This window comes from Centruroides sculpturatus, unplaced genomic scaffold (genome assembly GCF_000671375.1).
Source record: "Centruroides sculpturatus isolate CEXI.00-Female unplaced genomic scaffold, Cexi_2.0 scaffold1721, whole genome shotgun sequence".
NCBI lineage: Eukaryota > Metazoa > Arthropoda > Arachnida > Scorpiones > Buthidae > Centruroides > Centruroides sculpturatus.
This window is the reverse complement of record NW_019385976.1, coordinates 67,073-125,975: the sequence shown is the minus strand read 5'-3', so window position 1 is coordinate 125,975 and position 58,903 is coordinate 67,073. Positions and strand designations below refer to the sequence as shown.

General features: G+C 31.8%; 1 protein-coding gene and 1 non-coding gene across 2 annotated transcripts; both read left to right on the top strand.

The window, feature by feature from the left end:
- The first annotated feature begins 32,649 nt into the window (after positions 1-32,649).
- Trnaw-cca lies at positions 32,650-32,721 on the top strand. The gene has a single exon. It is a non-coding gene; the product is annotated as a tRNA-Trp (tRNA).
- A 15,918-nt stretch (positions 32,722-48,639) lies between these two features.
- On the top strand, positions 48,640-49,442 carry LOC111612899 (craniofacial development protein 2-like). Its single transcript, XM_023354187.1, has 2 exons — positions 48,640-48,789; positions 48,942-49,442. Exons 1-2 carry the CDS (start codon positions 48,640-48,642, stop codon positions 49,440-49,442), a joined length of 651 nt encoding a protein of 216 aa, XP_023209955.1.
- The last annotated feature ends 9,461 nt before the right edge of the window (positions 49,443-58,903 follow it).

Below are 58,903 nucleotides of genomic sequence, written 5' to 3'. Positions count from 1 at the left end.
GCCAAATATGTGATTTTAAGAAATAAAAAGTGATTTGAATTGAAGTTATTAGTATTTTATTGCTACCTATCTTTAAAATTTCATATAAGTAATGAAATTCATTAAGATAAAAAATCCGTTAAAGATCCGTTAAAAAGTAACGGATACGGATGTTTTTCCCTCGGATATCTGCGGATACGGATACGGTTATCCGGCACATCACTAATTGTCTTATACGTACTGTCTGTCTCCAATCTGAGATAATCGAAAATACAACTAGTATACTTGCAACTTTTTAACATCTCTCTTTTCACGTCGAATGAAATACAAGTGACAAAACTATTCTTTCTTCATTCTAAACTTCGTAAGCTTAACGCAGCTAAATATTTATTCCTTGTATTATTCTCGAGTATATTGACTTTTTAAATTAAACCAGTAAAGACATCAACATCATTACGCCTGTGTCTGTTTCCGTGTTCTGTTTCTGTATGTTGAGTACTTAAATATGTTACGCGGAAAATCTAATTTTTAGGATTTATTTAAATTTACTAATGCATAGATTTAGATCATATACAATGTGAAATAAATTCGATTCAATCATTTATTAGAAAGATTTTCAACATTTATAACAAGAAAAAGAAGTGCAGAATAGGACAATTAGAGCAAGAATTCTGCGATTATTAAAAAATAAATAAAATATAAAAATAAATTTATTAAGTCACCTCAATGTCTTCAATGATAAACATTTTGGTCGAAAATGCTGTTTCTTTACATAAAATGCAAAATGNACAAATTATACGTGTTTTGGAAATATTCGAGTGAAATTAGTCTAGATTTAGTTAATTTTATGGAAGTAAACATCTCAAATAGCCGTACCCCCTAAACTGTACAAGTGCCGAAGAGTGCCGACGAAAACGTTCAACAGGGAACATCTTTGCAAACGGTAAAAAAAGAATTTAGACAAACATTTTTTAACGAATACATAGAAAAACTCAAAATGTGGGATTATACAAACCCCAAATCAATAAAAATTGACTATTTAATAGCAGAAATGATAGCTTTATCTGATTTATCTTTTTAACACATAGAAGGATTGGGGTTCCGATGATTGTTAAATCATGCTGTTCCAAATTATGTTTTAAAAGGCAGGAAATATTTTACGGAACTCGTTTGCAGCGAACTTTACAATAAAGTGTCATCGAAAATAAAGATCATGTTGAAGGAATTTGAGAAAGTTTCGTTTACATCAGATATCTGGTCAGATTCTTCGTCGGGAGTTTCATTATTATCCTTAACATGTCATGGTATTATAAAAAATTTTGTAAGAAAAAATATCGTTTTGAAAGCGGAGTTTCTTGACGAACGCTACACGGGAGATTACATTTCGGCAATATTTCAACGTATGCTCCAAGAGTGGGTAATCCCAAAACAGAATGTGCACTGCATAGTAAGAGATGGGGGATCCAACATGAAGTGTGCCTGCACTTTATCTGACATAAATAATATCGACTGTACAGTACATCAACTGCATCTGGTAGTCAAAGAAGCAATTAAAAATGTTGATGCAATATCCATGTTACTTACAAAATGCAGAAAAATTGCAGGANATTTGCATTGCAACTGAAAATTATCAAAATAGGAAATAAAAAATTTGTTAATCTAACAAGTATTTATAATTACGTGTTGATTTTAACAGTTTCGATGTTTTGGAATAAGGTATATCTATCTAAAATAGAATCTATAAGTCTAGATAACAATTTAGATAACAAATAATACAATATTAATTTCACAATAATCTCTTTATCCTGAATCATTAAGGCTTGCTCGGGTGACGACAGATGTTGACAGGGTGAAGAGAGTTCTCTGTGTCAAGTTTCTTTAAGGCTCGCTCGAGTAAAGAGGCCGATGAGAGATGGAGAGTCCTTTGAGTCTCCTGCATGTATAAGGCCCGGTCGGGTGAAGACAGAAGACGCCGAGGTAAGTCGAAAACGGCTTTCTGTGTCCCGTTTTATTAAACTTCTACATTTAAATTAATTACTAATCTAATAATGCAACTAACTCTTATTATTCTTTATATACAATAATTACATATGCAAAATTAAAAGAAGAACAATTATAAAAGAAGACCTGGCACCTTAGTGGCTTTCTTTCTTTTATTATTATTAGTTGTTGTAATATTGTATCCATTAGTTTAGATAGTAACGATAGGGAGAGTTACGAATAGTTGAATTTGAAGTATTCAGAGAAAATTATAAATATTTCTATTGTGAGTTAGGACGAATGAAATTCGACAAGTGATGTCAGTCGCTTATAAAGTTGCATTTCTTCCAACTTTTGGTGGAACTCTGTAGCAGCCACCTCCACGTGGTGAGTTCTGGGTTGTCGTTCGTCTGCAAATGACGAATGGCAAGCGAAGAGCCGCTTGTTTCTTTCAATTGATAATAAGAAATGAATGAAAACGTGCCAATAAAAACAGAAATTACAAAAGTAATTAAAGTTAGGAGAATTAAGTATCTAGCTTTGGTATAAATCGCTGTAAATTTTGTCTAAGTGGTTAATTCCTTTGTTTTAATCGTGATCGTGAATTTCAATTTATTCTAGTGCTGACTCATTAATAACTATTTTGTTATGTGCTGTACGTAGTGAATAGAGTTTATGACCGTAATATACCAAAAAAAAGTTAGAGAAAAAGAGCAAGTAACGAGAAGAAAAGCGTTTGTAACAAAACGATTAATAACGATATTGCATTCTGTCCTAATAACTATTCCAACGTGAATTTAATTGTACTGTACATGAATTAGAAAATTTCGCGATGTTTTACGAAGAAAATTGTAATGCGCGATATACGAAGCATAAACAAGAGAGAGAGAACGATGTGAAAAAATTCATATGTCGAAAAGGAAAAGAGAGTCTGTGAAAATTCACACTTGCTCGTTAGGAATAAATCCGATTTTAGAATAGCCGCGTTGATGCGAGAACCCCGAGCTAGTGTAAATTCGACGATTCCAATGTTATACTTTTTAAAATAAGGTCAAGGATAAGTATTCCATTTCACAAATACAATCAAGGAACTTTATAAACTTTTCTCACAGCACTTCCTCCATGAGTGACACGGCTTCCGAAGGACTACTCATCCAGGGAAATGAAAAAAAAATTGTGGATTGGAGTTATCGTCAACTTTATCAAAAATGGGCATTAGAGAGGCAGGGGGAGGACCCAGAATAAAAGGCAAGAGAACAGATTATGACACAGAGTTCGCCTGTCTAATTTATGTGTGTTAAACACTTCCACTAATTCTATGCTCTTGTAAAAGTTTATAAAGTTATGTGAGAACCGAAGAGGATAACTATTCACTTCACCTCCTAGCCATCCGTTCATTCTGTGGACGGATGGCTAGGAGGGATATAAATCGAGCGTTTGTAATCTGATAGCTATCGATCGTTCCGATAAACAGACAGGTTTAAAATAAACACAATCACAGTTTAAACCCTAGAGTCTTCAGAACGGCAAGCTGTTGTCTTCATTGTCTCGGCCATCTGGCAATTTGTTAAGTATGGTTGAAAATATTTCTTACTATAAATTTTAACACTATAGCATCATTTCAAGCATTGAAAAAATATAAAGACGCTGTTGTTTCTTGATGTATGTTATAAGTGAACATCATAACTTTCACCACCAGAGCCGTAACTAGGCAGGTGCAACAGGTGCACCCGCACAGGGCCCACTTAAAAGGGGGGGACCCAAACTGATGTTCACAAAAAATTATATTTTAAACTTTTAAATTTTTCCGCCTTTCTACAGCGCGGTTTGGCGATTACATTTCCCCTTACTTAGACCCTAGATGTCTGCTCACCAGTGTTCCCAACTGTGGCGACATTTAGAGGGCCGTAGTGAGGTAGTGGAGACCTCAGACAAATCAGCTAAAAGTAATGACTTTTGATATTTTTTAAATTTATTTTTTGAAATCTGTATAGTGGTACGCGTATGTGATGTATACCTGAACAGTGGATTAAGCGTTAAGCGAACTATGCGGGCGCTTAGGGCCCGAAGGGGTTCCCTCAGTCTTTAAAATGCTATTGAAAAAAGTGATTGCGAAAACGCAGAAGATAGAAATAGTCCAAAAAAATATAGGTACATGGAAGTAATAAATGATATAGCTTTATGGCCAACAATATTAACAGATGCTATTATTCATCATATTCTTAAAACAAACCAAAAAGTATAGAAAACGGATTTCTTAATAAGAGAAAAAAAGAGTTAAGATAATGGAAATAGATAAAACACCAGATAAAGGAAGTAACTTGACACCCGAAAAATTATTTCAAATACAAATTTACAGTGTTCTCGACACTCTATTGTGTAAAATAGATTGGCGTTATGAGAATATGAAAACAATCTGCGACTATTTTTGCTTTCTCTGTGGCTCGTCTTTACAATACACGATTGTATGCTGATTTAAAAAAAAAATTCGGCTGCAGATCTCGCTATTAAATATAGCAAAGATTTAAAAAAGTACGAATTTACAAGTGAAATTGAAAGTTTTAATTTTGAAGTAACGACTCTTATACAAAATATAATAACTGCATCTCCTCTTAATATTCTACAGGCTCTTCGTGATTTTCGTTTAATTGAATCTTACCCAAATATCAATGTAGCTCTACGAATATTTCTAATTCTTCCCGTTTCTATTGCTTTGTGCGAGAGAAGTTTTAGCAAGTTATACTTAATAAAAAATTATTTAAGATCAACTATCGGACAAGAACGATTATCCAATATTTCTATTATTTCAATAGAATACAATATCGTTAAAAATATTAATTATGAAGGTGTAATTATTCTTCATTACTGAAGAACCTTTTCTACAAAGTTATTAGAGCCTGAAACACTTTGTAAAAATCCTATAACATTATTTACGTTTGAATCATTTTCCGTAGAATCTACNTCAGTCGGGCACCTTCCGTACTTTTCACTTCTCTTCCCTTCTCTCCCCCCTGCCGACTTAACGGTATCCCCCGCATGCCTCGTAACTTGTAACGTCTCACTACCCCGAGTGCTGCATACAGCTTCTCCTGCGACTGAGTCGCTGGCGATGCTGTATGCAGCACTCGGGGAGTGAGCGTTATAAGTATGTCATAAAAAGCCACGACGCGAATTTCGCGTTGTGGTCGTTTTTTTCGCTTAATAAGAGATTACGGTCTTTGAGCCTAACATATATAGTATATATATAAACAGCATTTTCAAAATTAGCATATTCTAGTAGTGATTACAATATTATGGAAGTTTTAATTACTCTTTATATACAATAATTACATATAAAAAATTAAAGAAAGAACAATTATTAATCAAACAATGTTCCAGTTTATAAATAATAAAATTAAAACTTTAGGCAATTATTTCGAAATAAAATAAATATCGCGTGAAACAAGGAAACGGAACGTCATTAGAACTGGTCGGGTCGTAGTTACACGCGGATCTTGTCTTTGTTTAGTAGTATTGGTTAAAAATAGAATGTAGTCTGTGCGTATCATTTGTTTATCATACTGTCGACGTTGTTGAACTTGTTACAAGTTAAATAAAATGGAATGTAGTGAGGGTGGTTTAAAATATACCAATACAATAGTTGTGTTTTCTATTCAGAATTATAAATGCTTTGTTCGAAATTCTTAATTAAAAGTGAAATTGAAATAAATTTATGAATAGCCTCTTGCTAAAAAATGATTTATTCTATAAAACATTATTATTATAACGATTATTGTACGAGATGGAATCATGAATAATAAATAAAATAAAACATAAAGAGATTTAAAATTTGATATTTTCCCGCCGAGCAAAGCGCTATTAGTAATATTTGAACGTTCTATAATATGCATAAGTATATAGCTGAAAAACATTACTGTTTGCAATAATTATAAATTCATTATAAAATCATTAAAATAATTATAAAATCATCAAACTCATATGACAAACACGACATAGTTTTTGTTTATACGTTTTGCGGATTTACTGCATATTCAAATTTAATATTCAATTCTTTAGTAATTCAAACACAAATAATTATCGTATTTATCTTCAGGCACTTGGCAATACTTATCATCAAGTTTTATTCAGTTGATACGTGTTGTTATTACACACGTTTCGGGCATTTATTGCCCCTCTTCAGCCAACTTTTTAATTACAGGTTATCAAGATATTAAAACCACAGGTATCATCGCTTATGTTTACTGGTTGTTACAAAAATTTCTTGGCGCTTAACACACTTTAATCTAAGAAAACATACGGTTTATGTTATCTAAAATATTTTAAAACCTTATTTTTTATGTGGATTTTACATGACAAATTTACAATGAAGTACGTACCTAATTATTTGTTTTCCGCTGTTATAAAATCTAAACACTTTAAAATTTTTCTTATACATTTACAACAATATTAAAATTGACATATTTGTCTTTCAAACTCATGCAATTTCCTCTTTTTGCAAACGATTGGGATGACCTTTCATCCCCCTCTTGTTTCCCCCAGTTAAGCGTACCACTGGTTACTATGGTCATATGACTAGCAGGCCACCTTGTGGCAGTATTACTTTTTATATGAAATATTTTTTTATTTTTTTATCTTAAAATGTCTTTTTTTTTTGTAACAACCAGTAGACATAAGCGATGAAACCTGTGGTTTTAATATCTTGATAACCTGTAATTAAAAAGTTGGCTGAAGAGGGGCAATAAATGCCCGAAACGTGTGTAATAACAACACGTATCAACTGAATAAAACTTGATGATAAGTATTGCCAAGTGCCTGAAGATTAATACGATAATTATTTGTGTTTGAATTACTACTAATAACTACAAGCACGGTTTCAAAAGTACCAGAAATTCAATTCTTTACATGATAATTTAAGTCAGTTGACAAAAACCAACTAACTTAAATTATCATGTATAGAAGTAATATTAAAGTTCTGAAATGTTATTTAAACATTGTCCATGTCATGTCATTCATTAAATATGTTACAATTGGTTTTCTAATTCTAAGCCATACATAATAGTGTCTCTAAGACCGAAATAGTGAATTGTAATTCATGTTTATTCTCGAGTCTTTTCTACTCCTTATGTAAAGGCGTTTATCAAGTAATGTTAATTTGATTTATACTATACTTTATATCTGAACATTCCAGATCTTACTGTACAGTATTTTATTAGTATAAATTTTATACTATAATAAAGTCAATGCTTTAAAAATTTATTAAAGTTATTACATAAGCGGTATAAAAAAGATTAAAACTTTTAAATATTTTTACATTACATTACTTCAAACTCACGTATTTAAATCATACCTGAAATTATTTCTTAATTAATAAGTGAGCAATTAATTTTTATTTAAAATTACTGATATTAGACAATTAGAATTTACTATGCTCGTAAGTGTGTTCTTTTACGGAAGAAGTTAGCATTTCTGTGTGTAAACAAAGAATTCGCACAATCACACATTGTCAATACAATGAGTTCTGCTAATTTTCTGATTAACGTAGTTCATTACAAAAGAAAACTAATTATGAAATTTAATTTAATATTACTTTTATTTGTAAATTACGAATGTTAATAAGTTACATTAAATAAGCGCTTATGATGTTCGAGAGTCACAGTAAATAAGTTAGCCAATGATTTATTATTTATTTTTTTTTTCGTATACATCCATATACAAACACCTGTGATTTTGATGAGCTGTTTAGCTTGTGAACGTTTACTAATTCTAATGAAAATTAGGAGTCTTCGATTGCAGAAATGATTCTCGGCACCGCAATAAGATTGATTGAGACCTCCAAAAATTGACCTAATTATCGAAAGTGAATTTCAAAAACATCTAAGATATTTATGTGTTTTAAATCCGTTAACTAAAATTACTTGAATTATATAAATCGTAATTGAAAAAGTAGTATTGCAAAAAAGTGCTGAGACATTCGGTTTGGCTCACCTGCAGATAGTATTGTTCTACATCGGTGGTTTTAATCCTATCATACAAAGACACTTAAATGCCCAATTCTATCAAAACAAGTTTAATACAATAAATTTATACCCACCACACGAATACCATTAATGTATGGCAGGGAATCAAATCGTCGTCCACTACACGAAAATACTCTTTTTCGATTGGAATAATTGATAAATAGGACGGTAAAAAGTTATAAGTAACGTATTTCACTACAGGAAACACTATTCTAAATGCTCGAGTTGCTGCATCGATGCAATCTGTACACGCATAACGAAAAATATACGCGAAACATCTCTTCTGTACCATTTTTAGTTCACAATATTTCAGCCTTTCTAATTTCTCTTTGACAGTCGTATAACCAGTTTCATGGTGTTCATAAATATGAATATAAACAGGAAAAGCATTCACTTTCTCACCATGAAATAGTGTGAGTCTGTATACATCACAGTGGTATGAAAAATCTACGAAATGTTCAGTTTCGTCTTCCAACGAACATACTGAAATATTTTTGTAAAAGATGATGCATTTTGTTTGTTCGTCCGGTATGTTCCTTCTGTAGCCTACATTCTTTATTTCCTTTATCAAATCTGACTTGTCACGAAGTATAGATTCGTTTCCACGAAGATAAAACGAATAATTAAAAATATTAAAACCTGGAATGTTTGGAAACATTAATATTTGTATTTCGGTTGTTTCGGTTGATGAGTACTCATGATGTGCCGGAAAAGGGTTTGCAACAGAGTTTCCTGGAATTAAAAACGTGATTGTTATTAACAATTAATAAATAATTTCAAACTTACATAGTACAACTACTTACGATTCAATGAATGCATAAAGTACATATACTTATGACTTGGAGTAGAAGCAAATTCGCTTTCTCTGAATCTAATAAGACCATATTTAAACTGAATCGTAAGTTCAGGTTCATCTCCTGAAACGAACCAATTGTATTGAAAATTATCTTCGAACCCAACGTAAGGACGTAGATTTTCGGATTCGTAGATTGCGCTGATTATTGCAATAAGAGGAATTTTCTGTTTAAATAAATCAAAATATTTACAGCAAACGTAAATTTACTTACATAATGTGATTAATGAAAACTTATTTTACAGCAATTCAATTATTCTAAAAGTGCTGTATAAATGTATTGACGTTAATGTTTATGAAAACTCTTCAGATCCGTTTAAATTATGAACTTTTCTACAAATAAATATATAATAATTCTGTTTAATTGATAGGATTTTTTAAATTTAAAATTAAGATTTCAACAAATACGAAATTAAAAAAATAGTCAATTATTGCCGTTTCATTAAACATTTTTAAAATAAAAAACCAGGGCTATAGAGTCGGAGTCGTGCCGTTTTGGTGTTTTAGCCGGAGTCGGAGTCGGTAGATTTTTACGCGACTCCACAGCCCTGTCAAAAACATAATTACAACTTTAAATAACACACGAGAATGTCGTAAAACTTATATTGGTGCCAAAAAATTATATTTTTACGCCATTTGCGTAAAATATATAAAAACTTACATCCTTAAAAGGACAGTCTAAATCGTCTTTTAAAAGCTACACATCGTTATCCTATTGATGAAATCGAANATTGATAGGGTTTTTTTAAATTTAAAATTAAGATTTCAACAAATACGAAATCTAAAAAAAATAGTCAATTATTGCCGTTTCATTAAAGATTTTTAAAATCAGGAGCATAATAACAACTTTAAATAACAAATAAGGCTGTCGTAAAAATTATATTGGAGCCAAAAAACTATACGCTATTTTTACGCCATTTGCGTAAAAAATAATTAAATTAAAGTTTAATAGAGACAAATGCAAAAACACCTCACGTATAGAAACGAACTCCGAGGTAAGACACACCACTGAATGCATTTATGACTGAAAAATCTACAAATGTTTAGATTCAGAAAGTGAAAACTCCCAATTTTACGCACAAATCATACAAACTCTACCAAAATTAAAAAGTAAAATTCGTCATTTCATTAATATTTTCTAAACTGAATTCCGTAACTTAGAAACTATTTATTTTAATCGAATTTGGAATTTTGAGCGTTTGTAGCAATTATATAATCATAGCATTTAATCAACAAAATAATGTTATAATAATTACCCTCGTGATTATTGTTACTTGGTGATACATCATGTTTTCGATGATATCTCTCCATTTGGTACACACTTGTCTGCATGCATCTAATTCTGCTCCTTTCAAGTATTGAAATATATGAATTATTATTTCTGGCAATTCTGTGATTAAAGTGCAGTCACGTGGCGATATTGCACCTGTTTCCGTTGCTTTCTCAAGTGTGGTTTCTGCCATTTTGGAAATTCTCTGTAAAGAAAAGAATAATTTATTAACTTACAAGGACAGAGTCAGACGTTCAAGTTTCCGATTCGATCAAAACATGATGAACGTGTAGCTCTAAACATAAACAGCTCCTTGTTCAAATAATAAAATCCTTTTCTGAAACGTTTCCGATAAACGTGCCTGTGAAAACAAACAATACCTAAAACAGATAATTCATATTAAAATTTTTTCTAAAAAAAAATAAGTTATCAGGAAATACGTCAGAGATGAGTAGTCAAGTGACCGAATAGCACCGACAAATGTCACGTGACACGCTTCGTACGCGTCCGCCGGCTGATGTGACGCTCCGCGACGAAAACAAGCTTAAGCAATGGCGTTTTCGAACGGGGTACACTCGATATGTATTCCGAAAATATTTTATTCATAGCATCTTTTATATCGATCATTTCCAATAAATTATACGTGTTTTGGAAAGATTCGAGTGAAAGTAGTCTAGATTTGATTAATTTTATGGAAGAAAACCTCTTAAATAGTTTACCCACTAAACGGCACAAATGCCGTTTTTCGTATATACTCCTTTCGAGATCTTGAATAATTCCCTCGACTGTCTTTATACACTAGCTGTTCTTATCAGAGTGACTAATATATTTATTAGTTATTATATATTATCGATCTATACCGTTTCGAAGACCAGAAAACGAAAAATGTTACTCACCGAATCAAAGCACGTCCGATCAGACGAGTCTTCTGTACTGCAATAAGAGAAAATGGGTTAGTAAGAAAGAAACAAGAATTGTAGACAAAGGAATTAGTTTCTATTGTTAACTGCCAACGCAGAAATTGCCTAATTAAGTGGAAACACTTCTGTAAACAATTATAAAATAACATATTAAAATGATAAGTTTGTGTTTATTATACGATTGGGGAGGGGGGATTCTAAGTGTTTATGATCGTTAATGTAAATATATACATATATATTTTAAATTAATTAAAATATTAAAAGTTTACTTTTAACTGATTGTTATGGCTAATACCTTGTTTATAATTGATATATTTGGAATTTCCAATTTGAAAATAAATAATATCTTAAATTTTTCACCCAAAACAAAAATTTTAAATTTAATCCATAAAACTTAATTAAAATTTCCTTAAATTTACAATTTTCCAGTATATTATATCCTATAATCTGATATATCTATTTAATATAGGCCCCTTCAATATTTTCTATAATATCAGATTTGACACCATAATTACTTTAATAGATTTTATTAGATTTAAATATTCTCCTAGATTTTAATACTATTTAATTCTATTCGGCTACCTTATTTCAATGCCCTTCTAATAATCTACAGTCTAATATAAAATTGACTAGTTGTGCAACACCAGCAGAATGAAGACATAGCAGATTGGAAATGCTACTATAGATTATATTATATATATTTGTTGATTAACATAGGAGTATACGATGGAAATCAAGAATGCAGCATAAGAGAAAAAATAGTGTATTTTGTTTAGGGGGAAATTAGCAAATTTTGATTTAAATCTCAGAAGTTATAGGGCTTAAGGGGAATGAACAAACGAAGGGTAATGCGAAAGGGAAGAACGGGAGGCTTAAGAAAAAAATCTTGACTGGACACAAAGGGATAAAGTTAAATTTTTTCTTCATATGTATTTTAATAGTTGAGGGACTAGTTAGCATTAATATATATTATTGAAACAATAAATTATATACAAGGTTATATATATTCGAACAAATGACAGTGTTTTTCAATTAGAAAAAAATGTACTAATGTGTTTTTTCCTCACACGATCAAGCATGTGCACAGAACAGCCACCACATTCAGAATTCGAAGTTGACTCTGCAGCTGCTCGATGCAAACATCTGTTGAGATTGAAAATTCTCCTTTAGCCAAAAAAAGAGGTGGGTCTCTACTTTCCCCTAATCTGATATACCTACTTAATATAAGCCCCTTCAATATTTTCTAGAAATTCCTATAAATTATTTTTCGTTTATAATATCTGACTTGACACCATAATAACTTTAATAGATTTTTATTAAATTTCAATATTTCCCTAGATTTTAATACCATTTAATTCTATTTGGCTACCTGGTTTCAATTTGCTTATCCCTAATGCTAATTAAGATTGAACTGTATTAAGCAGCGGCGGCCTTATCCATTGCGAGGCTCTGAGCGGCAGATCTTTGCCAGGCCCTTGTCCTTTGTGCAAAGTATGTGAATTGAAATAGTAGGCACTTATTAATATTAATATATACTGTACTATAAATTAAATTTATTTTATTGTTATAACTAATAGCCAAGGATAAAATAAAAAGTTTTAAATATCAACTTTTTTCTACTTGGTTGCTGCGCGAGGCCCCTCCAAGAGCCAGGCCCCAGGCCATTGCCCTGCTCGCCACCCCCTAAGGCCGCCACTGGTATTAAGTATATCAGATTATAGAATATAATATACTGGAAAATTGTAAATTTAAAGAAATTTTAATTAAGCTTTATGGATTAAATTTAAATTTTTTGTTTTGGGTGGTAAAATTTTAGATATTATTTATTTTCAAATTGGAAATTCCAAATATATCGATTATAAACAAGGTATTAGCCATAACATTAAATTAAAAGAAAACTTTCAATATTTCTATTAATTTTAAATAAATATAGGCCTATATATTTAATTAAAGATCACAGCAACTTAGCACATATTTATTTCTTTATTTTCTCCCAATCGTATAATACACATACATATATCATTTTACCATTTCATTTTATAATTGTTTACAGATGAGTTTCCACTTAATTAGACAATCTCTACCTTGGCAGTTGACAATAGGAACTAATTCCTTTGTGTACAATTCTTGTTTCGTTCTTACTAACCGATTTTCCCTCATTGCAGTACAGAATACTCATCCGGTTGGACGTGATTTGATGTGGTGAGTAATATTTTTCGTTTTCTTGTCTCTGGGAAGGTATACAACGATAATATACAGTAAATAATAAATATATTAATTACTCTGATTGGAATGGGTAGTGTAGTAAAGACAGGGTAAAAGTCCACCCTTTATACATGGGGCATTTTTTTCTAATTTTGCTCCATTAAGACACCTCTATAATACACGTGTCCTAAAAACATATAAATCTTTAGGGGCGACGCGTATAATAAGAGCTATAAGCGAAAAATTTTTGGATTACTTACCCACTCTGCACAATAAAAGCCGCCATTGTTTAACCTTGTTCACGCCGCGGAGTAGCACGTTGGACGGCGGACGCTTACAATTCGTGTCACGTGACCCGATTTCGACGTCATTCGATCACGTACCCCGCGTTTATTTATGCAGCGAGTGTGGCGAAATGACGTCACGAGAAGTGTTGGCCAATTAGAAACCACTTTCAGTGTGATCGCCGGAAAGCGCTTCTCGAGTTCTGCATACAGGACATTCCGATTTTAAACGCCAGTGTTGAAGTCAACAATTTGACGTCATCAACGACGTTCCAACTCGAGTACGAAGTGCTTAGTTCCCATTATTCCATTTTCAGCAAGAAGGATTCCATTCAAATGTCGCACCAATTACACACAATTCATTGGAAAGTAGCAGTCAACATGAAAAAAGAATTTATTTTTTATTTTAAAGAAAATGCATTTCGGGCCTTATGTCCCTCTCTAGTCCTTATTACATATAATGATAAAACTATATAATAAATTACAGAACACATTTCATAGTTATTTATATGTAACATACGCCTACAACTGATAAAAAAAATACAAAAAAACCATTTAAAATATAACTGATGGTGACTACTGGAGTAAAACCAGTAGAATTCTAATAAATTAAAAATAAATATTGCAAAACGACTAAATACTGATAAAATAAACAGCCAAAGAATGTATCTATAAAATGAAAATGTGGCAGCAAGAATAATATTCTATGGTTTTATAAATTATCTGTTTAGCTATTGTTTGTTTTCAGAGGCACGTTTATCGGAAACGTTTGAGAAGTGGATCTTATTATTTGGACACCGTGCTGCTTGTTTTTAGAGCTAAACGTTAACTAAGTTTCGTTTGAATCGGAAACCTGAACGTCTTGCTCTGTCCTCGTAAGTTAATAAATTATTTTTTCTTTACAGAAATTTCCAAAATGGCAGAAACCACACTTGAAAAAACAACGGAAACAGGTGCAATATCGCCACATGGCTGCACTTTAATTGGAGAATTGCCAGAAATAATGATTAATATATTTCAATACTTGAAAGGAGCAGAATTAGATGCATGCAGACAAGTGTGTACCAAATGGAGAGATATCATCGAAAACATGATGTATCACCAAGTAACAATAATCACGAGGGTAATTATTATAACATTATTTTGTTGATTAAATGCTATGATTATATAATTGCTACAAACGCTCAAAATTCCATAATCGATTAACATAACTAATTTCAAAGTTACGGAATTCAGTTTAGAAAATATTAATTACTGAAATGGCGAATTATTCTTTCTGATTTTCGTAGAGTTTTTATGATTTGTGTGTAAAATTGTGAGTTTTTCTTTGTGAATCTAAACATTTGTAGATTTCTCAGTCATCGATGGATTCAGTGCTGTGTCTTTTCTCACAATTTGTTTTTATACCTGAGTTATTTTTGTATGTGTCTAGATTAAACTTCAATTTTTCAATAGAGTAAAAGTTTTTAACTTTTATTAGGCGATTTAGACTGACTTTTTAAAAATGTAGGGTTTTATGTATTTTACGCATATGACATAAAAAATTATAATGGGTTTAAAAGTGCAAAACCAGAATTAATTTAAACAATCTGTCAGAAAAATATCTTATCTTGAATTCTTTAACGTACGTAATAAGAAATGTGAAATGTAGTGTCGTTGTCCACTTTTGCATTGTTATTTCAGATGTGTAATAACTGTTAGAACATTTTGTGTTTGTGTGACGTGTGTAACAACGGACAATGTGTGATACTGTCGAATGCTTCTTGTAATCTATACTTAAGATTTCTATTGTTTGTATTGTACAATTGTCATGAATATAGTCTATAATTCGTTTCTGTTTTCTATATAATTTCTAAGACAGACTTCAAGTTGTAATAATGTTTCTCATTTTGAAAATGTTTAATGAAACGTCGATAATCGACTATTAGTTTCAATTTCGTATTTGTTGAAATCTTAATTTTAAATTTAAAAAATCTCATTGATTAAACAGATTTATTGTATATTTATTTGTATAAAAGTTAGTTAAAAATTTAAAAGAAATTGAAGAGTTTTTATAGATATTAACTTGAATACATTTATACAATACTTTTAGAATAATTGAATTACAGTAGAATAAGTTTTCATTAATCACATTATGTAAATAAATTTACATTTGCTGTAAATATTCTGATTTATTTAATAGAAAATTCCTTTTAATGTAATATTCTCTGCAATGTACAAATCGAAAATTCTACATCCCTACGTTGGGTTCGATGATCACTTTCAATACAATTGGTTCGTTTTAAGAGATGAACCTGAACCTACGAATCCGTCTACATATAATCTTTATGAATTCGGAGAAATTACACTTAATTCTATTCCAAGTGATAAATACGGCTTCATGCATTCATTGCATCGTAAGTAGCTGTACCAAGTAAGTTCGAAATTATTTATTAATTGTTAATAACAATCACGTTTTTAATTCCAGTAAAATATGGCACACACTCTTTTCCGGCAGATTACAAGTACTCATCAACTGAAACAACCGAAGTAGAAATATCAATGTTTCCAAACATTCCTGGTTTCAATATTTTTAATTATCCGTTCACACTCTTTGCAAACAAATCTCTACTTCGTAACAAGTCAGATTTGATAAAGGAAATAGAGAATGTATGCCACAAAATGAATATTCCGAAAGAAGAAACGAAATGCGTCCTCCTTTACAAAGATATTTATGTATATTCGTACGAATACGAAACTAAACATTTCATAGATTACTTAGCCCACAGTGATATGTACTTGCTCACAATATTTTATGAAGAAAGAGTGAATGCTTTTCCTGTTTATATTTATGAATTTAAAAGTGTTTATACGATTATCAAAGAGAAATTGGAAAGACTGAAATATTCTGAACTGAAAATGGTACAGAAGAGATGTCTGGTGTATATTTTTCGTGCAGCGTGTACAGAGTGCGTCGATACAGCAACTCGAGCATTTGGCGAAATGTTTCCTTTAGTGAATTACGTTACTTATAACTTTATACCGTCCTATTTATCAATCATCCCAAGCGAAATAGAGTTTTTTCATATAGAAAACAAAGATTTGATTTCTTGCAGTACTTTAATGGTTTTCGTGTGGTGGGAATAAGTTTATTGTATTAATTAACCTTATTCCCACATTGGGCATTTAATTGTCTTTGGATGATGGTGTTGTTCTACACCAGACGTTTCAATCCTGTCTGCACGTAGGCCACACCGAATGTCTCAGTACTTTTCAATGGGCTTTTATAATTGATTTTTTTTAATTAAAAATGGGTAAATTACTACGTATGAGTTTTACTGACATCACAAAATTTTATAAATTAATGAGTATGAAATAACGGTTTTTTATTGTAATATAACTGTTTTAATCACGATTAGTATAATTTAATTTATTCTAGTTGAAGAATGTAAAATATATCAATATTTTAGATTTTTTATGACATTCACTTTGGATAATTAGCCCAATTTTTGGCAGTATTACACAATTTTTCTGCGGTGCCTGGAATCTTCATTAAAATCAGTGTATCTTGGCATCACCTGTCACAAGGTAAACAGACCATCAAAAGGACAGGTGTTTATATATTGATGTTTTATCTTAGAAAAAAAATGAAACATTGGTTAACTTATTTACGGTGACTCGCAAACATTAAAGCGCTTATCTATTGTAACTAATTAGCACACGTAATTTTCAAATAAAAATAATATTTAATGGAATTTAATTATTAGTTGTTATACTTAATGAACTACGTTAGTAAAAAAATTGGCAGAATTTAATATATTAACAACGTTTGACTGTGAGAGTTATTTATTTACACAAAGAAATGACATCTCTCTGTGAAGGAAGAAACAGGCGTAATATCTTTTAATTGTGTATTGTTAGTAATTTTAAGTAAAAAAATAAATGCTCACTTATTAATTAAGAAATCATTTCAGGTATGATTTAAATACGTGGGTTTGAAGTAATGTAATGTAAAAATATTTAAAAGTTTTAATCTTTTTTATACCGCTTATGTAATAACTTTAATAAATTATCAATACATTGACTTTATTAGAGTATAAAATTCATATACAGTACAACATCGATTATCCGAATCAATTGGGGAACGAGGTTGTTCTGATAACTTATTTTTCGGATAACCGACTACGCACGAAAAATATATTAATTTATACCGTTTTGAAATTTTTCCCCGTTGCGTGTCGCTTCGCGTTGAATTTTCGTCGAATTTCGCCACAGCACTGGCAATTTAAATTTTCGCCAGTGCTGTGGCGCTGCAATCTATGTCTTGGGCTGCTCAAATATTTTACATTTTTGATACTAAATTAACTTCTAACGTATAATTTTTTATTATTTTAATATTTTTCAATAAATTTATTTTGTTTGTACAAAATAAAAAAAATAATTTTTAACGATACAATAGTTTTCGTTAGCCTTAACATCGACGAAAATTCAACGACAAACAAACTAGATAATGGTTCAATTGTGAGTGTTGCCGTGAGGGTGTTTATAAGGATGTGTTGTAACAAGACTGATGAAACCGTCTAAACTTCAAATAATGAAGTCGTGCTACTACTACTACTTCTTTTTCGTCCTTAACACAGTGAAGTATAGGTTTGTGTCAGGGACTAAAGACTTCAATGTCTTTTTATCTTTTCACACTCCCCTGCAAACACCGCCGTTACATCGTCAGTTTTTTTCTTAGATCTTTATTGATCTTGTACGTTTACCTCTTTCTGGGTCTAAAATTCGTGCTGATTGATAGATTAATACTTGCATGGTGCCGAGGACAAGTTATTCCACTTCAAACTGTGTCATATGGAGCATGTAATTTGTACATATCTATCAATTCAATATTAGTTTAAAATACATGATAGTGGCTTATATAACATAAATGTTTCGTCCGGTAAGCGAGATGAAACATTATGAGAAAAAAAAGAAATTCTTCCGAAAAGAAACACTGCTTATATGATTGAATATAAGGAATGAAGATATTAAACTAGAAAAATCTTTTAAAAATGCTGGAGTAATTGCTTTTATGTGATAATAAATTTTAAAACTTTGGCAACAGATTGTATAAAGTACGTGAGAAGTATATTCTCGTAATTATTGCGTTTATGGAGGTTATTCGGCTGCAATTTAAAAAAAATGTTGACCTATAAATGTTCACTATTTTTCATTAGTTATCTGTTCTTCTTTAATGTCCAGAAAAAAGTTAGATGAAAGTCCAGACCAGATATGAAAAGCTCAGGACAGCAGGATCAGATTAACTATATACGAACTTCTGGTTTAGAATGAAAGTAACGTTACTTTGATTCAAAATTTTTTTATCGAACACAGTTAGATACATAACCGGCACGACTCTATTGCCAATAGGAAATGTACGACGTACAGGGGCAAAACACTACTACACTCCACACAGGCGTGCTAAGTGCTAAAAACATGAAGAATTCTTCATGTTTTTAGTAATAACGTAATGGCGCATCTATTTCGCGCTATATCATTTACGCAGTAATTCGGTGAATTTATATTTATAATCAAGACAAATTGATAATAATAATAATAATAACTCTCCCATGGTCACCACCTGGTCGTGGTGGGAGAGCCCAGTAGTTTTACAGATCCATAGGGCAATGCAGGCTGGAGCACAAGCTCCTGGTAGGGACACCCATGCCAGTAAGATCTATGGGGAGAAATGAAGCTAAGAGTGACCACACACCCACATTCTGTGGAGATAATCATTATGGTAGTAACCAGATCTAAGTGTGATACCGGCTCGGANAGAAATACATACATAACACTACAGAAGGCCACTATATTGAATACATGCCACATTGTTAAAAAATTCCTGAATACAGACACTGACACTGACACACTTATTTAATTAGTTTTGGTTGCTATGCTTTGACTCTGGTCCGGCATAGTACACAGCCACCGGTTTAAACCGAGTATTACTTACTAAACCCAACATAATAATAATAATCATATCAATGGCTTTAGTTACTTGAGTGCTACCGGCCGTGTTTCTCTCCATTGTCGATTCAATTTTTTTTTCAATTAATGCGTTTTCCAACGGCTTAACAGCTTTGCATAACGTATTTCTCAGGCATTTTGGGGCTGTGACACATCTTTCTCATATTCAGGGCTGTGACACATTTTTCATTTTTATATTCGGATTACGCAATTTTTCAGACAACAGACAATACCGTTATTGTGTATTGTAAGTTAGGAATAGCTGCATTCTAGAAATCCTTTTTTAGTGGCGAGTATGGTGAAAAAGTGCAATTCTTTACCACATTCAAGTTATAAATATATGCATATTTTTTATATCGTTATTTCGAGTTGTAGGCTGAGAATTTTTGTATTCGTGTACGATGTTTTTTAGAAAAGATGATGTTTATGGTATCAGAGTCTAAAATCGTTATCGTGAAGCCTCTGTAGCCTTTCACGGTCATTCCATCATCATAACGTTTAATTTTATAGTTCCATTCTTGTTCTTGCAAGTGCTGTTTTTAGAATACCCATCATGTCTTGGCGCGTGGAAAGTTTAAATCAGTGTTTTTCCAACGTCGGGCATACACCCCACAGGGGAGCAATTGGATTGTTAAGGGGGGGCAATTCGAAAATGAACTCGTCTGGAGTTTAAGTTAACCGTATAGCAGCTTTATATGTTAGAAGGACATAAGAAATTTAGAATGGCTTAGTGGAATATAGCACAAACAAGATTGGGAAAGACTAGTTTAAATCTTGTTCTACATNTTAAGGGGGGGCAATTCGAAAATGAACTCGTCTGGAGTTTAAGTTAACCGTATAGCAGCTTTATATGTTAGAAGGACATAAGAAATTTAGAATGGCTTAGTGGAATATAGCACAAACAAGATTGGGAAAGACTAGTTTAAATCTTGTTCTACATTCGAATCATGAAGTCACATGTTTTACTCGTACATGTGACTTCATACTTCTTATAGAGACGTCAATCACTATTATCTGTATTTTATTGCAAAGCATAGTTAATGCTTTTCGAAGGTTTTTTTAGACATTAATATTATTATTCAAGACGTTTCAAGTGTTGTTGCTACTAGAATTATCATTTAGATAACAACCCTTAAAATTTATATTTATTTCTTGAAAACATTCAAACTTCTTCTCTGTCCAAAATTTTTGTTTAATTTTAAAATAAGAATCTACTGTTTTACTGAAAGCACTAAGCAAGCACAAAAGCACGTATCAATAGAAAATAATAAAAGAAGCTTTAATAAATTACACGCAATTTTCTATACAGTACTTAGAAAAGTAAACATCGTGTTACGTACACGACAGTCCAGAAAGTAGATCTATTCTGTTATATAAAGGTATATTTACTCCATTAACTTAGAAAGTGCATTCTATATTAATAGTGTGTACTCTTCAGAAAAGGAGATTTCTCTTAAAATTATTATGATTATAAAATTTTAATGATTGTATCAAACATTTACTGTCTGAGACAATCATTAAAATAATATGAACAATGTGATAGCACTAAGTACTCGCATTATGAAAATCAAACAATGTTACTCTCGATTGTACGAACTCGGATTGAGCGAATTTCGGAAACATTAGACCAAATTTTTTCGTTAATAATCGTTGTAAAAAAATTAATTATATGACTGCCACTAAAGTTGTTTATACGTTTGCTTCGACTCCACGATTACTGAAGCAAAGCAATATATCAAAAAAATGTGTTTTTATTTACAAAATAATATTTTGATACAGCATTAAGAACTAAAGGCTTTACTAAAGTCGTTGTTGATGTTTATTAGAATTTGCATCTTTTCAAATTTACTTTATTTTTTAAAAATAAGTTTGTGGAAAACAAAACCGATGTAATAATGAGCATTGTTATTGACGAAAGAGTTGTCATGTCTTTCACAGTCGAATAATTCACTGAGAAAGAACGATCAACGGAAAGTAAGGTCGATCCTTGAATATTGAAATTACTAAATTCAGAACGCTGATACCATAAAAAATATCAATAATTTTATGTATTTTTGTATGAATACATTAAAATTTTACGTTATTTTTAAGTATTCTTTTTATTCTTTTCTTCCTGTAAGTTATAAAAAGGTTTTATCAAGCTGATCATAGNGAAAGTAAGGTCGATCCTTGAAGATTGAAATTACTAAATTCAGAACGCTGATACCAGAAAAAATCTCAATAATTTTATGTATTTTTGTATGAATACATTAAAATTTTACGTTATTTTTAAGTATTCTTTTTATTCTTTTCTTCCTGTAAGTTATAAAAAGGTTTTATCAAGCTGATCATAGTTTTGGTCAGATTCATTTTGGTCAGATTCAATCGATTTCGTAATAGATTACTTCTGAAAAATACTTGTTGCTACTTGCCGAGATTCGAATTTGAATCCCCAAAGCGGCAAGCTGACGCTTTATTCGTCGTTTTAGTGCTTCATCATTGTACCGTGGCATTGTACACCTGGTTGCATCCGTGACGAATGTACAGAAACTGACTTTCTTAATTAATGACTAGAGTGGTAGAAATTATAAAACATACTATTTAACATTGTATACATCGTGTTATTGCAGTTCCCCGACTTTTGTTAACTTGTCTAAAATTAAATTTATGAATAGTTTGACATATTGTGTGTATCATATCATTATATATTACCCGAAAAGTATGTAACGAGAACCGCGTGTATGTCAGCACTGTATATACGTTTCTGAACGGTTTTCTGAATAAGTTTGGTGTTTGCTGTGTTCGACTTATTTGTCGACTTTCTCCTACTCAGGTGTTGCTACAGCAGCAATATTAGTGTAGGAAAAGGTCGGTAAACTAGTGGGAATGGTGTTTTTTGCAGTGTCCAATATTTTGTTGACTTTGCTATCAATGAGAGAACCGGCCTTCTCGGAAATCTCGTGTTGAATCCGATAGAAATTGAAAAAAACAAAAGAACTGAAGACCGAAGTACTGCAAAGCAGTATAACCGAAGATCCCGAAGAACTCGTAAATGAAATGACTTAGAAAAACGAAACAGGCTGAACAAAAAATCTTCTGGGGGAATGAATTACAAAAGGAAAACTGACTAGAAAAAAACAGAAATATGAAAAACCCAAAATGTTAACTAACACCGAAACAGCTATGATAACGGCTAGGAAGTTGAAACTGGCCTAGTTAACTTAATTATAAACTTACAACCCAAAAGGCTGAAGAAAATCTCAGATAACTTCGAAAAACGAAAGTACTACAATGCAGTTAAATCAAAAATTCTGAAAAACTCGAAAACTAGTTGAGTGAGAAAAACCAAAATTATAGCGGAAGCTAAACAGTTTAGGCCTCAATAACTACAAGAAAAGAACTATCTAACTTAAATCTAAACTAAGACAAAACTAACTAATAGAAAAAACACCCTAAAAACAAAAAAATTTACAAAAGTCAGCAAAAAAATAAATAAATAAGATGATACAGTGAAAGTTGAAAAAAAGTAAATTTAAATCGATTAAATGAAAGAAACTAACTGTTTCTGCCTGGCAAAGCCAAAACAAAAACTGAGCTAGCTAATTCTAACAGCTAAGATTTGTGGGTATTCAGACGAGGTTCGAACTCGAATAAACCGTGAAATTCTTGCGCGACACAAGATGTAAACAACGAGACTCGGAACTGTTCGAGTATGTGTCAAACTATCTGTCAAGGTCTTAGCGAAAGACAAACTCTAACTCGAGCGCTCATAAACAGCTAGATCTTTGACTCGCGTGCCTATAAAATGTTGCTTGAGATAAACCTTTTCGAACAAAAAAAGAAGAATTTTTGATAGATGAAAGATGAAATTGATCGTTCTTAGACGTCAAAAAATGGTAAACAGCGGCCTGATTTATGAGTGCAGGTGTTATTGTTTTATAAACAGACAAAGAGGTATCAGATGGACACCTCGAATCGGATCTTTCCCGCCACCCAAAAAGGTTTCGTCTTGCACCTGGAGACAAAGGAGAGACCAATCGGGAAGAGAAGAATCGGACGAGGGACCAATCCGAAATGCGAATAGTGGGGGAAAAGCTATAAAAATCGAAACTTCACAGTCGAAGGAGAGTCTCCTCTGAATTAAGCCTACAGTTGTGCTTTATGTATAGTGTTGTGCTACCGCCGATCACCTAGGACGCCGCAGCTTAACACGAACATCTGCATTGTCCAGCGATTCTTCTCGTCTGCCCAGGCTACGACCGATCACCCGAACTCTCACCATTTCATAGGAACAGCGAGATTTTGGAATTGTCCAATATCGATGTAAGCATGAATTCGAACAAATAAACGGGTTTTCTCTTGTAAAACACTTGTTATTCATTTGCCTCCTTCGCCACCACCCACATACGCGGTTTCCCTTAGCTCATTCTGACGCGAGATAAACTGTACCCCCCTTTCAGTCCGCGACCTTACAGACTAAGAAAAAAAAACACGTGGTAATGAAAAATCTAGCCTACGGAAAACGAAAAACTGACTCAAGATCTAAGCAGCAACACAAATACTGACTGAAATGACAAAATACAGCAGGAAAAAACACTCAATAGAGCCCAAGAAAAACAAAAGTAAACTTCTCCAAAAGCTTACCAACACAGACAAGAAGCAGGCAGAGAGACTTTATTAAGTAAAGACAGACAAACAAACAGACAGACGACAATAGGAATTTATAAGTCTACAATTTTACAAATTGCGGTCCAATAACTGACGTAAAGCTATAAGAGTAAAGGTCGGATATTACACTTCTTTTCCAACAGATGTTTCTCAACGAACAAATTTGGTCCAGTGTTTCAGAAATTCATTATATCGGGGTTCGTACAATCGACAGTAATAGAACTATATTTTATTCTCATAATTTTTTATTATTATAATGTTCATGTAATGCTACTTATTATGCTTCTGACGATAAATTATGTTAATTTTACACCGTTTTATGATAACTTTGCTTTATCGAATAGCAAACACATATAATGCAATTTACCAATTAGTTGAGTAAATATTCTTTTATATAACGGGATAGACATAATATATAGGCATTACATTTATAAAGACATCTAAATTTCTAATTGGAGAAAATTGGATAAATCTGTTCAGCTTCTGATTTGATTTCTTTCTGGTACTCGATTTGGAGTCACGATTACTGCTTTTGTTACTAGATTCACGTTTCCAGAATAAAAATAATCACAAATAAAGCTGAAATTTCAAAACGTAAATGTAAAGTAGTTTTATCTCAATGATATTCTCAGTATCTTAGAAAACTTCGCACACGTGTAGAAAAAAACCATGATTTTCTGTTTGCAATTATATTATCAGTAGTAGGAAAATAAAATGAAGCATTGTCTATTGTACTTATACGATCCTATTTTCTCTTCTATAAAAGTATTTGGAATAGATTTACTGGATTCCTGCGAATGTCTCCAGCAGAAAAACAAGACGAAAAGGAAATTTTCTCTGTCCACGTGTTTTACATTTTATGTAAATTTCCTCGAAATATATCTCTGGCTGAATACGCTCGAATATTTTCTGCAGATTCTAATACCAGACTACTATTGCCTTCGATTAATAAAAATGTATAATGAACATTCGACTCTAGCTTCGTTAACTCTTCTATTTATGGCAGTGTATATTGCACTACAGTTTAGCATTATCAAAAGGAAGTCATTGGATTTACATTACTCGAAATTTAATTACGAAGAAGAATACAAAATTGCAAATCGTATACAAATGTTATTAGTTGCAAGTTTGTCTTTGCTCTTCTTTGTATTCTTAATAATTAACTTATCGTCCACGATAATATTCTACGCAGAAATAAACATACAAAACGGAAGCGATTTTGAAGCAACGACATGTTCTATTAATGAAACAATATGGCTTGTGTATGTAGTGGGACATATCGCATCTCTTCTATTATTTTTTGGTTTATGTATATTTGTAATCGATTTGTAATCGAGTTGAAAACTCGATTACAAATCATTATGGAAAAACACACGGAACTGTGGGAAACTTACCAAATGATCAACGAAACATTTTATTGGCTGATTCCCTTAAATTATACTTATTTCCTTTATATTTCCTGCTTCTTCACTTATGGAGCTATATTTGGGCAAATAAATTTTAATATTCGAATATTTATTGGAATTTATTCTTTAATGTTCGGATTCGGACTGATTCTTGTAGCCTGGTTATTATCAAATGCAACGATATCGGTAAGTATTTCAAAGAATATTTTGAAATATAAAAAATAGCAAGTAATTAATGGGTTAAAAACCATTTAATATTTCTGCTTATTTCGTTAATTATCAAACCAGAATCCATAAGTAGCTTTTAATAAATATTGTTAGAACGCAATTGTGCTATTATGTTTTTTAGAAACTATTTTTATTATTTAAGTAAAATGTAATTGAATGTAATGTAAACATGGGCAAAGAAGAAAACGCGTTTGGAAATATGCACGAAAGTAGTCAACGTCAATAACAGCCGATGTTATATTAACACATGACAGCATTGAATATTTTATAGTAGCGAAGTAATTTGAGAAATACAAGGTAATACTTGTAAATGCTAATAAGGAATAACGTGTTTGTTAAATCCTATTCTTTTCGACATATGAGACCTTTGCATCTTTTCATGCTGTTGCCTTTCCACAACCAAAATTTAATAGTTTCAATGCTCCTTATAGACAAGCTACCATGACATATTTTGTTTTTTAATCTTTAGTCCATTCTGAGATACTACAAGAAATAGACGCCAACACACAAACACACATGGACGAATTCTATTACAATTATGTTTTGGCTTTTTCCTTAGTTCAAGGGTCTGAAAACGTGGAGAGTTGCCAATACATAAATTCGGAGGATCAAATTTGACAATATCTCATTACTTTCCTCTGTTATGTATACATAACATCCAGGAAAGTAAAAGCTTAAAACAATAGATTAATATGTTGCTCAACTGTTCTTGAAATCTAGTAATAAATTCGCAGCCGTTCATAAAGCCGAAAATGTTTCATACACCCGAATATATATAGCTCTCTGATTTCCCGCATGAGGCATTGTGTGCCTTGACGAATTTATAATGGGCTTTACATCTAGAATGATCGCAGTGTCTAAAACCAAAATAAAAGTTAAAAATCTATACGTGGTCATCTGTGATACACGTAAACACGTCACTAAAAACTATTTTTAGTTAACAAATTTTTACTGTCGTGTATTGAATTTCGTGTAACTTGATTACTTATACAAAAGTAAACGCATTCAGGAAAAAATCTGATTGTTTTGTTGAAATTTTCATGAAGGCAGTTTACGTGAACAAATCAAATTATTTCTTGAAATTAATCTAAGCAACATTTTTCGAATTTTGCGTAAATATACAAGTCGGAGGAAATAGTAGAGGCAACTGCCTTTCTAATTCGCAAAATAAAAAATTCAACATCGAGTTGCGTAACTTTCCAGGCCAAAACATTTAAATTTGCATGTAGCGTCATCTGTTTCTTAAAACTAATGTGTTCTTACTTACATTTAATTAATTATTCACAATAATTTCTTACAACAAATATTTTTTAAACATCTTTTAAAATTTGCATGATACTGTAAATGCGTTCGTTATTTCATGATTACCTTAAAATTTTAGATCTACGACGATTACAGTTCCATTGTAAAACTATCTTCTGCTGATCTGTCTCCACAATTCAAATTAAAAATGACTTTATACACTTCATTAGTATTGCATTGTAGGACTAAAATAATACGAAGTTTATTATAATATTTCATACTTTTGCACAGATAACTGGTTTCATGAAAAGATTTAAGGGCATGCCAATGGGAATCTCTGTTGCCGAGATCTTCTTTATAAAGCGAAACTTTTTGATAAGAGTAAGTAGATTTACTATAATTGTTTAATAGATTTTCACTAAATAACTTTCTTGTTGTTGTAGGTGGTGAGTGCATTGTATTCCATTTTCTCATCTTTGGTAGAATTGAGTGGAGTGATGGCAAAAAACAAGAAATGTTCAAGCAGCCTTTCTGTATTTAATAATACTAATTATTAGTTCTTATATACAGGTTACTAAACTTTTAGAATAGTTTTCACAGGATGCCACATTACCAAATATTTCAGATTATTTAGATTCTGTCCATCAGTGGGAGAGGTAGTAAAATTGTGAGTTCACGACTTGTCAACCTGCTGGCGGCGTGTTTTTCGGGTTCCATTCATATTAGTAACACTGAAATAAGGTCTAGTGTTTCATGGGTGAACTAATGGGGACATTCCTTTTCGCGGGATCGCCCATGTGTCGCGTTGCCAAAAACAAGTCAGGGGCAGATGCTGGAATTTTATTGAGATGCCACTTCATATTAATATCTATATCCTCCGCGCTGTAGTTGTACTACGGAAAACTTTTTTCTATTTGACATTTGAAGATTTCAGGTAGTGTGTACGTACCCTCCGCACCCCCGTGAATTTTGTCGGCCGAATAGCCGAGCTGTCAAGGTGGAAACATACCGCTTTGTAAGATCCGGGATCGAGTCTGGACTGCTCGAAAATTACCTAGGAATTTTCGAAGGATGGTTCGTATGGATATGTTGAGCCCTGTCCCTCATCACCTGGTTGAACACATATTAAGCTTGCTAAAAACAGGCTCCTTTAGTGACAACAACCAGAGAGTTAAAAATACTTCTGGATCCACTTGACATATAAACCAAATCTTACTGGGATTAATACTATATGTAAAAATACACGTTTGATAAATTTTACGATTTACAGATAAGGCATTTCGAGTGACATTTGAAAATGATTTGCTTAAGGAAACAATTATTTTCTTTTTTATTGCAAATTTTCAAAATTTACTTGACGCATATAAATATTTATTTTTTAATGTAATTCACTTCTATTTGAAGAAAGTAGCAAATTCCGGTTAGAAGGAAAAATTGTAAACTTATTTCCATTGCTATTTTGTAGGATCACGGACTTATTTGTGGTTAGTTATTACCCTAACAGACGTTATGTGGCCCAGGCCATAATATTGCAGTGTGACGTTAAGAAAATAGAAAATGTGTTATAGTTTTCAGCGAATCGTATCCGGTAATGTTTCAAAATGATAAAACTCTATTAGTACAGTATATTGTTATCTCACTCGAGAACACAGCGCCACGCTGCAAATTATATTTGTCTTGTCTGTATTTACAAATTATCGCTAACACATTTCACATTTCCTGGCTTTTACTGTGCATATTCTTGACTTCTATGTAAAGACAGTAGATGATTGTATTTGGTATAAATAAATTTGCGTGTTTTGAATCTTTATTAAAATTTTTTTTATATTTTTATTTATTATACAATAGAGAAATGCAATTTCGACACCGGGCGTGAGTTAGTGAATTCTCATAACGAAATTCTTCATTTATTCTGGCATCTCTCTAAACAGGAAATCTTCGTCATTTCGACACTGAAGGGAGCAAATAATTCGAATTATTTGAACTTTTTTTTAATTTTCGAACGAAATTAAGACATTATTTTAATTTTATTCCAGATTTACGAGAAAAACTAAGATTCGCAGGGCTCCGTACATTAAATCTCTTGGGACACGTGAACCCTTTCTCGTGGGGTTGCCCTATCCTTAAACGATTTGTAACTGTTTTTTATCACAGAAAACTTTTTACCGATGATCAAATTAAAATTACAATATTTGCCATTAACCGAAAATTTGTTTTAACGAATCGTGATTGTTTGTTCGAGTAACGTGGTACCATTGTGTTTGTTTAACGCGATTGTGATATACTCAGTATCATCCATAAATTAATAAGCCTGTATTACTGGGCAATTAATGAAAAAATTAACAGAAAAATTTCACCCGGCAACCAGGATGGTATAGCTTTAATGCATCAATTTGAATATTGATACTTATGATGGTGTCTAAATAAATACCAGTTGTGTCACTATCTGCTGCAGTATGGACTCTATGAAACGAATAGAGTGAAACGAATAGAAACGATATGAAACGAATAGAGTGGTGTCTTATGAAACGAGTTTTTATTTTAAAATACAGTAGAGCGTCGATTATCCGAATCAATTGGGAAATTCTGGTTGTTCGGAAGATGGATGTTTCAGATAACCAATTGTGTATCAAAAAATATATTAATTTATTTCATCTTAAGATTTTTCTCTGTTGCGTGTCGCTTCGCGTTGAATTTTCGTCGATTTTAAGCCTAACGAAGACTATTGTATCGATAAAAATTACTTTTTTATTTTGTACAAACAAAATAAATATATTGAAAAATTCAAAAACAATAAAAAAATTATACTTCAGATGTTAATTTAGTATCAAAAACGTAAAATATTTGCGTAGCCCAAGACATAGCCAAAGATTGCAGCGCCACAGCACTGGCGAAAATTTAAATTTGCCGACTGGAATTCTTTCGGATGATTGACGTTTCATATGATTGACTTTCGGATAATCGACGCTCCACTGTAGTAAAATTATCGTCATTACATCGAAATCTACCATAATATTCTTGATTTTGCATATTGTTTCTTTTCTAATGGTGTAAAACACTCGTTGTTTGAAGAGCGTTTTATTTTCACTGATGTTTCATGTATAGAAAAGAATGGAATATTCTCAAATATGGTGCTCCGAGTTATTTGCAAAATTTTACTTTTCAGACCCCTGAACCGATAAAAATAAAAAATCAAAAATTCTTGTATAAGTGTATAATACAAATCCGTGTTTAAACTTTCCGAAACAAAAGATAGCATTAGAATGAATGATACAATGGCGATACAATGTTGAATTCAAACGTATTTAAAGCTTTAATTTTCAAATTTAATTTAAGAGGTGTGATTTATAAAATTAACGTTCAATTAAATTAATTCAGTTATTTATTCGCTACGATTCTTGAGTATTATCGTTTTCTATGCTTAATTTGTATTTTAATAATGGTCCGAGAAGTGTTCGAAGCGCATTAAATTTTATTTTCAATATTCGAGCTCTTCTTTCATTATTGTGAGGTATCATTGCTGGCTTTTATTGTTACTAGTTAAAATATTATACAGTATTATACAAATTTACAAATGTTGATATGTAATAAATGTAAAAGTTTTATTATTATTAAACTATTTATTCAACGTTAATCGACAATGGAGAGAAACACGGCGAGTAGCACTCAAGTTAGTTACTTGAGTGCTACTCGCCGTGTTTGATTGATACGATTGATTGTTTGATTGATTGTTTGATTGATTGTTTGATTGAAACGATGGCATGATTGATACGACTGAAGATTTCGCGCCCGATGTTTGGCCATGGGAGTGAGGAATCTGAAAAAAGAAACTGACAAGCTATTTTATTTATTTATTCATAATAAACGTAACACAATAAGAAACAGATACCACATCTCCATAACAGTATAACATCCCATTCTAAGTAATCAGAGATCACTTTATTTTCATTAAAAAATTCGTTTTTATAAATATATTCCAAAATGTAGTTACGTTTATCTTACTAAACGTAATTTACTACTTCAGTACGGCTTAATGGCTAATACATAAAATAGACAGAATAAAAGAGTAAACAATTTTACAAGCTGTGGAGTCGCGTAAAAATCTACCGACTCCGACTTTTCCTTATCATCCGACTCCGTTTTATATACATAACAAGTTGGTAAGTAAAAGGCAGTCGGAGTCGGCGGGTTTTTTGACGACTCCGACTCCGACTCCGGCTAAAACACCAAAACTCCACGACTCCGACTCCGGCTAAAACACCAAAACTCCACGACTCCGACTCCGACTCCGACACCACAGCCCTGTAATTTTAGTCGAAAGTACAGTACCTTTGTAATCAGTTCAACAAACAAAAGATCTTTAATGATCTCAACCGTTTCGTGTGTACAACATTCCCTTTTATATAAATGGCAAATTATGTATAATCTCTTATATCTGGCTCATATCTTGTGATGCAGTCGCTCTTACAATAATATCTGAAAGACGAAAACGATCATAAATCAAGATAATATTAAAAACTTTGAAACGTTAATAGAAAGTGAGCAAAGTTTTCATATTTCACAAACGTTTTCGAAGAATAACATGAAGCGTTGCTCATTATACTTATTTGGTCCTATTTTTTCTACTGTAAAAGTATATTGACTAGATTTGCTCGATTCGTGCAAATGCATAGAGGGAGAAAACATGAAAAATAAAACGTTCTTCGACAAATTATTTCAAAGTTAATGCGAATTTCGTTGTAGCTTGGGGGCTGTCCATAAATTACGTAATGTATTTTGGGGTGGGTAGGAGCCAAGGATTTCTTACCAAGGAGTAACGGGTAATAGATCCCGTCTTACGTAATTAATATTTATAGTTTTACTTTTTCATCTCGTTGAGTGGTGGCGTTTTGAATTTGGCTTCAATTTGGCGGTTTCTATTAAAAACGGTCCTTATCTCATGTGACGTGAGAGAGTAATAACTCTAGCAGATTCACGCTGTACACATTTCTTCTCATAAGAGAAAGACCGTATGGTGGTTTCTTGTTTTTTTTTTAGAATAAGTGCATCACCCCTGTGGGTGTATAATTTCAAGAATACATAAACTAAAATACACGATACAAAGTAAACATAAAATTATTATTCGGCTTTTAGTGAAAACTAAAATGTAAAACTAGAAATCAGAATATATAAATAGTCTTTTCTTCCGTATTTTTTTAATTGTAAAAAGCATCAAACAGTAGTTTCTGAACAACCTTATCGAGTGGACATGACCACCTGAAACAAAGTGTAAAAATTTCTAATTTCAGAAAAAGTTTATCTTCATCGTAAATTGGACTATGATCGATCGTATGGTCGACGGTGTCCAGGTTTTCTGTACAAAGGGTGCTGAGTTTAAATATTTAGTTCGTTTTTGGCGAAATTTAATTCGTTGTCAGACGAGCATTTGATATTCGGCTGTAAATGGTACAGTATATTACAGGTAACATTTTTAGAAGCAGAGAAAAAATTATCTGTAATAATATAAGATATCACATTATCAATTGGTGTCTACTTGACCAATGAAATAGTGCCATTTCGTACCTTTCAAGTATAACGCTAGATTTGAGAATGGTGGGCTAAAAACCTAAACTCTTTATGTGGTTTTACAAGAGCCGGTGGCGCAATGGTAGCGCGTCTGACTCCAGATCAGAAGGTTTCGTGTTCGAATCACGTCCGGCTCACTCACTACTTTTATTTTTATATATAATTATACTTTATAATACAGCTCAGCTACACATGTATAAATACAACCATCAAATTTCTTTACATAGAAGTCACAAGTATGAACACTAAAAGCGTGGCAATGTGTAAACAATAATTTGAAAGTGCACACAAAAGATATAAAATTTGCAGATATGACCAACAGAGTATGACCGTTTCGAAATATTACCGAATACGATTTTCTGAAAACTAACACATTTGCACTTCGTTAACTTCACATTGCAAAACCCTTGCCTGGCCCACAACCTCCCTTCGGGGAATGTTCAATCTCAAATAGGTACGTGATCCCATAAAATGATAATAAAAGTAAGATTACAATTCTATCTCTGACCTGAATTCGCTACTATAGATATTTTCAGATGGTAGTGAACTATTTTGAAAGATAAATATTTACATGCGCCACGTAAATTTTGAAAATTAGCAATTCAACAAAGTATAATTGTTTCCGTAAACAAATTATTTTTGAATGTTATTCAAAATGTCTTATGTGCTAATCGTAAAATTTATCAAACGGCTATTTTTAAACCTTATAATATAATGAAGATGGATTCATAATAATAAGCGCAGAGCCCGAAACGGTTAAAAGTTGAAAGTTGAGTCATGAAAATGCATACTAAAAAAAAATTTGGTATCGACATCACTTGTCGAGTTTCATTCGTCCTAACTCACAATAAACATATTTATAATTTTCTCTGAATACTTCAAATTCAACTATTCGAAACTCTCCCTATCGTTACTATCTAAACTAATGGATACAATATTACAACAACTAATAATAATAAAAGAAAGAAAGCCACTAAGGTGCCAGGTCTTCTTTTATAATTGTTCTTCTTTTAATTTTGCATATGTAATTATTGTATATAAAGAATAATAAGAGTTAGTTGCATTATTAGATTAGTAATTAATTTAAATGTAGAAGTTTAATAAAACGGGACACAGAAAGCCGTTTTCGACTTACCTCGGCGTCTTCTGTCTTCACCCGACCGGGCCTTATACATGCAGGAGACTCAAAGGACTCTCCATCTCTCATCGGCCTCTTTACTCGAGCGAGCCTTAAAGAAACTTGACACAGAGAACTCTCTTCACCCTGTCAACATCTGTCGTCACCCGAGCAAGCCTTAATGATTCAGGATAAAGAGATTATTGTGAAATTAATATTGTATTATTTGTTATCTAAATTGTTATCTAGACTTATAGATTCTATTTTAGATAGATATACCTTATTCCAAAACATCGAAACTGTTAAAATCAACACGTAATTATAAATACTTGTTAGATTAACAAATTTTTTATTTCCTATTTTGATAATTTTCAGTTGCAATGCAAATTTTTACACTGTAAATCATAAGAACACTTGAAACTTTTGAATAGTTGATTGTTTTTATAATATTAACACAAATTTTTTGCAGTTAATAACAATATCTACATACCTTAATAATTAAATACATATAATTTTTTTCTTTGATTATGTTTAACAGAACCGTAATTAGGATTTCCTGTAAGTCTTTTGAATGAATAAATAAATAAATAAAATACATATATCAATTATTGTATGCTATAATATATAGAACTGTATTTAATTTTTAGTTTTCATATATCCCTTAACAATTAAATATTCAAATTTTTAAAATTATTTAATGGAAAAGAGAATTTCAGAACTTTTTTATTAATACTTTNACAATATTCAATTCTCCCAACACTTTCTTTAAGGTGTAGGGAGAATAGAAAGAAACCTATGAAAAAGTTTTGTTTATACTGTACTTTTTGAGGATTTATTGCATATTAAACGGATACTTTCGTCAACTGACTTTAATATTTCTTTTATACCTGATGATAATTTAATTTTTGTCACGTTATGTAAACTTTGTCTATGTCATGTCATTCACTAAATATGTTATTAGGGGCAGACAAATGAAAACGAGACAGACTATATAACAAGTGTGGCACGAAACTTAGTAATGCGGGTAGGTGTGTATATAGAAGTGCTCTCTATTGGGAATCAGGAAGGAACAACGTGAACGTTGACCGCTGCGCCATTTATCTGTTAGACGCGCTCGAAGTGAGGTCGGCGAGTCATGTGTGCGTCCAACATCACTATGGAGTAGCGCTGCTTGTTGACTTTCTGGAACAAGGCGCAACAATTGACGAACAGCGGTACGTAGAAACTTTGCATAAATTGAAGCGTGCTATCAAATCCAAACACCCAGGAATGTTGACAGACAGCATCATTCTGTTGCAGGATAATGCCCACCCACATGTTACCAAGATTATTTTAACAAGGGTATTCCATACACATCCTCCACACAGTCCCGATTTCTCCCCATGCTATTTCCATATTTTTACAGCCCCGAAGAAAGACATCCGTGGCCATCAATTTGCTTCGGACGAAAAGGTGCACGCTTAGGTACAATCATGGTTCCGTAGGCAACCGTAAACATTTTTCTATGAAGGCATTGACCGTCTTGTCTCACAGTGGGATAAATGTATTAACAATTATGGCAATTACTTTTAGAATAATAAACAGTTTACTTACTTTTTTACCATCTATCTCGTTTTCATTTGACTGACCCTAATACAATTGCTTTTCTAATTACTGTATAAGCTATACATAATAGTGTCTCGAAGACCGAAATAGTAAATTGTAATTAAACGTTGTTTCTCGAGTCTTTCCTACGCTTGATGTAAATACATTTATCAAATAATGTTAATTTGATTTGTATTATACTTTATATCTGAACATCTTTTTCATTTTAGTCTATGTTATTAGTATAAATTTTATACTCTAATGAAGTCAATGCTTTCATAATTTATTAAACTTATTACATAAGCCTTATAAAAAAGATTTAAAATATTTTTACATTACATTACTTCAAACCCACGTGTTTAAATCATATCTGAAATGATTGCTTAATAAGTACGCAATTAATTTTTTATTTAAAATTACCAATATTAGCATGCACAATTAAAAGTTATGGTGCTCGCAAGTTTGTTCCTTCAAGGAATAAGTTGACATTTTTGTGTGTAAACAAACAACTGGCCCGGTTATACATTGTCAATATGAATTGTCGATATGATTGTGAACTGTTTTCTCACTAATGTGTTCTGCGAATTGACAAGACTATTTCTTGTTTATAAAATCGGACTGTCGTTTTCCTGACCAGCATAGAGGTATGAAAAAGTACAGTACATGTCGAGAGTTGATATATGGCACAGACTATTAGGTGCCCAAATCATTTGCGCATAAAAAATCCAGACTCGTAAATAGTCAAGGGACCAAGAACCGAGTCAAAATAAAATCCAAAATGACCACCCTCTTCTACAAACAGGCACAACAGACATCTCTCCCCACCGAAGACAGTTGAAGCAGAGTATCACCCACAGTCATTCTAAAAAGTGAACTCGGATCTTAGGACTGAACACGTAGTTTCTTCTATGTTAAATATAATTTGTAATCTAATTTTGTAAATTTGGGAGTGCTTCAAATATGACGTTAAAACGGTTTTATATCGTTACAAGTGGGTTTTTTAACATTATCTAGTATAGTAAAATCGTGGGACCGATAAAAATTTGATTTGTAGGGTAGGCCTTTCGCCCTTTGACCTCACTTTTCTCCTAAACTGTAACGAGGACAAATATCTTTTTACTTTATTTAGTTAATCTTTCAATTCGACAGCCGTGCCAAACTTGAATTTATATTATATCTCGACACTATTGTAAATATCGCATAGACGATCGAAATTAAGTAAATTATTCGCAAGGATCATTTCTCAGTTAATTCTTACCGGCAGAACACGTGCCGGTAAGAATTAACGCGCGACCTACAGATTTCAGCCACGCCACTACAGACCTTATATTAGGTTGTCGTTACATCCAATGACGTTATCATCGGGTTACCAAAGATTGGAAAATGAGAACGAGACCCTCCTTGAGCGTCAAAATGATTCCGCTTAGTAGTGAGTCTCCGAGACATAAGTCTTGTCCCAAATACGACTTTGCCGTTTTACTTGCTTTCTGATTAACGTAGTTCATTACGTAAGGAAACTAAATATTAAATTCAATTTAATATTACTTTTATTTCAAAATTACGAATGTGAATAAGTTACATTACATAAGCGCTTATGAGGTTTGAGAGTCACTGTAAATAAGTTAGCCAATGTTTTTTTTTTTTTGGAGTACAAAACATTCATATATAAACACTTCACATTTTGATGAGCTGTTTAGCTTGTGAGGGAGATGTGACGATCACTAATTCTAATAAAAATTAGGAGTCTTCGATTGCAAAAATGATTCTCGGCACCGCAGAAAGATTGATTGAGACTCCCAAAAACTGTCTTGATTATCCAAAGTGAATGCCATAAAAAATCTAAAATTTTAATATATTTTACATCCTTCAACTAAAATTACTTAAATTATAATAATCGTCATTAAAAATTTGGTATTACAATAAAAAACCGTGATTTCATACTCTTCAATTTATAAAATTTTGTGGTGTCAGGAAAACTCATACGTAGTCATTTTTCCATTTTTTTATAAGAAAAAATCAATTACAACGGCCCATTAAAAAGTACTGAGACTTTCAGTGTAGTCCACCTGCAGATAAAATTGAAAACTCTGATGTAGAACAATACTATCATCCGAAGACAATTAAATGCCAAATTCTAACAAAGCCGGTCTATTAATTAATACAATAAATTTATTTCCACCACACGAAAACAATTATTGTAGTGCAGTCATCAGAACAGTTGTAGTTTATATGAGAACACGCTATTTCTGTTAGAATGATTGATAAATAGGACGGTAAAAAGTTATAAGTAACATATTTCACTACAGGAAACACTTCTCTAAATGCTCAAGTTCTTGAATCCTCGCACTCTGTACACGCGTAATGAAAAATATATGCGAAACATCACTTCTGTATTATTTTCAGTTCACAATATTTCAGCCTTTCCAATTTCTCTTTGATAGTCGTATAACCAATTTTATGTTCTTCAATATAAACAGGAAAAGCATTCACTTTCTCACCATAACATAATGTGAGCTTGTAAATATAACGGTGGTCTGCGAAATCTAAATGATGTCTAGTTTCGTCTTCGAACGAAAATACTTCAATATCTTTGTAAAAGATGACGCATTTTGTTTGATCGTCCGGTATATTATTTCTGTTGCAAACATTCTTCAATTCCTTTATCAAATCTGACTTGTCACTAAGTATAGATGATATTTAGACGATATAAATTTATACATGATATTTCGACGTAGAGTAAACGAATAATTAAAAATATTGAAACCTGGAATGTTTGGAAACAATAATATTTGTATTTCGGTTGTTTCGGTTGATGAGTACCTACAATGTGGAGGAAATGCGTTTCCATACCAGTTTCCTGGAATTAAAAACGTGATTGTTATTAACAATTAATAAATAATTTCAAACTTACATAGTACAACTACTTACCAGGCATTAAATGCATAAAGTAAATATGACTTGGAATTGGAGCAAGTGTATTTTCACCGAATCCATTAAGACCATATGTAGACAGAACCATAAGTCTAGGTTCATCTCCTAAAATGAACCAATTGTATTGAAAATTATTGTCGAACCCAACGTAGGGACGTAGAATTTCCGATTCGTACATTGCTGTGATTATTACATTAACAGGAATTTTCTGTTTAAATAAATCAGAATTTTACAGCAAATGTAAATTTACTTACATAATGTGATTAATGAAAACTTATTTTACAGCAATTCAATTATTCTAAAAGTGCTGTATAAATGTATTGACGTTAATGTTTATGAAAACTCTTCAGATCCGTTTAAATTATGAACTTTTCTACAAATAAATATATAATAATTCTGTTTAATCGATAGGATTTCTTAAATTTAAAATTAAGATTTCAACAAATACGAAATTAAAAAAATAGTCAATTATTGCCGTTTCATTAAACATTTTTAAAATTAAAAACCAGGGCTATGGAGTCGGAGTCGTGCAGTTTTGGTGTTTTAGCCGGAGTCGGAGTCGGTAGATTTTTACGTGACTCCACATCCCTGTCAAAAACATAATTACAACTTTAAATAACATATGAGAATGTCGTAAAACTTATATTGGTGCCAAAAAAACTATATTTTTACGCCATTTGCGTAAATTACATAAAAACTTACATCCTTAAAAGGACAGTCTAAATCGTCTTTTAAAAGCTATACATCGTTATCCTATTGATGAAATTGAAGTTTAATATAGACAAATAATAAAAACACCTCACGTAGACAAACGAACTCCGAGTTAAGACACAGCACTGAATCCATCGATGACTTTGAAATCTACAAATGTTTAGATTCAGTAAGAGAAAACTAACAATTTTACGCACAAATCGCGTAAACTCCACAAAATCAAGAAGTAAAATTCGTTATTTCAGTAATTAATATTTTCTAAACTGAATTCCGTAAGAAATGGTTTATGTTAAATCGAATTTGGAATTTTGAACGTTTGTAGCAATTATATAATCATAGGATTTAATCAACAAAATAATGTTATAATGATTACTCTTGTAATCGCTGTTACTCGGTGATACATTATGTTTTCGATGACATCTCTCCATTGGGTACACACTCGCCTGCATAAATCTAATTCTGCATCTTTCAAGTATCCAAATATATTAATTGTTATTATTTCTGGCAATTCTGTGATTTACATGCAGCCACGTGGCGATATTGCACATATTTCCGAAGTTTTTTCAAGTGTGGTTTCTACTCTCGATATTTTCTCAGTAAGAACATCAGCTTATTCACAGTATTTTTTCAGCCAACTATAATATTAGGAGAGTATACAACATACCTATACAAAACTATACATAAGTTTTATAGAATCTTTAAAACTATCTTCAATTAAAGCATACCTTGAGTACGGCTGTTATTAAAGTTGTACACAATTAATTAAACCTTTCACTTATAAAACAGTTCTACAAAATCCTTGATCTAAAACATACCTTGGACAACAATTATCAAATTGGTATACAATTGATTATGCTTTCCACTCATAAATCTGTTTTACGAAATCCTTATTTCCTCTGATACGCATTGACAATATAATACGAATTTACATAACTTCTACAATATAAATTTACATATCTGACATCTACTATATTTTTACAATGTATGATTGTTGATTTATTTAACGTTTCAATATTTAATATTATAGATTATTATATGAACTAATGACATTACAATGTCTTGAAGTTGGTAAACATGATCAACAGTTAATATAAATTTACATATTATTTGATTCCCATTACAACATTACAGTTTTTTGTTATTGTTGATTTATTTAACAGTTCAATAATTATTATTAATTAGCACATTAATCACAATAATAATAGTTTGAATCTAGTGAATACAATTAATATAAAATTTTTAACCAGTTTTCATTTATCGAGATGCATTTATCGGCTTGTTCAGGATCTATTCTTATTGTTTTATCTGTTTTTTTATTTATTTCTGTTTCCCAAATATTAAGGATTCTGTTTGGGTATCCTAAAAGAATAAATGTTTTCTTTAGTGTATTTAAATGTTCGATTTGTTTAGTATTTATACTAGTTCTATTTTTGATTTTAGTGTATTCCATATTAAATATGTTTTGTTTTATATGAAGTGGTATGTTAGAATTATAGTTNTCACCTATATAAAATTTTTTATTTTCGCATGTACACGGAATTTTATAGACTACATTTTTACTTTCTTCTTTATTTGTTATATTTGTTTTGTTAACTTGTTTTGCATTTAATCTGGAGAGTAGCTTATCGTATGTCGGTACTAGTTTTACATTAATTTTTTTGACTTCTTTATTAACTTCTTCGTATAGACCTTTTATGTATGGGAAACGAATGTATTTTATTTCGGCTTGTTTAGGATCTATTCTTATTGTTTTATTTGTTTTTTTATCTATTTCTTTTTCCCAAATATTAAGGATTCTGTTTGGGTATCCTGAAAGAATAAATTTTTTCTTTAGTGTATTTAAATGTTCGATTTGTTTGGTATTTATACTAGTTCTATTTTTCATTTTAGTGTATTCCATATTAAATATGTTTTGTTTTATATGAAGTGGTATGTTAGAATTATAGTTAACTGTGGTATTNATGCAGATCTTAACCTTTTAAAAATTACAAACTTTTGATATAATATTCGTCCCTGACCATTGATTTCTGATCAAATAATTTCACCTTTTTATCTACTTCCAATAATAGAGGGCTTTGGACTTTTAATAAAAGTCCAAGGCCCTCTATTATTAAGAGTAGATAAAAAAAATATACCAAATGAGAAACGATGAAGTTGCAGAATCTGTATTATTTATCTGCGGCCGATTGAAAAAATCATTTTCTGATTTTGTTAAGTATTAATTGATGATAATTATTTTTGAGTCCCCGGATAAGGAAGCCTAACCCGCAATTTGCGTTTCCTTTCAGTTCGATTCTCATATATATGGAGGCTTCGATGCACTTCTTGTTTATGTCTAGTTTCTCGTGAATACGTGCTTCGAAATCTTGAATACCTCTGCTCTCGACTGTCTTTTCTACACTAGCCATTCTGGCAGTTGTGCAGTTTAGGGGGTACGGCTGTGTTGATGTAAATAAATATAATTCAATTTTGTTTTAGACATGAAAGAGATTAGGCCATTTAAAAGCAGAGCAGTATTATTAGTTGTATATTGCATTGTTATACGTTATTATATGTTGATTTTAATTAATATTTAAAATGGAATAATGCTTTAATATTTCTATTAATGATGTATCGAAAGTTCAGCGAATTCTTCAGAAAAAAATAAGTTATCAGGAAACTCGTCAGAGATGAGTACTCATGTCACCGTATAGCACCGTCAAATGTCACATGTCGGCTTCGTACGCCGAAGTGCCGCTCCGCGACGAAAACAAACTTAAGTAATGGCGTCTTTGAACGGATTACATTCGGTAAGTATTCCGACAAGTTTTTGTTTATAACATATTTTATATGAATTATTCTCAAAACATTATACGCGTTTTGGAAATTTTCGAGTCGAATTAGCTTAGAATCTATTAATTTTATGGAAGAAAACCTTTCAAACAGCCGTACCCCTAAACTGCACAAGTGCCGCCTTTCTTATCAGAGTGATTAATATATTTATTATTTACTATATATTATCGACCTACACGGTTTCAGGCACCAAAAATCGAAAAATGTTACTCACCACACCAAAACACTTTCAACCAGATAGGACTTCTGTACTGCAATGAGAAAGCAAAATTGTAGACAAAATAACTCGTTTTATTCTTTCCTGCCAAAGGAAAAATTGCCTAATTAAGTGGAAAACTTCTGTAAACAATTATAAAATAAAATGGTTAAATTATTTATATGTATGTGTATTATAAGATTGGGTGAAAATAAAGAAATAAATATGTCCTAAGTTGTTGTGATCTTTAATTAAATATATATATAATTGATAAAAATATTAAAAATTTAACCTTAACTAATTATTATGGCTACTACTCTGTTTATGATTTATATATTCAGCACTTTTAATTTCGAAATAGATAAAACTTTAAATTTAAATTAAGATCAAATATTTACAATTTTCCGGTATTTTATCTATACAGTATATAATAGCCATTGTCGCGTCATGTCTGTAACGGTATCCATTGCCTAAACTGCCCACTAGGGGCGCCCTAGCGATGATTTTAAATTAACAATAAATTATTTTTATTTGTAATTGGAATTTATTACTTATACCACGGAGAATAACGAAAAGAACGAATAACGAACGAATAACGATTCATATATTAAGTAAATGAAACTTGCCTGGTGGGAATTTGTAAAAAACGCCGGCTAGGGGGCGTCCCGGGCTACTAGTACCCCATAAGGGTGCGACTAAATATCCAGATGGCACAACACGCTGATTGGTTAACTGAATGACGTTAACCTACTGAAATCGGAAATGTTGATCAATTAGCCTAAACTTTGTATTGTTGTTGTGAGAGCGGGCAGACATTATAATTATAGACATTACATCTAAAACTTGATAAAAGGCACTTATTTATAATTTCACTAGCTCTTGTGTGTATTGACATTAATGTTAAAATTATTGCAAAATTTTCAATTAAACTAAATTACTTGATATCAACGATTTTAATGTTGAGAGAGTTTTAAACATCAAGAAGTATCTTTTATCTGTTTTGCATTTCAATAAAGCTATTTCAATATCAATATAAGTGTCAGGAAAAAGTAATGTTGCATTTGAAATGCAACATCATGCAACATTACTCTTTCCTGACACTTGTATTGATAAACAATTTCCATGATGAAGTGGTATGAAAATTCTTATTTAAAACATACTCAAAGGAATTTAAATACTTACAGTATTATTGATTTGTAAAAGAATTTATACAAGAATTCCATACTTTTAATTTGAAAAATGGTCATACAAATTTGATTAAACATATTTACAGATATATCTATTATGGAACTGGATACATAAAATTTCTGTAAATTTGAAAAGTGTTGTTTCTTAACACACAGATTTTGAACTGACATTGAAAAGCACAAAATATCTATTGACAGAAAGAACTGTCAATCCTAACNAAACATATTTACAGATATATCTATTATGGAACTGGATACATAAAATTTCTGTAAATTTGAAAAGTGTTGTTTCTTAACACACAGATTTTGAACTGACATTGAAAAGCACAAAATATCTATTGACAGAAAGAACTGTCAATCCTAACTAAAGCATTAAAAACTTTTTCTGATGAGAGTAATCTATGGAGAATATTCTTTATTTAAAATTGTTCAGTAACTTTTACATTTAAACATTATAATTTGTAAAGCAAGATTTGTGAAAATTTCTCTTTCAGAGGTATACAAAACTTAGCTAATTTTATTGTTTCATCTATATAATATAGATGAAACAATAAAATGCATGTGACAAATTCAAAAAATATTCTAACTCGTCTTAATTATAAATTTCATCCTTTCTTGACCTTTTTATGATTAATATTTGTAACAAAGTATAAATGTTCTATTATTTATTATCTGTGCACGTAAAACTCACGTAAATAATAGTGCACTAATCTCACTATTAAAATGATCTATTGTGTATGATTTGGTTCAGAGGTGCATAAACATCAAGTATGAAGCTAAAATGTTCAAAAAATAAATAAATAATCTTAGTAATTTATTAAGTAAAATTAAACTATTTTAAAATTATTCGTATAAATTTAAGAAAGCATGCTAGCTGAACTTTATACTGTATTTTCACTTTATACTCACTCAATATTACAACTCAAAAATAATCTATTTCTGCACGACTTCGTTCTGACGACCACAAAATATAATCGACCAGCATTTTTTCTTTGGGTGGGTTGACGTCATTCAGCCGACCAATCATCGCGTTATGCCATCTGGATATTTAGTCGCATGTCCCCAGAGTCGGTAGATTAACTGGTCTTTCGAGTAATAGTTCAAACGTAGCTAGAGACAGTATTTGCCGCTAGTTGGCGCCACTGTTGGCAAAAGAGCGTTGTTCTTGCTGAAGTCAGTGATTTGGACCAATAATAATTNACCCACTGTGACTCAGGCAAGGATAAAAAGTTACACGACTCACTGAGGATTAAGATTACATAAAAAACATATAAATATTTACCTTTGGTGTTGTCTTTTCGGATTAGATGGTTCTTAGATGGTTCTTCATTTCTTGTGAGACATCGCGTTGATCGTTTTTGAGGTACAAACTTACTAATGTACTTAGGACAATTAGGGAAGTTTGATGGATATTCATATGACGTTAATGCCCAGCGATCTCGTGGAATTTATACTTTCTCTTTATTTATAATATTGGAGAAGGTTTATAAAATAAATCTACTCGCAAAATGTACGTCACAAACGTAACATTTATTGTTGAATTTTCTAATGGTAGCTGTATTACGTATTATATAGGTAAATGTCTCTTCAATCCGAACAAAATTTCGGTAGACTTTCTCACAGCTCTACAGGTTAAAAATCTCCTTTATTGTTTCACAGGTGCATTTCGGGCAGGAAAATTAAACTTGCCCGAAATGCATCTGTGAAACAATAAAGGAGATTTTTAACCTGTAGAGCTGTGAGAAAGTCTACCGAAATTTTGTTCGGATTGAAGAGACATTTACCTATATAATACGTAATACAGCTACCATTAGAAAATTCAACAATAAATGTTACGTTTGTGACGTACATTTTGCGAGTAGATTTATTTTATAAACCTTCTCCAATATTATAAATAAAGAGAAAGTATAAATTCCACGAGATCGCTGGGCATTAACGTCATATGAATATCCATCAAACTTCCCTAATTGTCCTAAGTACATTAGTAAGTTTGTACCTCAAAAACGATCAACGCGATGTCTCACAAGAAATGAAGAACCATCTAAGAACCATCTAATCCGAAAAGACAACACCAAAGGTAAATATTTATATGTTTTTTATGTAATCTTAATCCTCAGTGAGTCGTGTAACTTTTTATCCTTGCCTGAGTCACAGTGGGTCTCTCGGACCCTGTGTTTTAATATAAAATTATTAAATTTTATCTATCGCGTAAAAATACTACAATTTTACCGTTAAATTCTGCGCTTTCTTTTTTTTTCTTTCTTACTGTATTGATGAAAAAATTGCGTTTATGTAATTTGATAGCTATGTGACAATGTGTCGCTTATCTATCATTCTTTTATTTATATTATTCCAAAAAGATTAGGGTCTAATTAGCTAACTTCTAGTTGTTTGATTCTGTTTAAACGAGTAAGCATTTTTTCAGAATTGTCTAATGGAAAATTGACTACAATAAGAAAATCGCTCCCTCTACGTAAATCAAGGTAAAACTGTAAACAGATGCAAGATAATCGCTGTTTTCGTCGTTTTTCAGCTCCAATTTAGCTCTAATTTACATATTTATTTACGTTTTTTAAACAAATAAGTGTTTTGATAGAAACATTCCGTGGTAAAATTGCTGGAAGTTTTTGATAAGACATCTTGTTCAAGTAAAGTCAAATGAAAAATCGTTCTAATCGCATGTTTATCAGACTGAAAAGTAGTAAAAATATAAATATTTTCAGTATTTTTATAGTTAAAAAATGTTAACTAAAGATTGAGCTGGGTTCGTGAGACCCACTGTGATTCTCCGAGAGCTATCTCTCTGTGGCCCACCTTTCCTTATAAATACTTTAACATGTAGTCTTCCGTGCTAATCCGAATTCTTTCAATTTGCTGTTAGTGTAATCGTTACAAAAAAGTTGAATTTGCATAAATTTGAGCTTTTGTTATTCTGAACAACAACATTTGTCCGGATGCAATTTTATCTTAAGAAGCGAAAAAAGCAAGGGATAGGACTTCGCCAAGTTTGACCTATCCACTCACAAGTTTCGCCAGCACCTCACTGATGACGAGAAAGGCTTAAGTTTAAAATTTGAGCTCTCTAGACCCAGTGGTGTTCTTTGTCTAGTACCATCTGCACCGCCAAATGAATGAGAAAGAGAAAAGTTACGGCTTTTATGCAGATCTTTGCACTTTTCAACTGCTTATATTTCGGCAACTCCTCTATAGAAAAGCCTGAAATTTTGCACGTTACCTAAGGAAACAAGTATCTTTCGAACGAGATATTCACATTTACTACAGACGTTTAAAAGACGGAGAAATCGGCAATTTTGATTTCTGTATCAGTGAATTTTCCACTTGGCGCTGTGACTGCGTTACAGCAGAACGGCCTTTTTGCTACGGAATTGACTAATTCGGCGCCGTAAATGCGCGACAGCAGTTTTGTTTGTGAATTCCCGAACAAACACCTATTATATTCTCCAGTTCATCGTACTCTATTTAATTACTTTATCGTCCGTTTCTATATTAAAAATATTCACGTTATTGTAAACCTAAACGACGACAGGGATGGAAATAAATATTGATAAAAGTAGAAACGTTTTAATAAATCTAAAAGTGTGCAACTTTAATATTTATTTTGATAAATATGCAATCTTAAAAATTAAATTTCACATTAAAGTTTATTAAATATGAAAGTTTATATACACTTCAGACAATTCGATTTACAAATTTAATTGTTGAAGTAATTTTAATTCTGGTTCGGACGTATACTGACTACAATGACAGTCGAACACCGGTTTAAATACAGTTTGAATGTCCGTACAATATAAGTTGCTTTGTCCATTTACAGACGATTAACAGAGTCTTTAAACTGGTAACATAAGCACTGCTTCATGTTTTGGTTGTCACTTTGCAGATCATCAGTCGTTGTTCTATGGACTTTAATCTAATTGAAGTTGAACAACCAGTGCAGAAATGTCTGTCCGTCAATTCAAAGCGGAAAAAAAGACCCAATCCAAGATGAAATGTCAATTCCAGTAAATTAAGTCGTAGCCGGGTGAAATGTCATTTCCGGGTGACAAAGTTGTATTCGGGTGGCAGAGTCATATCCGGTGAAAAGTGGACGTAAGTGAAAGTGACCTCGGAAGAAAAAAAATTTATTTTACGCAGCAGAAGAAGAGCCTTTTCCACCAAGGTTTCTTCTGCTTGACGGATGTTTCCACGATCACTTTGGACTCTCCTCGACACTCCACCGTCCATTCTGCAACTTCCGGGTATCGCAGTCCCAGGTAGTCGACCACAGTCGAGGCGCTATCGTCGGGAGTAATGACAACAACCCATTTAATGCACTCTTCGCTCTCCTCGACGTTTTTCGGTAGCACCCGAATCACTGGAAACGAAGCGCAAGACGACGAGGAACCTTCTTCTTTCACACCATTTGCCGAGGTGCGCCACTTCTTTAATTCCTTGAAATTATCCATTCTGCAAAAGAAAGAAACGACTATTATGAAAACACGACTCGCATTCGTTAAGAAAATCATTCGTCTTGTTAATTTCATTTTATGTACATTGTAAGATTTCTAATAAAAAAAATAATTTTAAAAATATCGTCTTAATTATAACAAAAAGTCACGAATGAATATTATAATATAATCTCTGTTAAATACAGTAATTTTAGCTTTCAAACGATTTTTAATGTTCGATATATAATTCGTTTCGTCTCTGTCAAGACCGATCAATTGTTATGGAAATAGAGATTCGTCTTAAAATCATTGTGATATTCGGCTTAACAATGTTCAAAAATACGTAAAATTAGAAACATCGTAGTCTATATTTACCGATAAAATCAACGCAAACGAAAGGAAACTGAGAAAAACACTCGAAACGAGAAAATGTTGACAGCACGAACTAAAAATCGAACCGTTCGCAATAACAATCAACGACCGCTCGCAACAATAAAACTCTGACAATTTGTTAGTACACAGAGTTTTATTGTTGCGTTGCCACGTTAATGTGGGCATAAACCTAATATTCTCGTGTTTTGTAATGATCATCTCGTTTAAACATGAATAAAAATTTCGATTTTATCACGACCCGAAAAAAATCAAACTTCGAATATAGGCCTAGTAATTCCAAATTTTATATCTCTTTGTAATTCACGTGAGCGACAAGCTATAATCTAGTAATAAAATTAAACTTTTCTTAAATTAAGTGTCCGAAGTTTATAGATAAAAGCTTATACATCGTAGAAACAATTACGCTCTGAACTATAACAAAGATAATGAGATCTATTGAGTGATTGATATATTTTTACATTCAGAGAAAATTATAAATTTTATTTTAGACGTGTAAAGCCATTTTTTAGACAAAATGTTAATGAAATTAAGCTTATCATATAATAAAAGTAATAAGAAGAAACTCATAAAAATTATTAGATAATAACGAAATACATTCGAGTATTTACAGTTACTAGTTCAGACGTGTAGAAAACCTACTCCCCCTCAGGCGTTGTGAAATGACAAGAATCGGGATAAAAGAGCTAGGAGTCAGTGAGCTTAAATGGATAGGAATGGGACACTTTGATTCAAATGACTTTAGGATCTTCTATTCTGGACATGATAAATTAAGAAAAAATGGAGTGGCTCTAATTGTAAAAAAGAATTTAGTAAATTTTGTTTTGGGTTATAAACCAGTTAGTGACAGAATCATAGTCTTGAGGATGCAGGGAAAACCAGTCAATCTGTCAATCATTCAAGTTTATGCTCCTACTACAGAAGCGACAGAAGANAAAATGGAGTGGCTCTAATTGTAAAAAAGAATTTAGTAAATTTTATTTTGGGTTATAAACCAGTTAGTGACAGAATCATAGTCTTGAGGATGCAGGGAAAACCAGTCAATCTGTCAATCATTCAAGTTTATGCTCCTACTACAGAAGCAACAGAAGAAGAAATTGAAGGGTTTTATGAAAAACTTCAAGAAACAGTTAATAATTTACCAAAAAAAGATGCACTCTTTATTCTTAGTGACTGGAATGCAAAAGTAGGAAAAGAAGAGACTCCAGGACATGTTGGAAGATATGGTCTTAAGAAAATAAATGATGCTGGAATACGACTAGTGGAATTCTGCATTTCAAATAAACTATTTATTGCAAATACATATTTCCAAGTACATAAACGAAGACTGTATACATGGACATCACCAGATGGAAATTTTAAAAATCAGATTGATTATATAATAGGTAGCAAGAGATGGAGGAATGCAATCAAATCAGCATGTACCAGACCGGGTGCTGACTGTGGGACTGNCATTCAAAACTGACAAAATATCTATTTACAGAAAGAACTAAACACGTAAATAATAGTGAACTAATCGCACTATTAAAATGATCTATTGTGTATGATTTGGTTCAGAGGTTTTTAAAAACTAAGAATGAAGCTAAAATGCTCAAAAAATAAATAAATAAATAAATAATCTTAGTAATTTATTAAGTAAAATAAAACCATTTTAAAATTATTTCTATAAATTTAAGAAAACATGCGAGCTAAACTTTATACTGTATTTTCACTTTATACTCACTCAATATTACAACTAAAAAATAATCTATTTCTGCACCACTTCGTTCTGACAACCACAAAATATAATCGATCAGCATTTCCTATTTGAGTGGGTTGACGTCATTCAGCCGACCAATCAGCGCGTTATGCCATCTGGATCATTAGATGTCCCCAGAGTCGGTAGATTAACTGGTCTTTCGAGTAATAGTTCAAACTTAGCTAGAGACAATATTTGCCGCTAGTTGGCACCACTGTTGGCAAAAGAGCGTTGTTCTTGCTATGTATACACTGAAGTCAGTGATTTCGACCTATAATATTTGTTTTTTTTTTATCTACATAAAAATGCCAACGTGCTTTGTGCCAGAATGCAAGGCAGTATATAAGTCATCGAACGAGAAGAGATATTTCTTCCGTGTTCCTAGCGATAAGATTGAGGAGTGGAAGCGATGCATTCCACCAGACAACAAGATGCTAACAAATAAATGTTACGTTTGTGACGTACATTTTGCGAGTAGATTTATTTTATAAACCTTCGCCCATATTATAAATGCAGAGAAAGTATAAATTCCACGAGATCGCTGGGCATTAACGTCATATGAATATCCATCAAACTTCCCTAATTGTCCTAAGTACATTAGTAAGTTTGTACCTCAAAAACGATCAACGCGATGTCTCACAAGAAATGAAGAACCATCTAGGAACCATCTAATCCGAAAAGACAACACCAAAGGTAAATATTTATATGTTTTTTATGTAATCTTAATCCTCAGTGAGTCGTGTAACTTTTTATCCTTGCCTTAGTCGCAGTGGGTCTCTCGGACTTTGTGTTTTAATATAAAATTATTAAATTTTATCTATCGCGTAAAAATACTACAATTTCACCGTTAAATTCTGCGCTTTCTTTTCTTTCTTTCTTATTGTATTGATGAAAAAATTACGTTTTTAATGTTTATTTTTATGTAATTTGATAGCTGTATGACAATACTTTCGCTCATCTATCATTCTTTTATTTACATTATTCCAAAATGTTTAGGGTCTAATTAGCTAACTTCTAGTTGTTTGATTCTGTTTGAACGAGGAAGCATTTTCTCAGAATTGTCTAGTGGAAAATTGACTACAATAAAAAAATCGCTCCCTCTACGTAAATCAAGGTAAAACTCTAAACAGATGTAAGATAATCGCTTTTTTCGTCGTTTTTCAGCTCCAATTTATTTCTAATTTACATATTTATTTACGTTTTTTAAACAAATAAGTGCTTTGATAGAAACATTTAGTGGTATAATTGCTGGAAGTTTTTGATAAGACATCTTGTTCAAGTAAAGTCAAATAAAAAATCGTTCTAACCACATGTTGATTGAACTGAAAAGTAGTAAAACTATAAATTTTTCAGTATTTTTATACTTAAAAAAATGTTAACTAAAGATTGAGCTGGGTTTGTGAGACCCACTGTGATTCGCCGAGGGCTATCCTTTTGTGGCCCACCTTTCCTTATAAATACTTTAACGTGTAGTCTTCCGTATTAATCCGAATTCTTTCAATATGCTGTTAGCGTAATCGTTACAAAAAAGTTGAATTTGCATAAATTTGAGTTTTTGTTATTCTGAACAACATTTGTCTGGATGCAATTTTATCATAAGAAGCGATAAAAGCAAGGGATAGGACCCCGCCAAGTTTGACCTATCCACTCACAAGTTTCGCCAGCACCTCACTGATGACGAGAAAGGCTTAAGTTTAAAATTTGAGCTCTCTAGACCCAGTGGTGTTCTTTGTCTAGTACCATCTGCACCGCCAAATGAATGAGAAAGAGAAAAGTTACGGCTTTTATGCAGATCTTTGCACTTTTCAACTGCTTATATTTCGGCAACTCCTCTATAGAATAGCCTGAAATTTTGCACGTTACCTAAGAAAAGAAGTATCTTTCGAACGAAATATTCACATTTACTACAGACGCTTAAAAGACGGAGAAATCGGCAATTTTGATTTCTGTATCAGTGAATTNAAATGTTCAATAAATAAATAAATAAATAAATAATCTTAGTAATTTATTAAGTAAAATAAAACCATTTTAAAATTATTTCTATAAATTTAAGAAAACATGCGAGCTAAACTTTATACTGTATTTTCACTTTATACTCACTCAATAGTACAACTAAAAAATAATCTATTTCTGCACCACTTCGTTCTGACAACCACAAAATATAATCGATCAGCATTTCCTATTTGAGTGGGTTGACGTCATTCAGCCGACCAATCAGCGCGTTATGCCATCTGGATCATTAGATGTCCCCAGAGTCGGTAGATTAACTGGTCTTTCGAGTAATAGTTCAAACTTAGCTAGAGACAATATTTGCCGCTAGTTGGCACCACTGTTGGCAAAAGAGCGTTGTTCTTGCTATGTATACACTGAAGTCAGTGATTTCGACCTATAATATTTGTTTTTTTTTATCTACATAAAAATGCCAACGTGCTTTGTGCCAGAATGCAAGGCAGTATATAAGTCATCGAACGAGAAGAGATATTTCTTCCGTGTTCCTAGCGATAAGATTGAGGAGTGGAAGCGATGCATTCCATCAGAAATGTCTGTCCGTCAATTCAAAGCGAAAAAAAAATTTTTGTAAACTTAACATATGTATAGATAACTTCTATTTAAATGTAGATTGTTTGTGTAACATTAATTAATGTATTAAGTAACTTATTAAAATTTTCATAGTGTTTATGTGAAAATTCAGTTGGATTCACTTCTGGTTGATGATGGTTTTTTACAATTCAGAACAATAACTGTGAGATTAAAGTCTCTTCTAATGTTTAAAGCAGCAAATAAGTTCTGCTGTTTGGACATTTTTCGGAGCGACAGATATTTATGATATAAAACTAAATTATAAATGTTGAAGTATTTTAAATAAGCTTTGTTATATTGCAGAATATTTATTATATTTAGTGGAGTCCTCATCATAATGTATTTTTTCAAATATTATCAAGTTGTGTATTGTACTGTACATAAAATAAAGCTGTTAGTTACTTTTTTGATTCCTAAAAAGTTGTTAAAGAAATATTCTTTAAATAAAACTTAAAATTATTGAATGGTGTGATTTTTGTAACAAAATTCTACATTGAGAATTTTGACGCTCTCTAGTGAGATCTCTCAACTTTCTCGTAAACATTAACAAATTCAATGAAAAATTCTACATCTTCAACTAAATCTTTAATTGATAATCATCTGCAGAAATTACAAGAAATCAAAAAAATGAAATTACTGAAATTTATTCGATATATCAATATGTAAACTCTTACAGAAATAAAATATAACATGATTATTTAAAGAAAGAAAACATTGATGTGTAAAATTTTGGATTTGACTTATATTTTTAATAACAAAATATCAGAGTTTAAGAACTTTGTAGTATTCTATCAGAACTAAAAGTTGTAATTATCTGTTAAACTAATGACATCTAATTACAACCAGAAAGACTAAAAATGTTTATAGCAAATAAGTTTTCATTTGAAAGTTTTTGTGGGTTTTTTTTGTATATTATGTGCAGCCTACACTTAAACTTATTAATACACTACAATAAACTATGGGAAATAGATTTTAACTCATTCAACGAAGTTATTTTTAACTTAAGCTGATTCAAAGTTATGAAGTGTGCAATAAATAAGTTATGATTAAATCGGCTCTATCAGTGGCTGAATGGATAACAACACTGACCACTGATAGCCGTTTCTGGACAATTAGAAAACGTGCCTGACTAATTGTCCAAAAACAATGTTCTGTCTAATTGTGATTCGAATTAAATCAAAATATAAAAATGTCAGTACAATTAACAATGTATAAATCAAACGATATGAACAAGTACAAAACATTATTGTAATCGAATTGTGTAGAATTTGTTAGTTTTAAATCAACTTTGCTTAAAAAAGTGTCTAGCATTTTCTATAAAAATAGTGTTCAAAACACACGAGAAATAAAATTCATATTTCTATAAGATGTGGATTTTCGAAGAGCTTATAAATATGCGTCTCATTTTTGTTGTCAACATTATGCTCTATTCAGTAGAAGAAAGTATTTCCACATTTCCTGATAGCAACTATCGCTCATTACAGCTCAGACAAAGTTCCATTAATAAAGAAACCAGCAGAACGTTGGCATGCATCGAACGCAAACATTTTCGTAATATATTAACTAAAGTTTACTACATTACTCATAATAAATTTTACGAGTTAGTAAAATCATCCATACATAACGTAATACTATTTTGTATGTACTTTACAATTGTCACTTGTTTTTAATGTTGGTAGTACAGAGCAGCCAGCATCTAAAGTAAAAGCGTTCGTCGCTGTATAAGTGATATAAAATGGGCATAGGAAGACTCTAATGACGAGTGTGTAGTATGTGTATACTGTATAAACTCGTATATGTGAAACAGTGAGGAAAGAATGCGTATAAAACGCAATTAAAGCTGGAGATTTTTTGCATAACAGCCGATATTTTGGGATAAAGAACTGAAGACATTAATGTTGTTACAAAGTAACATGGGGAAAACGAAATTTGTTATTAAATTTTTACTTTTGTTTTAAATAATATATAATAATTATATTATCGTGTCAACTATTTCTGTTACTGCTCACGTGTGTTTAGGGAATTGTGGAAGTGACGTCACGCTCGACAAGTTCCCCACCGGTCAGGGAAAATTTTTTTGCGTCAGTTGTCCCTACGTTGTTGTCGTGTGTACGAGTGTTCGCGGGCTAACGACACCATTTTAGCATTTTTAATGTCGCTTTCTCTCGTAGATGGAATGTATTATGGTGAATTAAAGTAACTCGTTATGTTAATATCGATGAGTGCCTGCGTATTTCTTAATAAAGTTGTTCTTAAACGAAGCAAATAGCCGGAAATAAAAATCGTTCTTAACTTTTAAACGGTTGATCGTAAGTAATTTTTTTTAATACCAATCGATTCAGCGTGTCAAATTACATCTAGATGTGCTTATGTCTATTCATTAATATTAAGTTTAAGACTTTTTTTAGCTGGATACCTTTTTCTTTACTCTAAGCAAATAGTCTTTACTTTTTAAATATTAAAACAATCCATCTAGTAAAAATTGCTTACTACCAGTGACTCGTGGATGAAATCAGAGATGGTCTTGGTAGGTGTGCGGTGAGTGCATGGATGCCAAATCCCGAGGGTGCCGATACCAGTTAACGTCTTTTGTCGTATCACTAGTATATCTCAAAGGACGCGACAGGATTTTTGTAAATTTTAAACGTTTCTCACCATAGCTGTAAAAATCTAAATTTGTTAAACGTAAAAGTCATTTGTTTTCTAACTAATTTTTTTTAAGACCAGGTGTCCACGGAAATTTCCAAAAATTACAACTTTTCGGTCACTCTCGTTGAACTAGAAAAATGTCTCTTTTTATTACATCTAAAATTTCGAAAAAATCAGTCCCACTGTACTCGGCTAGAGATTGATTCGGTTAAGCTTTTGTTTAAGTCAGTGGTTTAAGTAATATTCCGGCTCTTTCATCAGGGTTTTCTTTATCTCCCCACTTCCCTAATCGCTTAATGTAAACAATGTTCTATACAATGTAATAAATTGATCTGTAGTGAAAATCATATTTTTTCTGATAAAACGTGGAAATTTTAGTCTATAACGTACAAGGAAACGTAAAGGTAACATAAAAATTTTTTGTTAATTTTAAAACGATTGCACTGTTAAATCCAAATCCATAATAGAAAATGACCGAAAGTCCGTTAACCGAGAAATATTTTCCATATTACTTTTATGAAGGCTTTTTAAAAGTTTGTTTTTGGCTTTATTGCACATCATGCAAGTTTAACATCATTTTTTAAAAATATTTATAACAAAATTAAATTTGTAAACAATAATTCTTCTATCATAACTTGGCTTTCCTTAGTTAATCGTTTATTCTTTGCTTTTAGATGTTTATCTGCTGTTTTCTGACAAATGGCTTTCGTTGGTAGAAGTTTTGTCTGCTAAAAATAGTCTTTATACGGTGCAGAAGTACAGTTTGTTGGAAATTTCTCTCTTGCATTATTTTTTTTTAAATAACCGCAGAATTGTTGCTCTAATTGTCCTATTCTTTTTTTTTCATTTTTTAAATGTTAAAAATCTTTCGAATGAATGATTGAATCGGATTTATTTAACATTGTATATGATCTAAATCTATTAATGCATTAGTAAATTAAAAATTACATTGTATATTTGCCGCGTAACATATTTAAGTACTCCACATACAGAAACAGAACACGGAAGCATACACAGACGTAATGATGTTGAAATTATTACTGGCTTAATTTAAAGAGTTAATATACTCCAGAATAATACAAGAAATAAAAATTTAGCTGCGTTAAGCTTACGAAGGTTAGAATGAAGAAAGAATAGTTTTGTCACTTGTATTTCATTCGACGTGAAAAGACAGATGTTAAGAAGTTGAAAGTATATTAGTTGTATTTTCGATTGTCTCAGATTGGAGACAGACAGTACGTATAAGACAATATCTTTCTTTTAAAGTGTAGGGAAAATAGAAAGAAACGTATGAAAAATATATTGTCTATGTGTGGCCGGGACCACACACTCCCCCTCGGACGGAAACCGGCTGTCGAGCTAAAGTCAATATATCGGTGACTTATTACGTAAATAGGACCGGTGTGACCAAGGAACGGGGTGCGAGACGATTTAATTGTCGCATTCCAGCCCTAATTGACAGATTCACGGTCGTCAATCGTGAGAACGATCGAGGGATCGACCGTCGGGGAAACTTTGGACGGTCACCTTACATCGAGTTCAAAGCAGGTCCTACTGACACTCCTGTGGAGGGGGCGGTGGCTGAGACGGCTTCCTCCTCTCCGGGACCGAAAAATAGACATTAGGTGACAATTTACGAGACCGTCATCCGGGAGAGGGCTTGACCCGACTCCGGAGGNCCGTTGAGCAACGTTGTCATAAAAATTACGTGGGACGAGAGCATTCGAAAAATGGCGATGGGCAAGGGTAAAAAGCTTTATTTCTATACTAATATATTTCATTTAAACGCTATATTACTATCCGATTGAAATAATGTCAAATAGACGTACTTACTGCGTAAATTATTCAAAATGGCGTAATGGTAATTCGGGTACCAGAGTGTTCGATATTCTTAACTTTCGACGATTTCGAATATTTTTCCTATCCAAATTGTTCGTTGTTGAGTTTCTTTATCCTCCGTAAGATCGTAGGCAAACTTAAAAAGTTTAATTGATATAACAACACAATCCCGGTAGATGCCATTTTCGTCTATTGGCACGTGTCCTACCCTACCGTAATAGCTTGTTTATATTCATCGCTGACAGATGGCGCGCGTTTCAACTGTACTGTGCGAGGTCTCTATACTGGTAAGAAACTGCGACTAAATATACAGATGGCACAACGCGCTGATTGGTCGGCTGAATGACGTCCACCTACTGAAATCGGAAATGTTGATCAATTAGCCTAAACTTTGTATTGTTGTTGTGAGAGCGGGCAGACATTATAATTATAGACATTTCATCTAAAACTTGATAAAAGGCACTTATTTATAATTTCACTAGCTCTTGTGTGTATTGACATTAATGTTAAAATTATTGCAAAATTTTCAATTAAACTAAATTACTTGATATCAACGATTTTAATGTTGAGAGAGTTTTAAACATCAAGAAGTATCTTTTATCTGTTTTGTATTTCCATAAAGCTATTTCAATATCAATATGGGTGTCAGGAAAAAGTAATGTTGCATTTAAAATGCAACATCATGCAACATTACTCTTTCCTGACACTTGTATTGATAAACAATTTCCATGATGAAATGGTATGAAAATTCTTATTTAAAACATACTCAAAGGAATTTAAATACTTACAGTGTTATTGATTTGTTAAATAATTTATACAAGAATTCCATATCTTTAATTTGAAAAATGGTCATACAAATTTGATTAAACATATTTACAGATATATCTATTATGGAACTGAATACATAAAATTTCTGTAAATTTGAAAAGTGTTGTTTCTTAATTAACACACAGATTTTGAACTGACATTCAAAACTGACAAAATATCTATTTACAGAAAGAACTAAACACGTAAATAATAGTGAACTAATCGCACTATTAAAATGATCTATTGTGTATGATTTGGTTCAGAGGTTTTTAAAAACTAAGAATGAAGCTAAAATGCTCAAAAAATAAATAAATAAATAAATAATCTTAGTAATTTATTAAGTAAAATAAAACCATTTTAAAATTATTTCTATAAATTTAAGAAAACATGCGAGCTAAACTTTATACTGTATTTTCACTTTATACTCACTCAATATTACAACTAAAAAATAATCTATTTCTGCACCACTTCGTTCTGACAACCACAAAATATAATCGATCAGCATTTCCTATTTGAGTGGGTTGACGTCATTCAGCCGACCAATCAGCGCGTTATGCCATCTGGATCATTAGATGTCCCCAGAGTCGGTAGATTAACTGGTCTTTCGAGTAATAGTTCAAACTTAGCTAGAGACAATATTTGCCGCTAGTTGGCACCACTGTTGGCAAAAGAGCGTTGTTCTTGCTATGTATACACTGAAGTCAGTGATTTCGACCTATAATATTTGTTTTTTTTTATCTACATAAAAATGCCAACGTGCTTTGTGCCAGAATGCAAGGCAGTATATAAGTCATCGAACGAGAAGAGATATTTCTTCCGTGTTCCTAGCGATAAGATTGAGGAGTGGAAGCGATGCATTCCATCAGAAATGTCTGTCCGTCAATTCAAAGCGAAAAAAAAATTTTTGTAAACTTAACATATGTATAGATAACTTCTATTTAAATGTAGATTGTTTGTGTAACATTAATTAATGTATTAAGTAACTTATTAAAATTTTCATAGTGTTTATGTGAAAATTCAGTTGGATTCACTTCTGGTTGATGATGGCTTTTTACAATTCAGAACAATAACTGTGAGATTAAAGTCTCTTCTAATGTTTAAAGCAGCAAATAAGTTCTGCTGTTTGGACATTTTTCGGAGCGACAGATATTTATGATATAAAACTAAATTATAAATGTTGAAGTATTTTAAATAAGCTTTGTTATATTGCAGAATATTTATTATATTTAGTGGAGTCCTCATCATAATGTATTTTTTCAAATATTATCAAGTTGTGTATTGTACATAAAATAATGTTGTTAGTTACTTTTTTG